The 60,948-nt window shown below is 50.1% G+C and overlaps 1 protein-coding gene across 9 annotated transcripts; it reads right to left on the reverse strand.

Annotated features, from left to right (window-relative positions):
- Positions 1-12,156: 12,156 nt before the first annotated feature.
- Positions 12,157-60,578, reverse strand: KMT5B (lysine methyltransferase 5B; the record flags this gene model as incomplete). 9 transcript variants are annotated; one of them, XM_081152710.1, is made up of 11 exons in its annotated part: positions 60,306-60,390; positions 43,753-43,988; positions 38,660-38,807; positions 35,239-35,307; positions 30,811-30,976; positions 30,314-30,423; positions 28,766-28,932; positions 28,292-28,311; positions 28,074-28,210; positions 22,909-23,105; positions 12,157-16,276 (listed from the first exon to the last, which is right to left on the reverse strand). In XM_081152710.1, the coding sequence occupies exons 2-11, from the start codon at positions 43,910-43,912 to the stop codon at positions 14,820-14,822; spliced, it is 2,631 nt and encodes an 876-aa protein (XP_081008836.1). In that variant the 5' UTR covers positions 43,913-43,988; positions 60,306-60,390. The 9 variants fall into 9 exon arrangements, with proteins under 9 accessions (XP_081008836.1, XP_081008837.1, XP_081008832.1 ...); XM_081152711.1 differs by lacking the exon at positions 35,239-35,307; XM_081152706.1 differs by having other exon boundaries at positions 28,074-28,311.
- Between the last annotated feature and the right edge of the window lie 370 nt (positions 60,579-60,948).

The following is a 60,948-nucleotide window of genomic DNA, read 5'->3' on the forward strand; positions in this document are numbered from 1 at the left end:
AGACGTGACTCCTAGGGCCCCCCAGCGCACATTTCCTGGGTCCCCATAGCCTACGTTTTAAAGCAGACCTTCCAAACTCACTTTCCAAATTGGGTGAAAACTTGTCCTGTGGTTTTGTGCCCTACATGCATTACCTATGTGATGCCATGTATTTATTAAAAGATCCTAGTTACACCCCAGCCCGGTGGCTCAGCTGGCTGGAGTGTCGTTCCAAACACCAAAAGGTTGTGGGTTCGATTCCCAGTCATGGCACATACTGGGTTGTGAGTTTGATTCCTGGTCAGGGTACATATGGGAGGCAACCTACTAATATTTCTCTCTCTCTAAAAACCAATAAAAACATATCCTGGGGTGAGGGTTAAAAATAATAAATAAATAAAATATCCCAGTTTTGAGGGAGGTCAGTCACATCACTCGCGCCTCGGGGATGAGACTCTGGGCTGGGAGTCAGGACACCTTGGCTGAGGCGCTGCACCCCTCGGTCAGCCCCGGGCCCTGTGAGCCTGCATTCCGCTTGCCCAGGGTGCCATGGCTGCTGCGGGGCCATCCCTGATCCCCATCCTTCCAAGCCAGGGTATGACTCCTACCTCTTGGGGGGGTCTCTCGCCTCTCCTAGGGGCCCTTTCCATCCCTAGCCTGATGCCCCTAGGCCTGTCCCCACCCCCTTTTAGTGACAACATGGAAACCAGGGTTATCCCCCTACTCCACCTGGGGCCTGGAGAAGCCACTCAGGTCGGCGGGGCCCCACTGGTGACCTTCTGTGACTTTGGCCTGCCCCAGAGCTTCTCAGAATGCCATCTGACAAGGCAAAGGGGAGATATGGAGGCAGGGAGTGGGGAGGGGAGTGAGAGAGAAAGGGGAAGGTGACTTTGGAAGATCTGCCAGGTTCTGGGAGGCTGTGGCCTGACTTTCCCCTCCCAGCCCCACTGTCCTGGGGAGAAGGAATCTGGCCCGACAGGATTCCTGTGCCTCTCCCCTCTCTGTGACTGGCTGGAGTGGGCTCAGGGAACAGCAGGGGGGAGTCAGGAGAGATAAGGGGGAAGTGAACAGCGCCTGCTCAGGGAGGGGGCCTGGGCCCCACACCTCCCTCCGCAGCAGGACCTCTAGGGAGCATCCCAGCTTGACCACCATCAACTGCCCGGCCTCCCTACTCTACAAATTCGTTTCACCCACCATCCACCGCTTGGAACTTTGTGGGAGTCTCCCCCCCTAAACATTCTGCTGGGCGCAGCTAACAGCGTTCCCAGTTTCCTTCCAAAGGCTCGATGAAGCTGCTTTTGCAATTAGAGCTTATAATATTCACGGTGGACTGAACAACAAGGAGCCGCGGGAAGCTGGGAGCCGCTAGCCAAGCCGGATCAGCAGGGGCTCCGGGAAGCCAGGCCTCCCCAGAGGCCGGGACCTGCGCGGCCCGCCCCCGAGGGCCGAGAGTCTCCCCTCTGCTGCCCTGGCCGCCTGCATCCATCACCCCTGAGCCTCTCTTCGGTCTTCGGGCCCTGCACATCAGAGGTGTGCAGTGAAGGCTTAAACGAACGAATAAATGGACTGAGGTCACGGCTCCTGAGGCCTGAGTTCTAATCCCAGTCCCACCACTTATTCAATATTTGGTGCTGGACAGGTGATTATTTTCTCGTGCCTCTGTTCCTTCAGATGGCTGCTAGAAGGATTCATTAAAAACCAGAATTCAACCGAGTAAAGGTGCAGCTCTGATTGGCTTTATTAAGGGATTTGAGGACAAGCGTGAAGAAACGAAATGGAGTCGCTACAGTCAAGCTACAAAAATCAGAGTGGGCTGAAGCGTGAGGGAAATGCTTTTATTTAACCAGCCCGGGGACTTGAACTTTTCGTTGTGGGGTAATGCTTGCAGATCTATAAACCTGTGAGCGAAAGGGGGCAACACAGTCGACCTGACAGACACGGGGCTACTTGGCAGGCCTGACAAGCTCAGTGACCGAAAGTCACACAGGATGGCCTGATCACAAATTCCTCACTGGGCCGGTCGTGGCAGGTAGTCGCACCCGGGCCTATAGCTTCCTTAGCAAAACTCGAGCTTCACCTGAAGTGAGCCTGTCCACTGTTCTCGTGCATCTGGGATAACACACCTTTGAAATGTCAGAGTAATTTTCTTTTCCAGGCCCCTCAGGGCACAGCCACCTGCACCAGAGCACAGGCCACGGAATCCTCACTGTCACCTTGTTGCCCACAGACCATCGCAAAGCGCTGTAAGTGTTCAGTGTTAACCACCCTGCGCCCACCAGTGGAAAAGTGACTCCCCTTTTACCTGTTATCCAGTCCTAGAGGTTTCCCCGCTTTGCTTTCTCCCACCCCCTCAGCCTACCACTCACGTTTTCTTTGATCTAAAGTATAAAAGGAGCTGCAAAGCTGCCATCTCTGGAGCATTTTCTCAGTCGGGTGAGATCTTGCTTCGGGCATGTCCTCAAAAATTTGTGCTCAAATACTTTCTTTTTTTTTCTTTCCTGCACAGGCTCCTGTAATAGGGGAACTTATATTATTATTTTTTAAAATATATCTTTATTGATTTCAGAGAGAGGAAGGGAGAGGGAGAGAGAGAGATAGAAACATCAATGATGACAGAGTCATTGATTAGCTGCAGCCCGCAACCCGGGCATGTGCCCTGACCGGGAATCGAACCCCGATCTCCTGGATCCTAGGTCGACGCTCAACCGCTGAGCCACGCCCGGCCGGGCAATATATTATTATTTTTTTTAGGAGAACTCCTACAGCCATTGATTGTACAGAAGCGTTTCTCAGTCCCCTTTTCTCTCCACTTAAGAAACTGGACTACACGTGGACAGGGCTGATGAAGCCCGGGGCGCAGGTACCCACGCGGCTGCTGGACCCCTCAGGGAGCACAGGGCCAGATGGGGGGGGGGGCACGTGCCCGCAGGCCTGCCCCGGGGAAGGCGGGCCCGGGCTCTCCTGGCTGCAGGGCCCCCCAGGGGCGCCGTCGGGCTCCTGAGCTTGCTGGGACGTTCGCCCCGTGTCCTTGTCTTTTCCATTCCGGGTCTTCCTGTCGCTGAGCTGCCCCTTCTTTTCTTTCTCCAGTTACAGTTTCCATTCAATGTTCTCCTGCATTCGCGTCAGCTGCGCCGCTCTGACCCGCGATGCCGTCCTGGCTGCTTCCCGGCCTGGTAAAGCTCCGGGTTCCCACGCCGATCGATCCCGTCCCTGCAGTGGCCAGACGTGGGTAACCGGCGCCGGGCCCTGGGTGGGGCGCATTCCCAGCGGGAGTGAAGCGTGTCCCCGGAGGCCTGTCGCGCCGAGGGGGGCGAGGAGTCGATGCCCTTCCTGAAGAGCCTCCCTCCAGATCTTTCTCTCCCGGGCAATGCCCTCGATTGCTTCTGAGCTGATACCACCCCCTGCGCAGGGGAGGGAGGTAATGGTCACCGGCACGCTCCTCGCCCGCCTGACCTTCCCGCAGGGGTTCCAGGGCAGACAGCCCGCGCCCCACCTCCGGCTGTATGTCGCCAGGCCGGCCTGTCTTTGAGGGGCATGGCCATGGGGCTAGGGGGGGCCACGGGGAGCTCAGTGTTACTCTCAGCTGAGCTGTCCTTGGTTTGGGCAACTCAGACTCCGCCACATGATAGTGCTGGCACCGGGCTAAGTGGCTTAAAGAGTGTTCCTGAGCCCTCCGCAGGTGATCGAGACACTCGCCGGGGTTGGCGGGATTCCTGGCGGGCGCTCCCCGAGATGCTGGCGCCGGCAGGCACTTAGCTCCGTGGGAGTGACCTCTTACAAATCTTCCCTCAGCCCAACAAGCCAAGCTGTGGCGACATCCCAGCGGCCTCCTTAGGGGGGCCAGGCCCTGCAGCGCCTTCTTTGTTTGAAGAGGCCGCAACCCTCTCCGCTCAGCTCTCCACCGACTCCCTTACCCAAAGAAAGACATCCAATCCGACCCAACACAAAGGTCCTTTTTTATTTGTTTTCTTCATCAAAAAAGTTGACCAGAAAAGTTGGGAAATACTAAAAGGAAAAAAGAAAATCCTGTCTGGCAGAGGTCGTGTGGCTTGGTGAGTTGGGTGTCATCCCGGGCACTAAACTGTTGCTTGTTCAGTTCCTGGTCGGGGCACATGCCTGGTTTGCGGGCTTGATCCCCGGTCTGGGGGTGGGGGACAGCCGACTGATGTTTCCCTCTTGCATCGATGTTCCTCTCTCCCCCTTCTCCCTTCCTCTCTCTCTAAAAATCAATAAAAATATTACAAAAAACAACAACAACTGTTGGTTCTGTGGGTCTATGGTTTTTAGTTCCATTTTCTTATTTATTTTTGATTGATTTTGAGAGAGAGAGGAAGGGAGAGAGAGAAACATCTATTTGTTGTTCCACTTATTTATGCATCCATTGGTTGATTCTTATAAAAAATATATATCTTTATTGATTTCAGAGAGAGGAGGGGAGAGGGAGAGAGAGAGCGAAACATCAATGATGAGAGTTGCCATTGATCGGCTGCCTCCTGTATGCCCCCTGCTGCGGATCGAGCCCACAACCCGGGGCATGTGCCCTGACTGGGAATCGAACCACGATCTCCTGGATCCTAGACTGAGCCACACCGGCCGGGCTCCATTGGTTGATTCTTGTATGTGCTGTGACCCCGGGATCGAACATGCAACCTTGGTTTATCGTGACAGCACTCTAACCAGCTGAGGCACCCGGCCAGGGCTTTGTGTCATTTACCTTGTTTCCTCATTTGGAACACGCGGAGGTGAGGCCTGCCTCATGGGGCTTCTGGGAGACATCAAGGTAACACGGAACATTTAAGCCCAGCGCCTACACTTAGGTGACAGCTGACAATTAGTTATTATTATTATTCCCATTAGCAGATGAGAAAGTGAGGCTCAAAGAGGTGACTTCATTTGCTCCAAATCACACAGCCAGGAGGTGGCTGGGCGTGGATTCAAACCCAGGAGCATGAGACCTCGGACTCCTATGTATCTCAGGCTGTGCCTCAGGCCTTGCCACACTCAGCAAGCCCCGTGTGAGTCAGGGTCCCGTGGAAGGCGCGACTGGATGAAGGCAGGGGTGGCCGCCAGCCCGTCTCCACTCTTTCCTGGGGCTTCCTGCCAAATGGAACAGCGAGTGGCCACAGCCTAGGCCTGTAGCCCTGTGGTCTGAGCAGGGCCTTGCCAGCCCTGGCACTTCAGAAGTCAGAGCCAGCTGTTGACAGAAGCTTGGAGCAGGGCAATGCCTAGATTTGGGTCACACAGCAAATCAGTGAGCAGACTGGCTTCTGGTCTGACCTCTGACCGCTGGTCTCCCAGCCCCCAGCAGTAGTAGGTGTCAAAGGCCCAGAGGATGGACGATGGATCTGGGCTGCGGGCTGAGGCACCTGGGGTTGTAAAGGCTGGTCCAACCCAGCCTCCTCCCTTGGTGGCCTCGCCGTGGGATGGCAAGAAGGTGGACGACAGCTCCAGGCTCATGCCCACCCCGGTGGGGAGAGTTCCCCTGGCCTCGGGGTCCTGAAGTTGCCCAGCTTGATCATATGTCCATCCCTGGATGGTCACAGTGCCTGGGGGGTGCCCTCTGATTGGCCCGCCCTACTGTCAGGCTGGGGCCACTGGGGAGGCAGGTCCACCCTGAGCCGCGTGGACTGGGAACAGAGAAGTGGCCTCTCCCAAAGAAGGGGACTAGCCTCCAGGAGGTGGACACATGGAATTACCACGACAAGGGAGCCACGGCCCAAGCCTGTCACCAATTCCAGCCCTGCTGATGGTGGCTGTCCTCTCTTGACATCGTTGGCCACAGGTGGACTTCGGAGGTGGCAGCAGGGACATGCTGGGGGGACCAGCCTCGGGGGAAGGAATGTTCTCTTGAGGGAGGGAAGTGTTCATTCTCCCCTCACACAAGCACAGGGCCCAGGCCAGCCTCTGGCTCGGGGTTTCCACCAGTAGCTCAGGTCCGGGGCTTAGCAGAAGCTCATCAAATGCCAGCACCGCGCTGAGCCCATTAAAGCCGACATCTCGTCTAATCCTCACCAAAGCCCCATGAGCACCCATTTCACAGACGAAGAAAGTGAGGCTCAGAAGACAAACATCTCGGCCAGCAAGCAGCTGAGCTCCGGCTCCAACCCGGGTCTGCCCAACCCCAGCGCCTGCGTTCCGGGGCTCCACCACCCACCCCTCTATATTTCCTTCTTGAATTGTCACCGATATACTGTTACAGCAGGGCTGCTTTAGTTGTAAAACAAGGTGGTGTCAGGTCAAGGGCCACGTCCGAGGCCTCAGCTCTCAGCCCAGGGAAGAGGCTTCGGTGAGCGAGTGAGCGAGTCACCGGACACAGTGACAAGGTGGTAGCATCTTTGCTTCTGAGGTGCCTGGAGGGCTGCAGGCCCCTCCCCACCTCCATGGCCCAACTTCTCCCTTAAAACCCAGCTCAGACCTGGCCAGTTTGTCTCAGTGGTTAGAGCATCAGCCCATGGACTGAAGGGTCCCAGGTTCAGTGCTGGCCAAGGGCAAGCATCTCGGTTGCAGGCTCAATCCCCGGCCCTGGTTGGGGCTCATGTGCCTCTCTCACATCGATGTTTCTCTCTCCCTCCCTCTCTCTCTCCTCCCCCTGCCACTGTCTTTAAAAAGCTCTCTGAAAGGCAATGGAAAAAATATCAAGTGAAGATAAAAAACAAAAACAAAAACAGCTCAAGGGACACTTCCTCTGAGAAGCCTTCTCTGCCCTGCCTGCCACCATCCAGGATGCCTCCTCTGTGTCCCTTGTCCCTGGGCTTCCCTCATCAGAGCCCCAACCAAAGTCCGTCTGTGTCTGGCTGGGGACAAGAAGTCCACAGGGAGGGGGACTCCCTGGTGCCCAGTGCGGATCATGACGCAGAGCTCAAACCCAGAGCAGGTGCTTAGCAAACGCCCCGCAAATGAATGAGTGAGTGAACGAATGCGTGGAGTCACGAGGGAGTGGCCCTGCAGACAGCCCCAGGGAGCTAGGGCAACAGGAGCCGGGCCAAGGCTGGAGAGGGAAGGGTCCAGTTCCCTGCAGCTCCCGATGGCCAGAGTCCAAGGTCAGGCGACTCTCGACCCGGCTGACACCGAGGCCTTTGGAAGCCACGTGGCAACAACAAACTTCCACCCTGGCTGCAGCCTGTTTATCTAACCCAGTGCCCGGGATACTGCCTGGCATGGGGGGAGAGGGCAGTGACGCCCTGGCTCGCCCACGGGCAGCCCAGCCTGTGGATTCTCCCACAAAGGGTCAGACACTAGCCTGGCTGCCCCCTGCGTCCTCAGCGTGCCTCTGTCCACGGGGCACTGCCGGGCAGAGGGGTGGCTCTGGGCTCAGGCACCACCTGAGCAGGCGGGCTGGCAGGTGGGGACAGAGCTGCCCCAGGCCTCTCATCTCCCCCTGGGCATCCCTCAGCCTCACTCCCTCTAACTCCTCTGCTCGGTGGCACCCAGGGCGCCCTGTTCTCTTTCCAGAACACGCCTTCCCTTCTGCCCACGAGGAACGCAGCCAGCCTGGAGGGGAGACACCGTGTCCTCGGGCCTGCCCCGCCCCTCCCCACACCCCCTGAGCCTCTGTTTCCCTTCCCGGATTTCCTGGCTGTACAGAGGTGAATCTGAGAGGTTCCTTGAGGCCAGATGAGGCCAAGGTTTTGAGCTCAGTCCTCGTGGGGCCCTCAGGGCTGCGTGGGAACTCCTGGGAAGCAGCAGTTTCTGTGTCCTGAGGTGGGCCGGGGCAGCCTGAGGCCAGTGCCTTCCTACCACCCTTCCAGGGCTCCCCTGGCATGGGGGCCGTGGCTGCTGCAGGGGGAAGAGAGGGGCTGCTGTCCCACCCTTGCGCGCCTGGCCCTCAGCCCTCCCTGTCCCGTCCCAGACCTCAGGCTGTGCTCCGGGCCCAGCATGGAGCAGGCAGCTCTCCCTGCCTCAGGGCCCTGCTCTGTGGGGCAGGGTCCCCCCACAGGCCCCTTCGCCCCGCACGGGCTCCCACCCCTCCACTGCCCTCCTCACTGGGGGGGAGGAAGAGAGGCCGGCCCAGGGGCTCCCGGGCTGGAGGCAGCCCGAGGCTTTGACTTTCTGGAGTGACCTGAACCCTGCCCAGCTGACCCATGAGGAGGAGGCTGAGAGCTGGAGGGTTTTTCCTCCAGGAAGGAAGCCCCTTCCTCACCAGCCTGAGGCTTGCCCAGGCCTCCCTGTGCCGACACCTATCAGGCCCCAAGGTGCCCAGGGCTGAGCAGAGAGAAGACTGGGGTGAGCGTCCCAGAGGATTTGGGAGGTGACATCTGCATGGAGGCCTGAAGGGTGAGAAGGAGACGCTGGGTCAGGAGTAAGACAGAGAGACTGGTGAGCAAAGACCCCCTAACCCAAGTGAGCTTGGGGGTTGCTGACCAGCCCCACCCCCATGCTTTAAGCCACAGACCACCAGGTCCCCCAGGGGTCCCCAAACCCCCGGCCCAGCCCAGTGTGATGGAGCCCTGTGGGCTGTGTGACTGTCCCACTCCAGGCCTGAGGCTCCGCCCTCGATGTTCCCAAAGGCCCCAGAGACTCTGGGCCTCAGGTCACTGTCCAGGGCAGACAGGCCGTGGGGCCCACTCAGCGCGCAGCCCCAGGAACTGGAGGGAGTTGAACATTAACTCCTTTGATGAGTGGCCCTGACTAAACAAACACCTCTTATCACATGTCAACAGCAGCTGCCAGGAACTGGCTCAGGCACGGGCATCCCTGCCTGGGCACTGCCGGGCACTGCCGGGCACTGCCTGCCACTGCCTGCATGGGGCAGCTGCCAGGACTGCCCGGGTTCAAGTCCCGCCCACCTGTCTCCTGCCGGCTGAGTGACCACAGGCAAGGGACTGTCCCCCTGGCAGGGGTCGGTTCCCCTCTGCACAGTGAGCGTCCCGGCCCCGCTCCCCCGCCCCTGGGCTGGCTGGGTCACAGTTGGGGAAGGGGGCCGCAGGAGCCCGGGGAGGCCCGGCTGGTGCTGGTCCGACTGGGTGAAGCCAGAGAATGAGTCGGGAAACCAAAGCGACTGACGGGGACTGAGGTCGCTGCGCGCGGGACGCTGCCCCCGGCGAGGCCGAGGGGCGTCGAGTCCAGCGCTCGCCACACTCCTGCCAGCCGCGCCTCGGCCGCCTGCGACGGGAGGGCTGGAATCCCGCGCAGACCCTGTGCCTTTTGCGTGTCCGGCAGCCGTTTGGCCCTTAAGTAGGAAAAGCTGTGGAGGGAGATGAATCCAGAAGGACAGGGACGGGGCAGGGAGCGGCGTCCCCCGGCCCCCAGCGAGCAGGGCAGGCATCGCTCGGCCGACGGGCACGGCCCAGAGGAAGGGAGAACGGGAACCAGTTTGTGTCCATGTCAACAGTGCGAGCAGCTCCAGCAGCCGGGGTTTGAAGTCGGGAAGGAGGAGGCGGTGACTGCAGCCCTCTGAGCAGGTGTCGGCTGAGAGGGCAGAGGGTCGGGGCCTGCCACGCGCTGACTGGTGGAGGTGGCATATACGGGTGCCGGCCGACCCTGCCTGCTTAGTTGCCAGGCCCCATGAGAAGGCTCGACTGGCACCCTCACTTAAACCTCAACAATCTCAAAGTTAAGTGCTAATATCTGCCCGTTTCACAGGTGAGAAAACTGAGGCCAGAGAGGAGCAGTGTGTGGTCCATGCTCATGGCTAGGAAAGGGCGGAAAGACCAGAGGCCCTGCTTGAACCTGTGTCAGCAGCATGGGCCATCCCCAGGCAGCCTGGGGTGGGGGGACCAGGCCAGATGAAGCCCTTTCCGGGTCAGCGCTGGCCCGCTTGGAGGGAGGCAAGGCTCGGTCCTTCACTCACCCTCTTACCCCAAGAGGAAAACTGTCGTTTGACTGGCAAGAGGAGAAAGTAAATGTTGACCCATTTGGTTTAGAGGAGGGTGAGCCTGGGCAGGGCCCCCCACCCCACCCCGCAGGCTGGGAGAGAGGTGAGCCGCTGGCTTGTTCCCAGTCACTTCCCATCAGGTCGGACTGGCCATCCCCAGTAAGGCTGCCCTGGGGGTTGAACACCCCTTAATAGCGGGAAGGGAAGTGTCACTGCTCTCGCAGGTGTGCTTCCGAAAGGCAAACCAACTCTGTAAACACAACCCTTCCAAAACCTGGCCCAGACAGACCTGACCTGGACCACAGCCCCAGCCATGTTTTAGGGGGTAACACAAGAAACGCCCTCCTTGGAGCTTGAATTATGTCTGTATAGGTCACTGTTAAAATAGCAGCATCAGGCAGCGGGCCAGGCTGGAGGAAACCTTGAACTTTTGCTGTCTTGAGGCATCCTTGGCGTTTGACTCACATATTCAGATAAAGCCAAGTCCACTGCCCACGGCAGCCTGGCAAATACATGTGGCACCTGACCCACTTTTCAAGCTCCGTGTCCTGGGCTAGTGGGGGTGGGGCACCCCCACTTTATCTGCACAGTAACCTTTGTACAAAGTTCTCCTCGTCCCATGACTGCAAGGAAATGAGGGTGAAAAGCAGTGATTGCTATTTGTCACCCAAGAGAATTTACCTGCTGAAGGTGAGGCCTCGTGACTCGTGAGTCACCCTGGACTCTGTGACCCTTCAGGGCCGGGCCTTGGTGCCAGATCTGAGGTGGATGAGGGTTGACATTGGTCTCTGCCACTCACCCCAAGATGCGTGGCCTCAGGCAGGCTGACTCACTCATTCATTCATTGAGTTCCGGAAACTCTTACCTCCCGTTTTACTGCTTTTACTCACCTCCCCCGAGTGGCTCCACAAGGTATCCCCACCACCCAAGCAGGGGGGCTCCGTGTGTTTGGGCCACAGGCTCAGTCTGTCTGCTTGCAGGCGCGGTCACTTGGCTCCTAGGACTCAGGCGATGACTCACCATCCGTCTGCTGTCACCGTGGGTCCAACGTCTCGGCCTCTCCGAAGCAGGACGCTGTCCCCACACCTTTCCAGGACCTCTTCATCACTGAAAACGCAGCCCTTACAAACTTCCGAGCGCCCCCCTCTGACCTCCACCTCCTGCCCTCCCCACGTGCTTGTCTGCCTGCTCCTCGGCTGTCCGCTGACCACAGGAGCGCCCCAGGCCCGGAGCGCCTCGGTTTTCCCTGGCCCACTCGCGTTGCACACCCTTCCTTTCCCTAACTGTGTGCTCTCCAGGGCTCTTCACCGCCCACCCGAACCCCGTATCTTCCAGCCCTGTGCTCTGCTGGGGCCGCCCCTGGGCAAGAGCCTCACCCTGTGCCGAGACATGCTCCCATCGGCCGTGGCCAGTGGGTGCCTAGACACCAACGGGCACCTCGGTGACCAGTAAAGGTATCTTTTTGAAAAAATGCTTTTATTGATTTTTAGAAACACCATTGATCAGCTGCCTCCTGCGCGCCCCCTACTGGGAATTCAGGTGCAGCCAGGGCACGTGCCCCGACTGGGAATTGAACGCTGACCACTCGGTTCGTGGGTCGATGCTCAACCACCGAGCCACGCGGGCCGGGCCGGTGAAGATTTCTGCAATGAATTGCACCGTTTCTAGTCAGCTTGCTTTCCCTTCCTCAATCTCAAATCTTCGTGCTGAAGCTTCGGGGCCCCTGCTCTCCTCCTCTCCATGGCCTGGCCTCCGACTCTGCAGAACAGACCCCTCCTGCTGGGACGGCCTCCCCGCCACCATCTGCCACCTCTCCTCCTCTTGTTAACAAGGAAGCGGGACCTAGATTCCTACGACCATCCCTCCTGCATGGCCAATGGGGCCCCTTCCCAGGCTCCAGCTCCCCTGCCCCCTGCTGCTCTGGATGTCCCCAGCTCAGGTCTCAGACTGGGAAACCCGCCTGCAGATTCCCTGCCAGCTGCCCTGGGCCCGAGCAGACCCAGCACGCTCTCCTCCCGAGCAGAGCACGCTCAACGGGGTGGGTCACCCTCCAGACAGAAGCCACTGTCTACTGCAACTGCCCTGACTGGGGATCGAACCCCGACCTCCTGGTTCTTAGGTCGACGCTCAACCGCTGAGCCCCGCCGGCTGGGCTACTCCCTTTACTTTTAAACCCAGTGGCCAAAAGGTCTCCTAAACCAGAAGCAAATGGACACCAGGGATCCGAGAACTCAGCACTCACAGACTGAAAAAGCTTCAGAAATGCTGATTTTTACAAATCCTACTTGAAATGAAAACCTTGTGGGAGAAAACCACTTCGAACTTGTCCTCTCGGATACACTGAACACCGGCCAAATTGTTTTAATTTCCGAATTTATTAAAATGATTAACCTCAATACTGCAAGTGCATGTACAAAATATTTGTAAAAAATGTTTTTAATGAAACGTTAAAGAACTTACCTCAAATGCTGAAAAAGTCCTTTTTTTGTTTTCATTCTTTCAGTACAAGGAATACATTGTATCTCAAAAGTATTACAACTCGGCAAAACAATTTAAAACAGTAGTTTGAAAAATGATTGAAAATTGAATACTTTACATATATTTCTATGATCATTTCCTAATTCTTACGACGTGACAAGTCTTTACCAATCATTGCATAAGCTCAGCTGAGAGTTTTAGTGAATGGAAGTTTTACTGACCTCTTCCCGGGGGTCGCCGGCGAGCGTGCGGGTCTCGCCATCCCGCACGGCGGAGCCCGACAGCTCGGAGGCCCCCAACCTCGACGGCGGGAGCAGGCGCCCGCGAGCACCGACTCCAGGCAGTGACTGCTACCGGGTGTCACTGCTCAGACCGGGGGAGGGTCGGCCTCCAAGGACCAGGCCACAACAGTTAAAACTAACATCATAAATAAGTTACTAGAACGAAGCTTAAAAATGGAGAAAAGTGGGAAACAGGGTATTTTATTACTTTTTCCATAAGACTGAGATTCCCGCAATGGCCACTGCGGGTGCTCCAAGGAACAGCTCACGGTGTGGTCTCTGACCGTCCGCAAGACGCTCCACACTAAGGTGGGGCGAGAGGCGAGCCTGTGCCCTCCGGTCCCTTCCAGACACACGGCCTACGCCTGACCCTCCTCAGTGGCGCGGGTCTCCCGTCCACAGGGGCCCCGGGAGGGCGGGCGTGGGCTGTAAAGTGCTCCGGGTGCCTGGGGACAGACGGCTCCGCGGGGCTGCTGTGCCCGGTGAGGTGGGGACCCTAGACCCGCGGGGCGCCGCAATACCTGAGGGGGCAGACCGCCGTGACACCCGGGGCGGGAGGGTACACGGCAGCAGACGCGACGCCTTGAGGAACGGAAGGAGAAAAGCCTCTGCACTCAGGAAACGTTGATGAATATTATTAATTTCTGCCTGGAGCCCACTGGCAATAGTGTTAAGGAACTTAGCTTCCCGGAGCCCGGGAGCCGGTGGGAATCGGTTAGAACAGCAGGCACAGAGGTTTTCTCCTCGCGGCTTCTCAGGACCCGCCGGTTCCTTCTGACAGTTTAAAGCCGGGGCCGCCGTTCTAGACACCCCACGGGCCCCGACTCGGTGCCACCGAGGAGAACCGCGCACCAGAGAGCACGCACCGCCCAGACGCGGGCGGCCGGCGCAGACGCCCGCGGGGCCACACCCGACTCTTGTCCGATGATTCGTAAAGCAATCCAGAAACATGAAGGACTGGTGCTGAACATAAAAGTAGTAAAATTATGTTCATTAAGTTACTTAAAATTAATTTATCTTCTCAAAGTGCTTCAAAAACAAATTAAATCTGACTCTTCTTTTTGCTTAACTGATAATATAGTCAAAACTCTCTGATATTTTCATACATAAACTAACATAAGCCAAGAACTCCCACTGATGCAGTGCTTAAAACTATGTATTTATAACTTCCTATTTTATTGGCATGGATATTTCTAAACTTAAAAACCTTCCTGGTAAGTTCTTTTAATTTCTTATGACAAAAATTTCTCACAACACACAAATATTTACAACATATACACTGTTTTCAGTTCTTTACAATGAATTTCAAAGACAAACATTTTTATAGGTTACCACAGAACAAAAGCTGTGACTCATGTTTTTATTTCATAAACTATTATAAGTTAAAGTGAATAGAGTTTTAATATTCCTTGTAGCATTTTACAAGTGCAACAGAAAACTTGAAGACCCAAATTAAGACAGCGGTAGTTCATCAGGTAAACGCTGCTCGTTGTCGTCACACTGTTCACAGCAAATTTTTGAAAAAATAAGCACCAATCATTCTTGCAAAGAACAGTTTTATCTAAAAGTATTGAAAAGTGTTAAATACAAGGTCTTTAATTTACATGACAAGCAATAAATACGCTGCATCGAAGCTCCTCCTGCCCGCGGCTGCCGCGTGCGCAAGGGGCTGCGGGCCGGCCGGCGCGCAGGGCGCTGCCTTTTTTAAAAAAACCGACCTGACTCCCAGCGGATGGTTTGCTGCTGAACCAGGGCCACACGCAGTACGCCGGCCGGCCACCAGCGTGGCACGGACCAAACTCCAAGGGGGAACATCTAGCAAATAAACCAAAAAGCCAAAGACCGCTGCTGGTGATATTAGCATGTACTAGAAAACTGAATATGCTGCTACTGTGGTTGGTTTAAATTACGGTTTAGTCCCATATTAAAGAGCCAGTCGACGCTCTTAAAGTTAAAACGCCTGTGCAGCCACACCTGCTCCCGACGTCCGTGTGGAAAGCTGCTGTTGCTGCCGTCTGCCCGAGCCTGGGCTTCGCGACGGCTTCGCCTCTCCCTCGGGATTGCACGTAAGAAGCTATTTAAAAAGTACAATAAAAACTTGCACAAATCGGACTTCAGAGGAGCCGGTACGCTGTACACTGTCTACGGGTTATGCTGATAAGTGGAGAAAAGAGAGAAGTGCTGCCGCTGAATGTTCCGGGGGACACGAGGCTGGAGTTCTTTCCTTCTTTCGCGCAGCTCGTCCCAGGCCAGGCCGAGGCCCGAGCTCACGCGTTGAGCCTCAGAGACTGGTCCTCCCTCCTCCGGGAGGAGATGTCGATGTCTATGGAGTCCTTGCCGACGATGAGCCGCAGCCGCTTGGCGGGGGGCAGGGGGATGAAGTCGTCCTCGAAGTCCTCCTCCTCCTCGCCCCCCTCCGAGGACGAGGCGTCCGTGCTGGGCTCCGCGTACTGGCCGTAGTCGCCCACCTGCACCCTGGACTCCAGGAGGGACAGCGGGTCGCCGCAGCACACCCCGTTCTCGTGCAGGCCCTCGGGGCAGGGCCCCCGGCCCTCCTCGTCCCGCTTCAGCTGGATCTTCAGCTTCGTGGCTCCGCCGCCGGGCCCCGCGGTGAACCCGTTGTTCAGCTTCGCCACGTAGAGGTTGCTGTCGTTCTCGTGGTCCTTGCTCAGCTTGATGCTGATTTTGGAGGAGCTCATCCCGTCGTCCTCCGGGTCGTGCGTCCTGCTGCTGCTGTCGTGGCGCCGGCGGAGAGTCAGTTTGGGGATCCCCGAGCTGTTCTCCAGGATCAGCTGGGCGTCGTACCGCGTGATCCGCCTCTTCTTTTTACTCTTCGCGGTTCGGAAGCCGTCTTTCGCTCTGAAGCTGTCTGACGTCACCCCCGAGCCATCAACAGGCGAAGGGGCCCAATCCATGTAGCCGCCGGGCGCTCCCTCCGAGCCGCTGTGCTCGCCCTGGCCCGGGAGGCGCCCCAGCACGTCGGGCACCGCGCCAGCTCTTCCCGGGGCCTCGTGCGCTGGGGTGGAGTCCTCCGCGTTTGCCAACTGCCTCACAAGTTTCCCTTGTCGCGACTTCTTTTTGGCAATGCTGTCACTCCGAGGACACTTTGCTTCCCCCCTCTGCGCGTCAGGCGCCAGTTCTCCTTCCTGCGCCACAGGGGCCAGCTGCTCGCCACTGTCCGGGCAAGGCCCAGCCGGGCTGCTCTCATAGCCGTCCGACGTATTTGGTTCAAGCTTGATGTCCGAGGTCTCCTTCAAATTCAATCTCGTCCGCACGGACCGCCTGGTCGTGTACGTGCTGGGGGCGCCCTCCCCGGGCGACGGGGTCCCCCGCCCCGGGTTCTGTTTGTGCTCCCTTGCCGCGTGTCTCGTCAAGCACCCACTAGCCGCTGCGGCCGGTCCTGGTCCCTCCGGCTCCCTCTCTTTCTTAATGGGCAAGTTTTTGTAGAGAACTACTTTGGGCTCTTTCAGGACCAGGTTCCCCATCTCGAGTTTTCGCGAAGCACTCTTCTGCTCCAGCCGCCTGCAGTGGTTTCTCAACTTCACCTTGGAAAGTAAAGGCTTTGTGGGCTTTTTCGGTTTCTTTGGTACCCTGGAATCATTCGTGTGAGTGAGCTTAGATGAGGTAGAGCTGGAAGAAGCTGGAACTCTCGACACAGACTGCCTTGTTAACGTTCTGCTCTTGCTGGTCTTTTTCACACCAACTGAAGATTTTCGGCTAGAAGCTGCAGTTAAAAGAAAAAATGAATGAAAACCAGCCTTGATAACCCAAAACAATGCCCCAAACCAGCCCGTCAGCCACCTAACGGTCAGGTTATAAGAACGTGTGGCAGACAGACCCCGGCCGGCTCCTGCCTGCGCAGAAGCATTGCTGTGTTCTCCCTTATCTTCGCTTTCTCATTTCTGCCTCTACTTTACGGAGCATCTGTTCTCGGCTGAACTGGGTGTTTAAAGAACCCCTGGTACCAAGTACCTGGATTTCACTCTATATTCGTCCTTAATCTATCATGATACTGGTCCAAAATCAGTATTTCTTTCCCTGATTTAGTATTTTACCACAAACAAGATTTGAAGTAGACCTAAGGAAAAAAATCATAGTTTTACTTTCACAAATTCTTAAAATAATCATTTTAAATAGTTTTCTTCTAAAATCCAATTACTCATTAACTCAAGAAATATAATGCAAACCGGCTCAGAGAGGCAAAGTCTATCCCAGTGGTTTCAGACAAGAGGAGGAGATCCTGGGCAGCACGGGCTCCATTCCCTACAGACAATCGCCCCGAAGAACGGCACAGTCGTTCCCGTCAGCGCCGGGAGGACCAGCAGAGCTCACTCGCGTGGCCACATCCCTCCCAGGCCTGCCTGCTGCCCACAACCAAACGGAGAGGGAAGAGGCACGCGGCCAGAATTCCTCTCAGACAAGGGGACTCCCACGTCCTTCCTTGGGGCAAGGACACAGGGAGGCTGGGACGACCCCACTGGGGACCACCACCTAAGACCTCAGGTGGCGGCTGAAGGGCTTTATGAGAAGCTTAAGGTGGCTCAAGTCCGAGCTACTCCCCAAGTGAGCCTGGCCTTGCCGCTGGCCCGCTGCCCCGGCGTGGTTTCCTCCGCATCCACACTTGGGCCTGTACAGCGTCTTCCACGAGTCACTGTCCCGACTAGTTTCCCACCTTCCCGCCTGAAAACCTCTCCCATCCAGAGGCCCCCTCAAGTCATTCACCAGGGAAGCTGAGGCGACCCGTCGCCGCCTCGCACCGGGAAGCGAGGACAGACCACGGCGAGCGTGGGGAAGCTCGCGGGGCGACTGCTGTCCCTTCCGCACGCCAAGCAAGTCAGTCACCACGAGCTAGTTTTCACCGAGGAGCGAGAACGAGGCTCGAGCGTTCCAACAGGATCAGGCCGCCAAGAAAAGGAGCTCTGTGCTCACGCCCGGCAAATGGCGCCGAGGACCCAGACCAGCAGAGTTCCCAGGACTGAGGCCCGAGGACCGGCCCGGAGCGCGCCCACCTGCTACCGCGGAGGCCGCGCCATTGGGATCACACAGGACTTGCTGGAAACTATTTTAAAATATAAGGATATTCGGGGGTTCTGATGAAGTCTCTTTCCGCTGACAAGCCTTCCTTCCAGGCGGGCCTAGCAGACGTGCCTGCGGACGCAAGTGGCCCAGTGTTCTGCGCTCAGCTTTCCGGAGGTGGCGGCGTGGCCTCTGCTCGGCCTGACCGTCCTCTGGCCAAGCTCAGTGGTTCTCAGCCTCATTTCCCCCTTCCCACCCCTCTTATTTCGAGCCTGCAATTAGCCGTACAGTATAATCACACACACGCTGCTCTCTCGACAGGGATCCCCCTGAAATCGGGGTCCAGCCGGGCCCTCGCACGAGAGCCTTGACCAATCTCTGACACCCTCCAGCCCTCACCTTTCTCTGCAGAACGTGACACTAACCGCTCGTTTTCCTGGAAACCTCCAGCTCAGCCGTCGGCGAGCGCACCTCCTTCCACCTGCCCCACAGCAGTCCTCAGGCCCCTGGAAAACCACAGGGCCTCTGGGTGACAAGCACCTCCCCACCCACGGCTACTACCTGCAGGCAGTTGCTGAGCCACTTTCTCTAGCCTGGTTCTCTCCTAAATGACAGACCACATACCACCAAGTATCCGCTGGTACCTGGCTCTCACAGCCCCTCGGCCACTGCACTCACCATCCCGTCTCATGGCTGCTTCTCCTAAGTTGTCCGTTTGGGTCACCACCACCAGAAGCCGGGAGGTCATCCCTGACACTTGCTCTCCCTGCCTCCACTCAGCCTCCTTGTCCCATGGCGTCCACTCCTGCAAAGCCACTGGAGCCACCCACCTCTCCACTGCCAATGCCAGTCTCCTGCCCTTTCTGTCTTCCTGCTGCTTCCCCAACACCCCCCTCTCCGCCACGCAGCCGGAACGGCCTTCCTGGTGCGCCCGGCGCTTCCGGTCAGGACTGAAACCTTTCAATACCCTAATGTCCTAAGAATAAAGTCCAGAGTTTTAAGTTATGCTTACCTTCTCTCTTCCCACCTTCGATTCCAGTCGTGATAAACTTTACTTATCCAAGCCCACACTCACCTCCTTATAGTATTTTTAAAAAATAAAATTCCCTCTGCTTTGAATGTGCTTCACTTGAACAACTTCTCACCCTCTTCGAGGTTCAGCTTAGGGAACACTTCTCCCAGGGAGCCTGCCGCGACTTCTTATGTAGAACAGGACACCCTTGCTGTGTACCCCACGATGCCCGAGAGGCCCCTCACTTGGACACTTATTTTAATCCGTAAGACAAGGATCATTTTGTCGACTGGATCTCGGCTCTCCCCGCACACCCCTCCTTCCCACGGCATCGCCGTCAGCTGACTGCAATGAGCCACTTACAAAGCACTTGGGTGTTTGTTCTAAACAGCTCAAAACAGACTACTTGTCGCTATGGCTTGTTTCACTTACGTTTACGTATCCATAGTGTATCCTCATGTTGTCTAAAACCAATGGATCTCCTCAAAAGTCCAGCTAAAAGGAGTGCTCACCAAGACGAAGGTCGAAAGGGACATAAGCAAGCTGGGCAGAAGTGTGAGCAAAGTTACCAAGACAGGAGTGCAGCAAGTGCCCAGGCTCCTCGCTGTCCCCCGAGGGCCACGCTATTCCTGGGCGCTTTGAGAGTATCAGGGACAGCAGGGTAAAGGGGGAAGACAGCGGCCACAGAGGCAGACTAGTAGGAGTCTATCTGGAGACAGGGCGCTGGCACAGGGCAGGGGAGGTGTGCCGGGGCGGCCCTGGCGCCAGCACTCAGGCTCCTCCCTACTGGCCAGGACAAGCCCCAAATGCTAACTGAAACAGTAACTTTGGGTGGAGATCCACATTCTTAGCAATTATTATACAGTAGGCGCTGGGCAAATGGCCAAGTCAGTATGAACTCAATGCTCACAGGCATCTCTGGAGTAAGAGCTGTCACACTGTGAAAACCAAGCTCACGCGGACTAGTGTGCCCAAGATCGTCCACCTGGCAAGCGGCAGAGATAGGATCTGAACTGAAGTCTATGGCTCAAGATCCCAAGTTTTTAAGCACTGCCTTTAAGGTACGCCAGCCCCAACTCATGGGTCAAGGAGCCGCGGCACAGCCCTCGCGGTCATCTTAGAGCATCCTCAAAATCAAAAGGCAGCCCGGAGTGGGCATCAAGAACCGCAGCTGGATACGAGAGCAGCAAAAGGGCAGCAAAGCGCCGACTGCCAGGGCTGCGTCCTGCGCGGTGCTGGAAAAGCCCCAGGTGCCCAGAGAACGTGAACTGAGGGAATGTGAGGACCACACACAGCTCACACCTGCAGAGCTCGAGGAGCCAGCAGCTCCCATCTTAAGTGACCAACACAGACTGGCAACGGCTGCCTGGACCGGGCCTTGGGACGGGCCCTACAGGCTCAGCAGAAAAGAGCGTTCAGGTCGAGGAGTGACAGGCAAGAGAGAAAGCAGTGACCAGTCCCCCACCTCTAGGACAGGCGCTCCTTAGTTAGATAAACTCACTCCACCGGCCCAGTGTTCTGGGTTCTGCACCGACTTGCGTTTGCAGTGACACACATCCCGTATCACAGCACTGAGTATGGGGGCGGCCCAGCCGCTGAGGCACAAGGACCTAGAAAACCAGAATCTTCTAACAACAGCATAACCCAGGCTTCCGAATTGAACTTGTGAAAATGGATTTCTTATCGTCTCCTCTCTTTGGATTCTAAAACCACCACTTGGGTTGCGGCTCTTGAGACACCTTTCAAAAAAGGCCGTGGCCCTGGCTGGGTGGCTGCGGGGGCATCAGCCCATACACCAAAAGGTGTGAGTCTGACCTCCAGTCAGGGCGCCCACTTGGGCCGCAGGTTCGATCCCCACTTGGGGCGCATATGGGAGGTAACCAATGGATGTTTCTCACATCAATGTTTCTCTCTCTCCTCCCCTTCCTCTCTCTCTAAAGTCAATAAAAATTAAACATCTCACCCGGCCAGCGTGGCTCAGCGGTTGAGCGCTGACCCAGTCACCTCCTGGCGGTCGCCAGTTCGATTCCCCTTCAGGGCGCATGCCTGGGTTTCGGGCTTGATCCCCAGTAGGGGACGTGCAGGAGGCAACCCATCGATACTCTCATGGATGTTTCTATCTCTCTCTCCCTCAAATAAATAAAAACATATTAAAAATAAGTTAAACGTATCCTCAGGAGAGGATTAAAAACTTTAAAAGGGACCTGTGTGGAAGGGAGGAGAGCTTTTCATCCCGCTGGGCAGAAAGAGCTCTTTAAGAATATACACGCAGCTCGGGGAGCGCAGCTCCTCTGCCAGCTGCTAAATTCTAACAAGCTGCAGGATGAATGTGGGCAGCTCTGCGTGGAGAGTGCACCCCGAATCTGCACACACAGTGGATGCCCCCTCCCTTGGGAGAAAGGCTCAGGTAGCTCTGGCTTTGCACCAGCTGTAGCCTCAGAAGTCTTTTCTAGGATAGTGTTTGAGACACAAACAGCAAAAGAAACACAGCCTAAAAGAACGCATGGAAGAGCCAGAGAAACACTGCGTGAACACAGCAGCGTGCACAGCGGCTGGAGTGAGCCCGTAGCTCCCTGAGCACCCAGCAAGTCTATCACCCGACCCCATCAACCACTCTGCAGAAAGGCAGCCTCGCATGGAGGAAGCGCGCCTCCCATCAGCAGCCACTGCGAAGTGCGGCCTTTCCCTCCTGTGACGCTGAGGCTGTGGCTCAGAGGGATGCCTTGTTCCCTCTGGACTTTAGAAAACGCCGTTTATAGTGTGCTCTGTGTCCCGTGTGCACCTGTCCTGTCAGGCATGAGCTCCCCGAGGGGGGCGCACGAGGCTCCTACATCTCTGTATCTCAACTACTACCAGGCTTTTAATATGTATTTGGTTTATTAATAAATATTCCCTGATGGTCACACAGTAATACATTCAACACCTTCCAAAAATATCTGTATTCCAAACTAAGCAGGGTACTGAGTTCAGAATCTATACATCAGAAATATAGTTAATGCATAAAAACACAGAACACCCCCACGAATGTCACAGAGCCACTCAATGTGGACAGTGCCGTGGCGTCTCCATATGCAAGTCCCCCAAGTCTCCCGCTTCACCAAGGAACCGACTCAGAAAACAAGCACTGATTACGCTGCGTTTATTATTAGAACCACGGTCCACAGGAATGGCGGACCAGCTGCTCTTCTGCTCACTGTGGACATTACAAAATGGATGAAACACAGGGTTACTCTTACACTACAGAGGCCATGCCTGGCCTCTACTCCGGCAGCAGGTAGATTTGGGAATTCATGGCAGTGGCCTTCGCCATCACCGGGGACACCTCCCCTTTTCTTCGAGATTTTCTGCAGGGAGAGGGGAGCACCCAGTGCCGGGCTGAAAGCGAGTGAAGATGGGAGAAGAGCCTAGAATAGCCAGACCTCAGAGGGCCCTCGGGCACTAAGAAGTGTCTGTGAACATTTAGTGCCGAAGCAGGTACACCCTGGGCATCACCAAGTCCAAACTTTCAAGCTTGATTCCTGTCAGACAAGTCGGAGTGAAGAGCCTACTACTTAGTGGAACGAGAGAAAACTGCAGTTACCCAGGAGAAACGCAACAGCAGCCAGAGTGCCCAGGGCTCCAAGCGCCACCAAGATGACGCGCCTTCTGTCCGTCCAGGCTTCCCCCACCTTTCCTCTTTATTCTTCGCTCTCCCTCTTGCCCACTCCAGTAGGCCCCCTCCCCCGCACCTTAAAGCCTGCTTCTCCCCCCTTTCACCTTGCTGCTTTCGGCAGTGGCTGTGTGCGCACAGCGACACTTAATACGCTCCCTTGTCACAATTCCAAGCCTGCTCCCCAGTGGCTGCGGGAAGTGGGCCTGCTCACCGTGAAAAGGCAGCAAGCAGTTCAAAGGCGGAACCTTGCAGCTGGGAACTACGCACTTCCCAAGTCCACGCTCCACCCCACAGACGGCCAGGCGCGGGAACACCCGTGCACCTGCATCAGGCCGCCCAGCCTGTCTTCTCGGAAGACACGATGAGAGTGAAACTAACACTTGAAACGTTCCCTCAAACATACATGTGACGAGCCTGGAACAGGATGAAGAATCTGCTACCCAGTTACCAAGTGTCCAAGGGAAGCAGCCACATCAGCCGAGCAGAGCGCCCGGCATCCGGAGGCCGGACACAGCTGCTCCTGCAGGCACGTCACCTCCAGATGCTGCTGACGCTCATGAGTCCCAGGGTTTCTCTCAATATTCAAAAGATCAAAACTATTGAAGCATATTTTAGAAAGCAAATGGTGTGAAAACACTTAAAAAAAAAAAGAAATGCTTAAGTCTCCCTTACTTACTTGCATTGTTTTTTTCCTGAGTGGTATCTGCATCAGTGTTAGAGCTGACAGATTGACTGTCTGAATTTTTGCTGCTGTCACCTAACTTTTTAAGCCTATTTAAACGTTTGTCTGTTTCTCTGAGTCCATATTTGCTATTGATAACAGGAGCAGGCGCAGGCAGTCCCACTCTGGATTTAAAAGCACCAGTTCCCCGTCTGAAAGAGAAAACAGCACACGTCAAACAAACAGCGTACTTACTGACCACAAGCTGGGCTGCTGGGGACTCTGGGCCACATCAGACCTACAGATGCGATGAGCTGATGAGGCCTCAATCATCACTGGAAATCTAGGGCTCTCAAAAGAAATTAAATATATATAAAATCAACAAAAACTCTAAACTTAAAATAACAAAACGAATTGCTATGACTACTGTCAATTATTAACTGCCCATAAGAAACCACTGGACCCTGTAGAATTTCATGTGCAGATAACAACAGGTAGCTAATTCTTCAATCTTAAAACTGGCTAGTGCAACAGTTAGGTCTAAATTGTGGCTTAAATAACCCACCTGTTCATTATATTCTAGCTTCATTCTGACAAATTAACACGACATCACTGAACATTGAGAATTAAGGAATTAAAAAAGGAAACCAGGGAATTTCCATAAATCAAGGCATTACTTAGAAAAAACTGAATGTTAGATACAAACCAATCCCAGCTGAGATTCTGCATAAGAAAGCCAGGCTGTATCAGTGAAAGGCTGACTTTCTGAACTACAAAAACTGTTAAATAATTTCTTTAAAGTTACTGAAATAAACATAAATGACCATAATTAAGTTAATAAAATGTTACTAAAAGACTTGCTTTTATCCTGGGATAAGAACACCTTCTGACCTGCTTCATTTGTATTATATAAACCCTCTGAAGTGAGCGTGCTTGCTTAGAGCTCCTAAACTTCCTAACGAATTGTTCTGCAAATCTGTGCTTTCTTCAGTGTGTAACGGAAGACTTCTACTCAGCTCTACTCAAAAGAGTAAGCAATTTATACAGTGAGAGGTTAAAAACAAGCCCTCCCCACTGCACTCAGCAGTGAGAGGTCTCCGGCCGAGACTGCCTCAGCCTGTTAAGAAAAGCCGAATAACAACAGCCCCTGACCTGTGGCGGCACCGGACACCCGCCTGTGAAAGCAATCTTGCCCTGATGGAGAGCCCATGTGGCGGATTTCCTTCAGGATTTCCTCCCCAAGGAACTAGTGTTTCGCTGTTTGCTAAGGGCCAATGGTTTTATTTTCTCTCTCTAGCCTCTTACCTCTTTTCACACTAAGGAGCACAGACCTAAACCTAGCGTGGAAGCTGCTGTTGGTGCGTCAGGTGAGCCTTCTCGCTCTCACCTTCACACGATGCGTCTGGAATTCTCTTCTTAGGGAAGCTTTTGTAAAGCAACAGAAGACTTATTGCAGGACCGCCTCGATTTTTTTCAAAAGGTGCATTAGAAATCCTCACCGAGGCAGGCAACCAGTTACACGCCACCCCACCCCAAAATATATTCAGAAAGTAAATCCACAAATCCCAAAGGCCATTTCATTCCACATGGGCAAGAAAGTAAAAAACAGTTTCAGACGTTCCACGCCTTTCACCGTAACACTAACACTGCAGGTTCACTCTAGAGAGATGGAGCACACCTGAAGTTCGCTCACACAAACTAAATGACGGTGGTGGGATTATTTACCTGGAAATTAGTTTTTTAGCAAACCCTATTCTTCATCTCCTTCTCCGCTACTCTCATTTCTTCTTTTTAACTTAGCAAAGGGATACATGCTCACGCTGCTGCGACAAGCCAAACACTCCTAGAACAGAAGTGCCCACAAGCAGAAGACGACAGCATCCCCCAGCCCCCGCAGCCCGGAGCCCTGAGGTGCCGGCCACCAGGTCAGCGTCCAGCCCTTCAGCACGGCCCACACGCCGAGACGCCTGCTGAAGCTCTCCGGGCAGCCACCACCGAAGGTAACACCGCACATCCACTCGGCAGCCGGCTCTATCGCCATCACATCACGGGCAAATGAACTGGAACTGAACGCATGCTTTGGAAGTTGTGCTTTTTACACAGACCTTCCATAATTTATTCAATCACGGCCCATCAGTGATACTGACACTTGCGGGCTATTTCGTTTTTGTTTGCCACCATGAACAGGTGCTATATATACTGCTCTCGAAACCGAATCCTTACCAACTAGTGCTCATGTTTCCACAGGGTAGATTCTTCCACATGGGACTGACTGCGGGTAAGCGGATGCACTTATTTTTGACCCATATCGCCAGATTACTTCCTCCGAGTGTTACAGCAAGTCAGCCCTAGGAACATCGCGCCTGCTTCCCCAGGTGCTCACCGGCAGTCACCGCGCGCTGCTTAAGTTCCGCCAGTCAACAGTGGGAGGGAACACCTAGCTGTTTTAACCCGTTTATGGCCTTCATTTTCTGCGCCTCCCCCTGACCTTTCCTTTCTACTGGGATTGTCTTTCCCTTATGAGCTTAGGTTACAGGAGCTTTCTGTTGTTATGATCTTAACTCTGTGCCATGTGTACTTTTATGTGCCCTTCAGTTTATCATTTGGCTTTGGCTTTACTTTCAGCTATTCTCAGCTACTCAAAAATTTTCATAGTCACCATTTCTTGTCTTCCTTCATAACAATTCTACTACCCCAAGGTTAGACATATATTCTAAGTTTTTTCTAATAGTTTTGCATTAGATTTTAAAATTTAAATACTTAATCCATCTGGAATTTATTTTTACATAGTGTGAGATGGGGCTTAGCTTGGTTTTCCTCCAGACACACAAGGTCTAGCTGACCCTTGAACAATGCAGTTGAAAACCCACGTGTAACTGCTTCAGCCCTCCACACTGCAGATTCCCGGTCTCGGGTCAAAAGTAGTGCACCAGCACCACACTCGTCCCTATCTCAGCGCTCCCTCCATGTCCTCTTACCTACTTGTCCACCTCTGGGCCAGTATCATCAGGTTTTGATCACAACTGTTTCACAGTAACTTTTAACATCAGTTAAGGCAAATCTCCCCTAACTGTACTTCAGAAGTATTTTATTGGCTATAGTCATACACACTTTCAGATAAGCCTCACAATAATCTAGTCCTTTGTCAGACTTTACTCCTCAGATTTCCCAGAGGGAAATCCGCAGTGCTTATTAGAAACATGTTACAATCACTATTGTGCCAGGACGGTTACAGCCCAGACACGTGCGCCGATGCACCCTGGACAATCACCGGTGACCTCAGTGCCTCTGCCAACATCTGTCCACTCTCCATTCTTCACTGGGCCTCCTCCCCCACCCGCCAGTGCCCAGCACAGTGTGTGTGCACCACCCTCGCAACTGGCACAGTGCTGGTCTTGTTTACCCAGCATATGTGGGCCTAACGTTAAGGACGCATTCAGTGACTACCCGATAAAAGACCGAGTTCCTTTGACTGGTCTCATCCTCTCACCTAACTGGCGTTTCTGAGACTTAAAGAATGCTCATAGCCACCTTTTCAGTTAAACTGCTCATGTAGTCGGACATTCGCGTGCCTACTGCTGTTAGGCCTTTCCCCTGAGGAAGGACTTCGTTTCCCTCCACTGCTCACACTAAGCCTGTGGAGCAGGAGGGATCACCCCCATGTGACCAGTGAGAAACAGGCCCAATACAGAGAACTAACCTGCCCTGGCCAGTCTGGCTCAGTGGTTAGAGCATCGGTGCAAGGACTGAAGGGCCCCGGGTTCGATTCAGACCAAGGGCACGTACCTCGGTTGCAGGCTCAATCCCCGGCCCCAGTCATGGCGCATGCGGGAGGCAACCAGTCTGTGTGTCTCTCACATCAATGTTTCTCTCCCTCCCCCGTCCACTCTCTCAGTGGGAAAAACATCCTCAGGTGAGGGTTAAAGAAATAGAACTAAGCTGCCTGAGCAACACAGCGACACGGGCAGTTCTGAGCCAGGGAAGAGCTATTTCAGGGCTCGCTTGGAATCCCGAGTGTGCGCTACATTTTCAGGACAACCTCCAAAACTCAGCATACCATTTGCTCCATTCAATCATTCCTTTAGCAAATACTTTTCAAGCACCTACTATGTGCCAGGTACTGTTCTGGATGCTGGGGATATAGGAGTAAATAAAAAAATATAAAAATCTCTGTCTTCTTGGAGCATCTATTCTAATGGGAAAATAACCAGAAACCAAAATGTAATTTTATAGCTAACATTTGAGTATTAACTGTGTACTGTTCTATATACTTTCTGTGAAACAACTAATTTAATCCTCATAGCAACCCTACAAAATAACTTCTGGTGTTATCCCCATTTTACAGATGGGTAATTAAGGTACAAAAGCGGCTAAGCTGACCAAGAGATCATAGCCAATAAAATGCAAAGTCACAGGGCTCTAACTCAGACAGTCTGACCCAGGTCTCAGGCACTCACTTAACTGCTACTAGTTGTCTCTGTAAAATGATCTTAAAGCGTTATTCAACTATAATTAAACTACTTTGTGGATTAAAGGATCTTTCTGTGGAATAGTCTAAGATTCAACCAATGTTTACACACTTTTTTACATAGAAAAAGATAAATGTTATGTTTCTATCCCCAACAGGGAAACCGTCTGCTGCCCAGAAAGAGGAAAACAGGCCTCTGGGGGACCCAACACCGGCTCATGCAGGCTGGCTTTAGGCCGGGTGTTCTCAGGGGAGAAGCACTACCAGGTTCCGAAGAGTTCGTGCAGCAAAACAAACATTCCAGAGGACACAGCTGGGTAAGACACACGACGACGCTGGGGTTGTCACAGGACTGTCAGTTGCTGAACTTCACCTGCCATTTTCGGGGCAACCCTGCTCTGGCTCTGTGTGTGTGTGTGTGTGTGTGTGTGTGTGTGTGTGTGTGTAAGGTATTCCCAGTCTCTACTTAAGCACATTTGAATTCTGATCCAATCCTACGAATAACAGCTGGTAATAATAAGATTTTAAAGGGCCAGGTGCCAGTGCCCCTAAAAGCTCTGGATCCTTTGATTTTGTTTCTGCAGGTTACTGGGCGCGACACTCTAGAATGCAGACAACTACCCCTGCGTTTGAACGAGGCAACAACGTGATTTAGTGCCACGGTCATCAGGTGGGTGAGAGTGAAAGGTGAGCACTACACTTAGTGCTTTACCTTTCGCACGTGTAGCACTCGCAGAACTCATTGTTCTCTCCAAAAAACCCGTCTCCATAGTAACAAGAAATTTCTTCTCCAGGTTCAATATCTCTCAGAGCCTTCACACATGCTGTATCTCGACCAGTTGACACAAACTGAAATAAAATGAACTCACTGAGAAACTCGTACCTGAAGCAGAAACTAAATACTTGAGATAAAAAAGTTGTTATGCTTACCTTACAGTTAGGTCTGCAATCTGAAAAATGTCCAAAAGATAAAGTCAATTAACTGTAGATAAGATCTGAAACACGAACAGTTACAGAAATCTGAAATAAGCTTTCCATAAATTTTACAACTTTTTTTTAAACTGATTTTGGAGAGGAAGGGGGAGAGAGAAACGTCTGTGTCTCGCTCCTCTCATTTACGCATTCACCGGCCGCTTCTCGTGCCCTGACCGGGACCGAACCCTCGATCTTGGCATCTTGGGGTGATGCTCTCACCAACTGAGCAACCCGGCCAGGGCTAGTTTTACAACTTTTGAGAGAAGTTTACATCTTAAGTTAAACTACATAAATATTTATTTTAACAGCTTTGTGGGGGAGGGGGAGGGGGAGTCATATTCCTGACCCTACTTTAAAGGAAGGTAAAGGTCTTACTCAGATCGATATGGCCATTCTAGTTTTGAGCAGTACCTGAGAAATAGCGCTTACCATGGTTTATAAACGCAGCAGGACCAAGCCAGAGCTGAGCACAGTTTTTCCTTGTGGAATACATGACACTGAAGTCGTTTTCTCCATGTCTAAGTAGCATGTTCTCCTCAATTTCTGAAAGTTCGGCAATACAACCCACCAGTAATTCTATTTTGTCATTTCGTTTCCTATTTAAAATATGTGATGTTAAAAGTTACTAGTAATTATAAATAATAAGGCTTCTTTAAATAAAATAAGCCTGTCCAATAAATACCAAGTACTGAGAAGACCCGACTCTGTGTTTCAGCCGACTCCCGCGATCCCCACCTGGAAGCCCGAGAGCCCCCGCCACGGTGACCTGTGTGGCTGCCTCACCCCTCCCACATCCCTGAACACCCTGCAGCACCCAGCATACTGTTCTGCAAGCAGGAAGGACTCACATCCCTCTGCACCCAACCCGCTGACACTGGGTGAAGGAGACACAGACAAGCAGTGGGAAAGAGCTACGAGGACCAGACCTGGGATGCCACCCGCTAGAGCAGACATGCAACGCAAGCCAAGCACAGATTCTTCAATTTCCTAATAGCCACTTTAAGAAAGTAAAAACATGTGAAATCACTTTTAGGAATATATTTTAACCCAATATACCCCAAGTACTATCTCAGCAGGTCATTAGTTTAAGAAATATTATAGAAAACTAACTTAATATAATACCTGGCATGAATACCACATCTACAGCACTCCTCAATTCAGACCATCCACATTTCAAGGGCTCAAGAGCCACATGTGGCTGGTGGCTCCTGCACTGACCGTGCAGCTCTAGAACCCGGGTCTCAAACCTCCTCACCCGCTGACACCACAGGGAACCACGGGCGCTGTGGAGCAGGCCCATCGGGCACCACGCCTGGGAACGATGCTCTCTGCCCACTCTGCTTTCAGGCACTTGACCCTGAAATTTCTGCTACGAAGTTCTTAGGGTGGTATAGGAGAGGGACACATTCTTCTTTTGGGAGAGAAGGTAGGAATGGGCACAAGCGGAGAGAGGTATAGTCACACCCTCGCTCTCCCCTGTGTGGCTGTCTTGCGTGCTAACGGGGTGAATCGACTTGACTGCTTGTATTTAAGTCGGGAGCGTGGACTTTCTAAAGCAATGTGCTAGGAAGTTTCCGCCTGTCAACTTCCTAGCATCATGAAGGCTTCATACCCAATCTTTCCTCTAGGCCAGTAAAGGGCTGGCCCTGGAAGCCAGGCTGTCCAACTTGGCTTTCCTAGCCTTCCAGCAGTCCCGTCACTGAGCAGGCACCAGGCTCGGTCAAAGGAAAACAGAAAGCATTTCGTCTCAGAGACAGAGTGTGGTTCAACTCAGACTTCTAATTCCAAACAACAAAGAAGGAAGAAGAACCACCAACAGACCCTGGTCGCTGGGCCAAGGCACCAGCCCTGCACAGGCTCCTCCAGGCTGAGCTCTGGTTTCATCCCTTCCCACAACTTTCTTAGCACTTGAACAGTAATTTAAGAAAGGATTTTAAATAAAAGTACTGTATGGGTTTATACTAGTACAATAGTTACCACTCTTTCGTTGCAACTATTTTGGCTCCATTTTGTTCCGAGGAGTATCGATTACAAGGCAGTATTTCAAATCCACTGTCGGTTGCAAACATTCGCAAGTAAATGAACACCTAAAAACAGAAAACATCTGACATTAACTTTATATTAAATTGTTTATCCTGCTAGACTTTTGTTGAATTATAAAAGCAAACCATGAGCAACAATATAAAAAAATTTAAGATTAAGTAACAAACACTGTTGGTATTTTAAGAGTTCACATACTTGAGTACCCAGTGGCTTGGCTGTGTTACTCTAAAAGTTCACAGCAAATTTCACTTCCAGATGACAGAGTTTCCTCTTTGGATAGTCATACAAAGGATCTTAATGTTACTAGAGCTTCATTTGATTAGTTTTACAAAAATTGACTTAAAATTTCAATGTTCACCAAAACTGAGGCTTTGGTTTCCTTTACACTTATCCAGACAGATAAACAGTATTCATCTTATTCATAAACCTACATGTTCCTTGAACAATTTCTCCTGCATTTTGTTCTTGTTGAGAAAATAGTGCCGTGCCCACTCGCCTGACGTCAAACATTTGAAGGCTTTCTCCAAGTGCTCATCTTTCTTAAAACGTTCAATTACCTCCTTCAGCTCTTCTTGCCTTCCTTTAATGGGCCGGAATCTGAACAAAATCAAGACAATAACTTTAGTTACCTGCCATCATCCTTGGGCCACTGTTAAGAGATCTTGAGAAAGACATAACAACCTAAAAACCGCCAGACCTAACGCAAGAGAACAATCAGTAATCATGATAATTTCCACTCAAATAATATTGATCACAGGAAATATAACTTCTTTCTTCCAACTGTACTGTAATATTTTTATTTCACTTTTGCCTCGTTAACTGAGAGGCGACCAGATGATTCAGGCAAACGCTCTCCGATTCAGGCTTATACCAGTACAAAAGGTACAAAATGAAAGACCTACAAGAGCGCTCGTCTAATTTGTGTTAGAATGACTAGAACTTTTAAAAGCATGCACATCAAGCCAGAAGAGTGCCAGGCAGCGAGCTTCCAAAGAGTGACGAAGCAAACAAAAGCATGCCGCTCACAAAACATTCTCTACGCACAGTAGGAAGACCCGCCAAGTACCCGGCGGGCCCCGAAGTGCACCTGACGTCCCAACACCGGGCCAAATCCGACCATGCGCTCAGAGAACAGAGGCAGAAGCGCAGCTCTAGCAGCGACACTGCCGTATTGGTGACGAGGGGGCGCGGCTGGTGTGGAGTTGTGAAAGGCTTCTATTGCAAAACCAGCAATAACGGCTTCAGAATATTACATTTCTAGTCATAAAACAGCACATGACACAATCACAGTCCAAGTAAAACTTAGGTTTGCAAGCCCCTCATTCTAAAGTTGTGTTCTCAATAAAACATGTGCTGTAATTAAAGGTACTTGGGTCTTAATTTAAAATTCTCGCCCCGCCCAGTGTGGCTCAGCTGGTTGTCATTCCGTGCACTGAAAGGTCACTGGTTCGATTTCTGGTCAGGGCACATGCCCAGGTTGTGGGTTCGAACCCCCAGTCAGGGTGCGTGCAGGAGGCAGCAGATCAATGTTTCTCTCTCACATTGGTATTTCCCTCTTTCTCTCTTCCTCTCTCTCTAAAAATCAATAAAAATATTTATTTAAAAAATTTCTTTTCATGTCATTTGGCTTATTTTTCCAAATAAAGTTTTTTTTTAAAAAAAATCCAACCAAAAAAGGAATTAAAGACTGCTATCCAAATAAAATATATTAAGCAAAAAATATTAATGGCCAAGGAGAAAAGATCTGAACTATGCATCTTAACTCTAACGATTAAAACTGAAAATGCTAAAACTGAGATAAGATCCTGCACAAACTCCAGGAAAGGAAGCATTCAAGCAGAATTTTTTCTAGGTAAGCTGTCATAAATGTATTCATAACATTTCAGTAAGATTTTAAGCCACAATATTCCACCAAGGATTATTTATTAGGTGCTGAGTACACAGGTGCTATGGTGAAAAACAGGACAGACAGACTAGCCACTGCTCATACACGAAAAATTTAACTGGGACTAAAACACACACATGCATCAAACAGTTAAGCAAGGCGCAGATATGCAAACACAGGTGAATATGGCACAGACTACACGGCTACAGCACTTTGAAGTCTGGAAATCATAGCTAAAGTGAGATTTGTTTGGGAAGGAGTTTGGAGTCCACACTGGTACGGGCAATGAGGAGAGTGGTGAATTCAGCTTCGCAGAATATTACTATAGGCAGGAAAGAGCCAAAGGAGGGCAGGCCAAGTGAGAGGGAATTTAAGCAGAGCATCTTAGTAAGGCCAGACTGAAAGATGACCAGGGCCGAGGGGGTCAGCGGGGAACTGCAGTAAGGGGAGCACCCGAACGGGCAGAGGGAAGACCCGAGTCCAGAGCAGGTATAGCGCCGCTGACTGGGCAGGCTCTCCGAGGACGTCAGGCGGGTCAGTGCGCCTGGACCCTCTAGGAGCTTCCTGGCTCAGACTCGAGCCCCAGTGAGCTCTCACTACTCAGCGGGGCCACCTGAAGAGTTCCAACATATCCCCCAGATGTCAAGGAAGAAATGGACAACGCCTTATTTTCCATTTTGAATTGGCATGCTCGCCCTGACAAATGAGGGGAAGTCCTTTAAACAATTCAGAATGTCCTTAACTAGGATTGTCATAATATGGTGTCAGAGAACCACCACTAAAACAGTCTAAAGATGGGCAGAATGTGAAAGCAGCCAAACTTCCATACAGTTATAGTGTTAAACTACTTGTAGATTCCACAAGCGATTTTGCCACGATCAGATTTTTAACCCTTTTTGTAGCTGCCAGCCCGCCTGGGATACTTGCATATGAAGGACAGATAAGACTCAGGCAGCCACTGCACACAATACAAAGTAGGCGATGGCGGGAAAGCCCACGTTCTGCACAGGGAACAGCAAAGCAATACTTCACTCTGAGCAGGCACAGTGCACAATCCACGAGGTTAGTGGCAGGGCTACAGGTGACAGAAAGAGCTCAGTATCTTGGTATGTCCAACGTGGAACTGACGAGCAGCGACACCCTAGCTTAAAATAATTGCCTGGCTCAACACATTAGCAAGCAAGTCGGAGCCGGGGCTAAACGCACCTGGAGCTTTAAGTCACAGACCTGGAACAGGCGCTGGCCCTTCCTATGGGCCTGGGGTGTGCTCCGCTTCCTGAAACCTGCGCCTTCCTACCTGTAAAATGCCTTTCAGCTGTGGCAGTTTTGTTTAATCTTTGTTCATGATGCCACTTTATATGCTAAAACTAACACAAAACAATCCACTCTTAATTTAGGCATATTCTGCCTTCCATGTTTCCTGTGCTTTGTTTCCGCTTTCCTGACTTCTATCAGATCAAAACAAACACAACCCCTAAAACTGTTACTTGCCACTAGCAAGAACCTCCATTTCACTTAAAATATAATTCACCACCAAAACTTCCTGTCGCAGTTGGCTGCTACAGGCGTGAAACGACAGTGAGGCAAAGGCAGACCATGGTTCTGGGTGCAGGCAGGAATGGAGAGACAGCTGTTTCCAATAATCCTACAAAAATACATTAAATCACCTGGTTGACAGTTCAAGTCACATCCCACTGTAACAAATACTGTGGGGGAGTAAAAATTATTTAGTAACATAAGAATGTTACAACTATCAGGGCCAGGGCAAATGGCACTGAGGACCTTAGGAAAAATAAAATTTTCTGTTACTGAGTCGAAAGACACCCTCTGCCCTCTCCTTTATCACAGTCCCTCTAAATCTCCCGTACGAACTGCTCAAAGCTACCCTTACACCATGGTCTTGAAACTACAAGAAACTTTAGACTATCAGAAGCAGCCCTCTTATTCCGCAGGGAGGAAAAGGGGCCCACGGGGCTGCCCGGCGGCCTGCCGTGTGGGCTCGGCCCCTCGTGTCTGCCGCGGCGCACAGCCGGAGGCCGCGCGGGCTGGCGCTCCAACAGGGCCGCGGCAGGCAACGTGCACTTGTAAACTCGGTACTTGGGGTGAAGTGGGTGGAGGGGGGCAAGAGAAACAGGTACCTGGTATTTCCCAAACAACATGCCCCTCTCCTCCCTAACAAAAAACTGCTGCTTTAAATAAACCATTTTTTCCCCCTTCCCGCACCTCTGATCAATGGCTGCTATAAGGAAAAAAAGTCATTTACAATCATTATTAAAAGGGGTAGAACAAAACATATGAATTCACACTCCCACACACCTGTTCCCCACTCTTTCCAGAGACTGACTTCCCAGGTTTTCTTGCTATTTGGCTTTTCTGTCTCCAAACCCAAGAGCACTGTGGCAATGGAGAGAGGCTGCAGATTTGTTAGCTGCACTACTGTCCCTTCCATTAGCATGTACAACCAAGAGCTGACTGGAGGGGGAAGGGGGGACAGAAAAAAGGGAGCAAGGGAAGGAGAGAGGAAGAGAGAAAATGCTCAAATATTTAAGATATAAAATAAGAAACCAAGAGGCAACACTGTGAACACATTCCCCCTCTGAAGGAAGTTCAACTGCAAACTGACAGCTCCCGGCGCCGGGGAGCGGCACCCCAGAGCCGCAGCTCTTCGCTCCTTCTTCACCTGGAAACAAAGAACCACCAGAAACATACCTGGCTGAGTCCTGCACTCAGTGCTCAGCTAATCCCAGGGAGTGACTCCTGATCTTTTGATGAAAGATTTCTCTTAAAATTACCCTGTTATGGAGTACAAGTGATTTTTTAAATACAGCTATGACTAAGACCACACTAATTTAAAAGGTTTGCAACATGTTCTAAAACTCATGTTTATGCTGACACCTCCATTACTTAACATAAAGAACAGCGGCTGCACAGGTTAGCGGGCATCTTATTATTGTTTGTAATGCACTCTACCTACCTCACAGGGTTGTTGTGAGGAAAACTGTCAGATTTTGAAAAATGCCTTGAGCTCCTCGAAGGAAAGGCGCTATATAAATGCAAAAACAAACAACAACAATAAAAAACTATTTGTACAATCTGCACTTGTAATCTCGAAACAGACTTACAATATTAGCTGTAGCAGAAATCCTCACCACACTGGAATTCCCGAACTCTGTGAGGCCACGGTCGTCTCAGCAGGAGGAGAGCCAGGATGCTACAGCTCTTTCCCTTCCCACGTAACATCGTTTCACCCGATTATACTGAGTCAGAATATCTAAGAACGTCTCTGTGCTTTCTAGTCAAGCATTTAATTTCAAAGCGGCATTTAACATGACTTATACGTTCACATCCGACAGTGGATGTGTATAATCAATTACATGGGTAAGTGAAACAAAATTAGGTGGTTACAGCAGTGGCAGGACTATACAGACTGACGTTTGGATCAGAAATATCAAGAAAAGTTCCCAAGAAGCAGTGCCCGAGATGACCCTTCTCATTTCTTTATAAGGGTATTTCCTGCCCGGTTCACTTCCGTTCCCCTCCTCAGGACTGTCCGGTCTCCATCCGAGCTACCCAGGGCATCCCGCAAGGCACCCGTGCGGCTTTACAATACCCACCTCCCCACGCTGATTTCTATTACTAACAACTCTTATTTACTAGCTAAAAGGAAGAATTTAAGTTTCATAATTGAAAAGTCAACTAAATCTAAATTATTTTCCAATAAATTGAAGTTACTCTTCCGTTTATACTGTTTCTAGGAATTCATGCTATAGCTCTGTCACTAAACAGCTGTGTTTCTGAACACAGCACACTGACAAGTCCAACGGAGGAAGAGGGGCGTGAAAGGGGAACTAAAACGCATCCACTGCAGCTGCGTAAGCACGAAACAGAGGCCCCTGTCCGAGTACGGGAAGCCTGGGGTATTAACTCCAAGCTCCTAACCCATCTTCCAGTCACTTCGCTTGAACCCCAAAGAGAGAGGTCCACAAGCTAGTAACTTAAGAAATATTTATGGTTTATTCAAATAAAACACTATAATTTTCCTTATTTTCTATAAAACACTATCTATGAACATGATGCAAGTCAACACTCTGGTAAATTCTTGCTCAAAAGATGAAGAACTAGAACAGACAATTTTATTTTCAAATAAGTCCACTAAGGTTAAGAGCTTCATTGATAAAATTTGTGTGTATTCCCCAAAGGTCAGCTTATGCGAGTCTGCGAAAGCACCTTTGAAGTGCATGCCGCGAGCAGTCCTTGGTACAGCAGCGTCAGCCGCTCAAGCTCAGAGGCTCAGGTGCCCACACTGCTGCAAAGCCAACCGGGCGACCCGGGGGCAGGGCTGCCTACACGCCCCTGTGTACCCGGGGCAGGACTGCCTACACCCCCCTGTGGCTATTTTAGGAACTTCATGGGAAGAATTAAATGTTGCACTAAAAACTATGAGTAAACGTTTTCTTTTGCACATTTAACTTGGTTGAACCAGTTTTCACTTTAGATCCTTCCGTTTCTGTTCATAAAAAATTTCATGTACTGGATACATTTTAATTTAGGGGTACCTGGATAAGGCCTTGAGTTTTAACATTTGTGTAGCAATCCTGGACTCTACATTTCGGACACAGGTGTCTAAACAGCCCTGGGAAACAGCTGGTAAGGAGCCCTTTACCCATCCACCTGCCACAGCACCAGGGCGCTCAGGCGCCAGGAGCCTTAGGACGTGCTATTCAAGGGGAGGGACAAAGGCTCTCGGGCCCCACCCCACAGCTCCTGAGTGAGAATCTGCATCTTAACAAGATTCCCCAAGGGACTCCCATACACTACCTAGCAAGGAGGGTTTTTACAGGAAACAGGAGTTACCTCCTACAGCAGGAGCCAGCAGCAGGTAGCAAGGCAGGGGATTCTGAATACACAGCGTTCTTTCCCAAGCCACTAAAAATGCTTAGTGATTTTGATGGAATGCTTTCTAAAATGGTTTATATGCTTCCATATTTCGGTACATAAGGCTTAATGAAGATGATCTAACTCTTCCTTGATGAGTCCAGGTCATAATTATAGGCCTTTGCAGTAATACCCCTAAGGTGACTAGACCGTCACGTGAATCAGTGATTCACTTTTCTTAACAAGGAAAAAAAAGGCTAAAGGGTGACTTAGAGGCTATTGGGATCCTCTAGAATGAGCGCCGGCCTCTTATGTTCACTGGGAAAAAGAGAAATGGACTTAAAATAATGCAAACTAGACTTTACTTGGAAACTAGGGTGTCCAATTCTGCCGATTTTCCAGACAACAGCCATCTGTCTGCCTATTTAGAAAATTTCGATATCTGTCCCTCTAAAGGCAGGGAACTATTTAAAAAATCTCTCAAGTCTATCCAGCTTTCCACTTCATTTCAGTACGTAAGCTATAGGATGACAGGAAATTACATGAACATACCAAAGGCATCATTCAGGGTTGTTTTAATTATAGCAAGCGGGCACGAGACCTTCCTCTAACCACCTTTCCTCACTAGTTTCTACTTCCCTCAACTCATTCTCGGTGACCATTCACCTGGTGATCGAGTCCTTGCAGGGCTAGTCACTGACACTGACACAGGAGCTACCGGGCGCTGCTGCAGGGTGACCTCGGGAGGAGTGAACAGTGGCCCAGTTCTGCATTCCAAGTCCCTGTGCTTTTCCACCAGACTTGAACACCCTCTGCCATGGGAGCTGAGAGATAAAGCTGTAAAGCTCTGACTTGGTGCACAGTAGAAGTCAATTATAAAATTACCTAAGGGCCTGGGGGGGGGGGGGGGCTGTACTTAAGGGGGGATGACAGACTTGAAGAGCAATGCAGCAATACTGTGTGTAGAGGACACTAGTAAAGAACTTGCACATCTATTTTCTCGTCTGCACTGAGCATAAGCACATTTTTAAAATATTCACTCGTACTTAGCTGAATCTCACTTAGCCGACGCTGAGCTGCATCTCAAGGATGGCAAGACACTCTATGTACAGTGGCAATTATTTACAAGGAGAAAAGTCTGTAATAAAACCATGAAAAAAAAAAACAGCTGTAACCTACTTTTAGCAGAAAATAATCACATACGGTTTTAAGGTTTTACAGGATGCCTGTCAGACTTTTCTTTCAGCTAATTATCACCACCATTTAAAACTGAACATAAAGATGCTCCCCCAGCTTTATATTTTAGTAAGAACTATCCTGAGATAAAGTAAGAACACAGAATTAAAACTGACAAGACTCTCAAAAGCTTTTGCTGCTTTTCTTGGTTCACATATAGAAAATCTTTCTGTAGCAAAATACTTTCCTTTAATGTCATTTAAAATTTTGCCTGAAAGTAAAATTGGCCATCTATTTTCTAAAATTCAACGTCTGTGCCATTCAGGATGAAGACTTAACATTACCTAGTATTCATTTTGTGTGTCTGAAAACCTAAATAGGGGTCAAGGACCAAACTGGTGGCGAGGTCGTCATTTTCACAGAGCTCCTTGGCGGACATCCCCGAGGACGGCACATAGCGGCTCTGGCCTTCGAATCCCGAGTTGCCACTGCCTGTGAAGAGAAGAGAAGAGCAGCTCAGATGGAAAACGACTGACGTCTACCTTAAAAACCTACGGCTAGCCATCAAGAACTAAAACTAGTTCAGTCAATTTCAATAATGGAGACTGCAGCACTATTTGCATAACCGTGAAACCAAATGCAGTGAACTAACCCAGTGACTGAGAGTATTTTGGTTGGCAGGTACCATCAGATTTCCCAGGAAGAGGGTCAGTGAGTCTTTGCTCAGACGCCCGGCCCCTCCCAGGAAGAGCTGAGGCGGGAGGGGATGTTCCCTGGGGTAGCGAGGCCAGGGCTGGCGAGGAGCAAACAGGAGGGACACGATACTCTCTGCAGTAGGGGCCGGAGGGTAGACTGGGTCGTAAGTACCAAAAGGAGTCGAGGAGTTAACTCCAGCTTCCTGCTTTTGGGCGGATGAGTGATTATTATGTCCATTTGGCTGGTGACAGGCCCAGAGGTTAAAAAACTTGCCATGATCACAGAGCCAGGGAGTCGAGGTGGGAAGGAAGAGAGAGGGGGACAGACCTGCCTGAAAAAGTTTTGAATGAAAAATAGGGAAGGCGACCAAAATATATCTGTGACTGAATAACTGGGTTGAACTGTGGAAGAGAAACAATGTAGAGAGGAAAGGAGAACAAATGTGCACGTGCGAAGTCCCATCAGCGCTGCCCTGAGTGTGATGTGCGCGTCGCTGACGGTCTCGCTGGCGTCAGTGACGACGCCAGCAGCACACGGATGAGCCTCTCAAAAAGTAAAATCAAGCGCGTGTATGTGAGTCCCTGCCAAAGGGGAGGTGCGTGACTTGCAATCAAATCACTCGCATGTAGGTCTGTGAAAAGCTCTCCGATCATTTCCTTTTCTATAACAGCTTTATTGAACTATAACACACATACCGTAAAATTCATCCATTTAAGGTGTACAATTCAATGTTGTTTCTTTAAATATATTCACGTAATTCTATAAATACCACCACAATAAATTTTGGAACATTTCATCACTCCCCCCAAAACCCCACAGCCATTAGGCAGTCACTAGCTGCTCCCTCCCAGCCCCTGGCAACCACTGACCTAGCTTGTTTCTGTGGATCTGCCTAGTTTGAAACGTCACAGAGATGGAATCATACAATACGTGGGCTTTGTGTCTGGCTTCTTTCAATGGGCACGATGTTTTCCAGGCCCTCCGAGTTGTGCCACACCACATATCAGTACTTCATTCCTCATTATGGCCAAATAATACCCCGCTGAACGGCTACACCGCATTCGGTCTGTTCACCAGCTGATGGACATTTGGGCTCTTCCCACTCTCCGGCTATTATGATTGTTTCTATGAACCTTCACGTGACAGTTGTGTGCACGTATGTTTTCAATGCTCTCAGGTACCTCCCTAGGAGTGGAGCGGCTGGGTCACAGGGTAACTCCACGCTTCTGAGGAACTGCCAGACTGTTTTCAAAGTGGACGCACCATTTGCATTTCCAGCAGCCATGCATGAGGCCCCGAGTTCTCCCATCCTCACCAACACCTGTTTCTGTCCCCTTGATTGCAGACATCCTGCTCGCTGTGAAGTGGTATTTTATGCTTTTAATTTGCATTTTGCTGATGGCTAAGAGTCCTTTTTTTCAGGATTGTTTTAGTTATTATGGGTCCCTTAAATTTCCATAAGACTTTTAGGATCAGCTTGTCAATTTCTGCAAAGAAGCCAGTTGAGATTTTGATAGGAAAGGCATTCAATCTGCAGATCACCTGGGCAGTACAGCCATCTTAATATTAAGTCTTCTGTCAATGATCATGTGATGTCTTTCTATTTATTTAGGTCTTTTGAAATTTCTTTCATTGTAACAATGTTTTGTAGTTTTCAGAGTGTAAGTCTTACACTTTGATTGTTAAATCTGTTGCTCTATTTCCCTTTTTGATGCCAATGGAAATAAAATCGTTAGCTTCAACTCCGAATTGTTCATTGCAAATGTACAGAACTACAACTGATTTCTGTATACTGACCTTGTATCCTGCAACCTTGCTGAACTCGTAGTGCTAAGTTTCTGAGTGGGTTCTTAGGAATTTCTACGTACACAATCATATCACCTGCAAACAGATTATTTTACTTCTAACCTGGATGCTTTGGTTCATTTTCCTCCCTAATACAATGCTGAACAGAAGAGGTGAGAATGGGTTTTGTGTCTTGTTCCTGATTTTGGGGAAAACCACTTAGCATTTTACCATTAAATAGGACATTAGTTGTGGGTTTTTCAAAGATGTCCTTTATCAGGTTGAAGAATTCCCCGCTACTCCTAGTTTGCTGTATGTTTTTTCCTGAAAGGGTGTTGGGTTTTGTCAAATGCTTTTTCTGCATCTACTGGGATCACTGTATGGCTTTAGTCCTTCATTCTCTTGATATAACGAATCACTTGCTTTTCAGATGTTAAACCAACCTTGCATTCCTGTGATAAATTCCACTTTTCACTTGTTGGTGGATATCTGAGGATTCTGGTAGCAGGATAATACTGGCCTCACTCAACGAATCAGAAGTGTTCTTCCATTTTTATTTTTAACCGTCTGTGAAGGATTGCTGTTAGTTCTTTAAGCATCTGCCAGCATTCACCAATGAAGCCATCTGGGCCTGGGGTTTTCCTGTAGGCAGTGTTTTGCTTTTTTCCCCTTCTAATTACTGATGCAATCTCTTTACTAGGTTTATTCTGATTTTGTATTTCATCTTGATTCAGTTTTGGTAGTCTGTTACTTTCTAGCAAGTCTTTCATTTAATCTAAGTATCTAATTTGTTGGTACACAGTCGTTCGTAATATGGTTATAACCCTTTTCACTGCTGTGCAACAGCAGTCATGCCTCCTTCTCATTCCTGATTCTTCCCTTCTTCTCGTCAGCCTCATGCAAACGTTTGCCAATTTTGTTGATCTTTTCAAAGAATCAACTTCTAGTTTTATCGATTATCTCTGCTATCTTAATTTCACTCCATCATGTCCTTCCTTCTGCTTGCTTTTCTTTCTCTCATGTTTTAGGTAAACAGCTTATTGATTGAGATCTCTCTTCTTTTTTTAAAATAGGTGTTCACGGCTACAAATTTTCCTCTAGGCATTGCTTTAGCTGCACCCCATTGGTTTTAGTATGTTGCATCCTCATTTTCAATCATCTAAAAGAATTTTCTCATTTCCCTTTGATTTCTTTAACCCATTAACCAATGGAGTGTGCTGTTTAATTTCCACATATTTGTGAATTCCCCAAATTTCTATTATTCATTTCTAATTTTACACCATTGTCATCAGAGAACATATAACGTATGATTTCAATCCTTTTGAGTTTACTGAGGCTTCCTGCATGGCCTAGCCCATGTCTATCCTAACAATGCTCCATGTGCACTTGAAAAGAATGCACATTCTGCTGTTGTTGAGTGTGTGTCTGCAGGAACTGGTTTAGAGAACTGTCTTCTTTCCTTGTTCTACACATTACTGAAAGTAGGGTATTAAAGTCTCTAAATTACTGTTGAGTTCTCTATTTTCTCCCCTCAATTTTATCAGTTTTCCTTCATGTACTTTGTGGCTCTGATGTTAGACGAAGTCACTGCAGTTTATCTAAGATGGAGCACTGCTTGTTTCTTATCATTGGCTCTCTTTTTGCACCAATAACATTCACTGAGATGCTGCCCATCTCCATGCTCTCTGGGTTTTTCCAACCTACCACTTTAAATCTGTCTACACTTGGGAAAGTGTAGTTCATATAATGGTCATTTTCTAAATTCTTACGTACCTCCAAAAATTAAACTAATTAAGACCTTTTTGCACTATGATGCACAAAAGGAAGCCAATAGTAATTTGCTTAAAAAACAAAAAGTTTAAGAGACGCCTAATTTACTGAACAGAGCCAATACCACTGCTATAGTCACTACACTTCTCAATTACTTCAGGTTTCCGTCACATGCTAAGGGGCGAGGAGAGAAAGAGAGTCCATTCAGTCTTGGACTCTCCCCCAATCTTACCCCAAGCAGGAATTTCTGCCTGTTTCTTTACAGAAATAGTGACCTGAAAGGTTAAGGGCAGCCTGGGCCCAATGAGTAGCATAAACCCCTAAAAGGTAAGAATGAAATTAACTGGAACTGGAGGAATCTATCTGAAACTGCAGCATACCCCAGGCTAATCCAAACTATTGGAGTAGGCCGATTCCAACATAAACTAAGGCTGTTCAACAGTGGCTAAATTAACCACAGGAAAATTAAGACATAGAAAAAGCGGTACTCCTTAACATGGCCATACACTGTTGGACAACCTTCATATAGCTGTCTACTTAGGTTTATACTTATCCTGGGACAATTTACTACTCTTAAAAGAACTATGAGACATGTATCAACTCTACAATTTCTCAGAACTCTCCACAAGCAGTTTCATTCTTACCAAGAGGTATAGAAGTAAAAAAGTAACTTAATATCAACAGTGCCTCACTGTCAAGATAGAGCACTGTTCACCCTATACAAATAGAAATTTGTGAAGCTGCCCTAAACTCTACTTATCGTGCAAATTAGAGCTAACCATATTATTCATATCACTGTACGTTTTCAAAGGCAGACACATTTATACTTACATCAATACACAAATACAGTTTGAACTTTTAAGAAATTCAGTTCAGTAGCAGTATTTTAATTATTTTTATAGAACAGATTAACCAGTTAGGTATAAATTCTACAAAATATAATTTAAAACCATGGATATAAAAGCGTGACTGATGTTACTATATTAAGCATTAAACTGAAGTTGTACACATGTTGATGAGAATAAAAATTGATATAACTTTGAAAGAGTAAAATACTATACTGTTAACTGTGTGAGAACATAAAGAACTATTTTGAAAACAACAGAGAACAGAATACATTACAAACTGGAAAGAATTACTGCCCCATATCACAATCAAAAGAGCGACAGTTTGAGTGTGTACATACATCGGCTCGACCTCCTCTCCACTGCGCTTTTGCCAGCCTTCACGGTGTCCTTTCCCGTGTGCTGTAATTTTGATTGATTCTGCTGATGGTCATTAGACAACTTGCCTCCATTTCTCCTGCCATTCACCACCATGTTCTTGGATTCTCCCAACCACTTCATACCCACAGACAGCCTGACCCAGGTGCATTTAGTCACTCTCTTCAAATAGCTTAGAGAATAATTTCAATGTTCTCTCCTAACAGAAACAAAATATGAAAAACAAAACAAAATGGGGAGGTAAATACATAAAGACCATGCTACACAGACCCCTGAGAAAGATACAGAGTATTAAAAGTAATTTAGTAATTAATGTTTCCACTCTTTAGACTACCTCGGAGCCCCGGCCGTCCCTATCACGCTGAGGTCTGCAGCGTCCCCAGGCCCTGAAGAGGGACTTGCTCACTGCTTGAGCTTTGAATAGCAACTGGTCCACAGTAAGCGCTCAGTAAATGCTTATCATTCAGTTACCATTAAGAATCATCTTTGCTCCTGTTATGCTCATATCTAGGTATAGCTCAATAATCTGCTCAAATCACACGTTTTGGTAACATTCTATTAACCCTATGAGTAAACTACAAAGACATTTATTAACTCTTGTCTACAACAGTTTTATCACAACTTTTAGCTTAAAGCCAACACTCAAGGATTCAGGGGTACCTTACCAAGGAACAGCCCGTCATAAAACGTCCTCCTTCGTGTTCCTTTACAACGGCAACAAAAACTGGGAGATTCTATTTGCTCATATAGAAGTCTCTCTCCCTATATGATGTTAACGAGCTGAATTTGGGAACTGAAGGATTTGGACAGTGAGGGATCCCTGTAATTTATAAGGACGTTTGGAAGTGAGGGTGTAACAGACTACGTTTGCTGGTAATGGTGCGAGTGAAAGGACGCCCATGACACCCCCCATTATGGAGTCACGCTTTCAGTGTAAGTCGAGCTAAAAGGTTCATAAATGGGACGACACTCCAACCAACCGAGCCACCCGCCAGGGCTGGAAAGAATGAAGAGACAAAAGAAACAGCAAGTCCTCTCTCCACAGAAAACCCTTAAGTTCCAACCCAGAGCCACACTCAGAGACAGAAAGCGGCAACCTGGAGCGAGGCCCAGCATGTTCCAGGGAGGCCTCCAGCTGAGCCTGGTGCACGTGCCAGTGTGGGAGCCACTGCTCTAAGCTTCTCAGCCATTCCCCCGATCAGCTGTGAGGGCAAAGGGCAGACGCCAAAATTTTAAGGAAAATTATGGAGTAAAAAATTTTAACCAGAGGAAATTGTACCTACCAACATAATTTTTCCCAAGATTAGGAAAAGTTCACCAATAAATCATTCTCGTAGCACACTTCAGTCCAGTTTATAGAACATAGACTGAGATCCTCTCTAACTGATACATAATTTCAACCAAATGTGGGTTAATGATCCAAAGTGGAACAAATCCATAACTTCAGGTATGAGACTGCACGTGTCTGGATATATTCTGGCAAAGGCTCCAATACTCTCGTGTCCAGATAATGACAGCTCGTTTACGGCAAAAGACAAGTGAATACCTGTGAAAGCAGTTCTAGTGAAGCTATCAGAAATTTGGGGGCTATTTGTAATTTCTTAGCTCAGGCTGAGTATATATAATAAAAATGCTGTCCGTTCTTTGTTTGCCCTGCCCGAGTGTGGGCCCGTCCTTGCTGGCGTGGTCTTCCTAGAAGATCTCACGTGGGGAGGAAGAGCACTTACGTACTAAAGGTGGGGATGGAATTTCGGAAGCTAACACAGTCGATACGATGGCAGGCTTGGGGAGACAGGCTGAAGACATCAGGTGGCGAGCAAAACCTAGAGGCTTCCTGGCTCCCATGAGGGTGCCCCCCAAAGTAAGCAGGGGTGCACCTCTCTGGCCTAGAACACAGCTGGCTCTCATGGAAATGCCACCATGGGCTGGGCTGGGCTTGGCTGACAGGACTAAGCTAACTGGCCACTGGCTATACTTAGAAGTAAAAATTACCTCAAATTTATCCCAAAACTGGCAGAAAAAAAAAGACTTCAACCATTCCTTAAATGGCCTAACAGCTACAAATCTTTGCGTGTTCTGATCTCCCAATATAACAATGTCGGGGAAATTATGAGACACCTGCTCTATTCCAGACACTATTCCAGGCACTGAGGATACGGCAGAGAGCAAAAAGGGTTCCTGCCCTCATCTGTGCTTATGTTCTAATGAAAAAAGCTCTAGGAAATAACAAACTCACAAATAAATGCCAGCACCTTGGAGAAAACAGAGCAACTTCTAAGTGGCAGGAGATGTTTCAGGTGGCACAGGGGCTGATGGGGGAGCGCGAAGCAGAGGGCACGGACGGACGCCGCCGAGGCCGTGTGTCAGGACCAGCGGAGCCGGTGCAGGGGCAGAGCAGGGGTCAGGAGGGGGCAGACGGCTGCCAGAAGCAAGCCTGCCGGGACGTGGGCACTGACTCGGTGAGGCGCAGAGCGGCGACCCGGTCCCAGTTGCTGGCTGCTGGCTGGTGGAGAGGAGCTCACAGAGGATGCTTCTGAAGAAGCTGTTCTAAGGAAGCTATTACTGATTGGGGGACAAGAGAGCAGCACTGTGGGGAGACTACAGCGGTGAAGCCGAGGGACACTGGTGGCCTGCAGCAGCAGAGGCAGCAACAGGCGCTTGGTTTCAGGATCTTTTCTGAAGGTCTTGCTGGTAGGTGGGATTTCCCAACAGCTAATGCAGAAGAGAAGACTCAAATATGCCTCCAAATGGAAGGACGGCGTTAGTATTTACGAAGGTGGCAGAGATGACAGGGAGGTCAGGTTTTGGGGGTCAGAGTGCAGGAGTTTGCTTTTGGTCACGTCTGAGATGCCGAATCGGGATCAAGCGGAGAAGATGAAAGCAGCTGGACACCAGGGCCCGAGTGCAGGTTGTGCAGGTTGTGCAGGTAAACCTGGTGTCGGTACTTGTGCCATGGGATGAAATGAAATGACCCAAGAAGTGAGTGTAAATAAAAAGTCTAAGGACTGAGGGGCCACCCCAACATTGAAAGATCAAGATAAGAAAGCAGCAGCACAGGGTAGTGAAAGGAGCCACTCGCGAGGAAGGAGCAGCGGGCAGAGCAGGGCCCAGCGCCTCCGGAGGCACCGGCCAGCCGGCACTGGCAGCCAGGCTCCGAAGGCAAACGCCTCCTGTGAGAGCTGACACTCAGGCAGCACAGGCCACTCGCCACCTGTGGGCCTCTTTCAGAAACAGCAGAGAACTTCTAAAATGGACATGATGTCTTGAAACACGGGCTTGTGGGAACAGAGGTAGACAGCAGAGAGGAGATAAGACATAATGAAAGAAGAGAGTCCTAAATCTTATGTCATTTATTTCTAATAAGAGAAAGAGAGTAGAAATTCCACATGCCAGGAAAGATGTATGTAAATTAAATCCAGAGGGTGGGAGATAGGAATACATTAATTTGATAACAGTATGCCTTGAGAGAGTTTATAAGGATCATTTATATTAAAAAACACTGTTTTTGGCCCAGCCGGCGTGGCTCAGCGGGTTGAGCGCAGTCCCAGGCACCAGGAAGTCACCAGTTCGATTCCCCGTGGCCGCACATGCCCAGGTTTCGGGCTCCATCCACAGTGGGGGGCATGCAGGAGGCAGCCGATCGATGCTTCTCTCTCACATCGTCTCTCTCTCTCTCTCTCCCCCCCCCCTTCCCCACTTTAAAATCAATAAACAAAACCGTTTTAAACAGATAGATTAGACACAGATCACCTGAGTGTGCTAATGGGGCGGAGCTCCTCAGGGTATCCTGCAGGCTCTGCTCCCCCTATTTCTGTGAGTGCTCACAAAAGCCACGCAACCAGGCTCTAAGGAGTCACAGTGCGAGTGCCCCGCACGGGAGGCTCACACTCAGTCCGCAGGAAATGAAGAGTCACCTTAAAGGTGGCGAAGGAAGCACAAGCTCAGGTCCTAGTACAAACCGTAAGTAAAAGGGCAGACTCCTCATGGTAATACAAGCAACCAGCAAAGGAATAAAACAGGAGCTGCACCTAGGGAGGGAAGCATTTAAGGCACCACGTGGAGCTGTGCCAGAGGCGGCTCCAATCGTGCTGACACCGGACAGGAAGCGCGCAGGCCCGCCACCCGACTCCACACCAACAGCAGCACGCTGTCTCCGAGGGAATGGTACTAACATCACCCCCAAATGGTTACAGCAAACCTGTCCATGTATAATTGGGGGGTGGGAGCAACAGCAAATACTCTGATACTTGAAAAAGCTTCAAAAGAAAGCACAAAATTGTTTCATAAAATGTGCTTGGCACAGGTCTACTCTCAGCAGTGATGGGCCCTCAGCAGACGTCAGCACCCTCACCACTCCCCCGTCCCCACGGACACGGGGGTCAGCAACTGCTGAGTGGCTTCTGAGTTCACTGCTCAGGCCCAACTTGAGAACTGTGGTTCCAATCTTTTTTTACTTAAAGCTTTTGGACAGGAGTTTTTTGCTAAACATTCTAAACCAAACCAGGATTTTAAAAAATCTATCAGAAAAAGAAACACATTGATTCTGAATGACTATCAATAATTTTAACATAACTCCTGCAACATTGCCAAGCGCCCTCCAACCAGTTTACGTGCTGCACTTGTCTGCAGCGCATCTTAGAGGAGTCACCCGGGGCCACGAGACCGTCCCCAAGGGGTGACTAGGAAAGGGTAACACACTGAACAGGCCCGGCTGGCCAGCCACCTTTTGGAAATCTTCACTGACAAAAGGCAAAGCAAATATTTTAAGTGATTCAGATACAATTTGCTAACAAAACAATTCATACCAAACAATTAATAGTATGAACCCTAAAGAATTAGAGCACAAGCCATTTCTACCTGTTTCAGGACATATTCTTCAAAGGGCTCAACTTTTCAAAATGAGGACATATTATTTTTGTAATAAAAAGCTTAAATATATACATAAAAAGAAAAAAGATCACAAAAGCCCCTCGGCATGGAAGTTAAAACCAGTTTCTAAAACCTTAATTCAACAATTCCAAACTCGGGCTCCTGGAGTGGCGGGAACTCCACCCTTCACCAAAACACTTCCACAATCTGACGTTCACGCCTGGGCTGTGACGCTCGAGTGTATGACCCCCAGAGTCCCGGGAGCTTTATATTTAAAATAAGCACAAGGAAGCTGAACACAAATAAAAAGCACAGAGACGAGAGAGAGCTCTGTCCTAAGAGGACGCAAGACTCCCCGAAGAATCAAAGTGCTCCCTGGACCAGGAACAAGCCCCTCTGGCTCGTGCCACTCCCAGCACCCACCACTTAGTGAAAAACCAGCGGCACCTTCTCGGGCCTCACGGACCTGGCCTGTCTCATATGTGAAAAGCACACGCAAAGCAAAAATAAAGCATTTGGAACTGTTAGGAACTACCACTGAGAGAATTTACCTCGCGCACAACGACGGCCTTGCAGATCCAGCCCAGCGAACACTCCAGACACGGCCTGGTGCACGTCCCTCTAGACTGCCGGGCCCGTGCCCGTGGGGTGCTGCCAGCCCGCCCCAGTCCCACCTCTCGCCCTCCATCCATGGGCTGCCTTGTTATACGCCTTACATTTCTCCTTCACGGTGCTTATTACAACTGTACTCGCTCCTTTAGGCAATTACTGGATGGCGCTTGTCTTCCCCACTGCAACGTAAGCCAGCTAAGGAAAACTTCTGTATCACTGGAACCCAGCCTGACACACTACAGGTCCATTCACACCCCCTTTGCAGCCTCAAACCTAAGCGCTACGTATAAGCCCAAGTGGTCATTAGTTCTTTCCCTCAAACCTAAAATTATAAAAGGACCCTACAATATATCAAAGCATTCCAATTGGTCTTTATCAATGGCTACTCCAAATCCATCTGCAATCAATACATATCCAAGGTTCCATGGAATCCTCTAGTAATAATTCACATAATCAGGAGCATTTGTGATCAATACCCCACCATAAAACTACAATGCATTTGACAGAGAAATTGTTCAGTTGCCAATTTGTTAGAAAACTACCATGAGTTCATGAACACACCTATAACCTTAAAACTTGCTCCTGTAAGTACTGTTGTCAGAAATAAACTTCATTTGTGCCTGGCTGGCGTGGCTGGGCAGGTGAGTACTGACCTAGGATCCAGGAGATAGTGGTTTGATTCCTGGTGGGAGCACATGGCCAGGTTGCGGGATAGATCCCCGGTGGGGGCCACGCAGGAGGCAGCCGATGAATGACTCTCTCTCATCACTGACGTTTCTAGCTCTCTCCTTCTCCCTGAAATCAATATATATTTTTTTAAAAAGGGAAGAAATAAACTTCACTTGAGAATTTAGATGACTTGTCAGAGTTCAACTAGTGCTACTTAAGAGAAGCTTTGGGGAGTTTTGTTTTTCTGAATTCAGTTAAGCCTTCACCTAAGGCAGAGCTGTTGCTGTAAGACTGGAGGTGTCATGCAAATTCAATGCTGACTGGGTATCTAGCACCGAACTCCAGAGTAGAAAGTAAGTCTTTATAGGAACCTATAAAATAATTACTCATAATGTTATTAAAAGTATCACTTCTGCCCTCTTTTGCCAGCTTTTGTAGAGTCAAACTCATTCGCATTTTGCTTCAGCCAACTTAACAGCGTTCCCAGGCAGCTCAGGTGGTAAAGCCCCCTGGGGACAAGCAAGAGAATGGCCTGATTCCCAGCAGTTTCCCACCAATTCATAATGCCACTCTGCCCACCCTTTCAGGACGGCTAGAGCACAGCTCCACTCATTACGCTAAACTGGTTGCACTAACTGCTCTGAAGCATACGGCAGTAGGCTGAAAACGACCCCAAAGATATCAAACCTGCAAATGTTAATTTATAAGGAAAAGGGCCTTTGGAAGTGTAATTAAATTATGCATTTTGAGATGGGAGAGGTTATCCGGTGGGCCCTAAATGCCATAAGTGCCCTTATAAGAGAGGGCAGAGGGAGATCTGACCCCCCCCCCACCGCCCCCCACACACACTCGAGCGGAGGCAAAGATTAGGGTAACGTGTAAAAGAATGAAAGCCACAGTCACCAGGCGTGGGGAGCAGGCAAGCAGAGTCTCTCCTGGAGCCGTGGAGGGAGCCCTACCCACACCTGATTTTGGCCCAGTAAAGCTGACGATGAATGTCTGCACTCCAGAACTGAGAGAGAATACACTTCTTGTTTTAAGTCACCAAGTTTGTGGTCATTTGTTACAGCACCCACAGGAAACTAATAGAGACCATGAAAAAGTAAACCAAAGTAAAAATGCTTTACAGTTAACAGACTTCAGAAACACATAAAATTCCAACGTAGCCCAGCCGGGCGTAGTTCAACCCAGGATCCAGGAGATCGAGATTCGATTCCTGGTCAGGGCACATGCCCGGGTTATGGACTCGATCCCCAGTCGGGGGCATGCAGAAGGCAGCCGATCAATGACTCTCTCATCACTGATGTTTCTCTCTCCCCCCCTTCCTCTCTCTGAAATCAATAAAGATATATTTTAAAAAAAATAAAATTCCAATGTATCACAGGAAAAAAAATTTTAAACACCTTTAAAAAGTTTTAAATACACTTTAAAAAATAGTCATTTCCCCTCTTCAACTGCAGGTATGAAACACAGCTGCAGAGAGAGCTACATGGAGTTTGAAGATAAAGCTGGAGTCTCAGTCACACATGTAGTTATGCACTTTGCTTAAGCCCAGGTACCTAAGACCTTCCTTGGAAGTATTATAATTGATCATTTTTACATTTATATAAAATTTACAATAAAAATGAAAACTAAAACTACTAGAATTTTTCATTTAGCAGAACTTTTTCAAAAATTGATTTGTGAAAGGGAAAAAAAATATCGATCCTTTGTTCCATTTATTTACGCATTTCATTCATTGGTTGACTTTTGTATGTGGCGACTGGGAACTGAACCCAAAACCTGGGCATGTGCCACGACCAGGAATCGAACCAGGGACCTTTCAGTTCACAGAACGATGCTTAACCAACTGAGCCACTCTGGCTGGGCTAGCAGAATATTTTAAACAGCAAAATATACACTACTGGTAAGTCAACAGACATTTACAACACTACAGATGAGCATGTATTTTCTGTGTCCTTACAGAAAATACTGCTTTATAGTTCTTTATTTACTCATGTCCGATCTATATCACAACAAAGGATTTTACTTAAGAAAGATCTGTCTCTCCAATTGCCTCAGTAGGCATTTTTAAAATAAAGGTTTTAGCTGATGTAGTTGTTGAGGGAAATTCTGAACCAAACAAACAAACCTTCTTGCCCATCTGTCCATATCTGACCCACCTGCTTACCCACAGGGCTTCAGAATAAAGTCAAGGATGCTTCCTTTGTTACTGTTTTCTGAGACCCAAACATTTTACTTTTTTATAAACATGCCACCTAGTGTCAAAAGTCTGCAAGTACAGCTCAGTTCCTCAGGAGCTCTGAGGTAAGTAGAACAAAGAATCAATTCTTTTTTTTTTTTTTAATATGTCTTTATTGATTTCAGAGAGAAGGGAGACGGAGCGAGAGAGTTGAAACATCAATGATGAGAGAGTCATTGATGGGCCACCTACTGCACGCCCCTGACCGGGGATCGAGCCCGCAACCCCGGCATGTGCCCTGACTGGGAATCGAACCGCATCTCCTGGATCCTAGGTCATTGCTCAACTGCTGAGCCCGCCCAGCCGGGCAGAATCATCAATTCTTACTGGGCAAAGACAAGGGCGAGAAATACCTCCAAAAGGCAATTCTTGGGGTGGGTCACGCAGGCCAGGACTGAGTTTGCCAGGCGGGAGCCTTTGCGGGAGGCAGTGCGCACAGTGGTTGAGGACACGGCTCTGCGCAGAGTCAAAGCCCCTGGGTCCCACCCCGGCTCCCACTCATTACCCTCTAGCAGTGACCACAGACAAGTCATTTAACCTCGTTAATTTTATTAGTAAAATGAAAATAGGGCCTACCTCCTCAGTTTACCAAAAGGATTAAATGAACAGATTGCTAATAAAATAAAGGTATCCCGCTGTCTCTTTTCAAGCAACTAAGGCAGAAACAGAGAGGGCCAGGCATGTTGGCACATCCTTCACAAAACCAACAGTCAAGCAGGAGCTTCCCCTCCACTTCCCACCCTACCTACCGGAACTCCCACAAGGGAAAAATCACTTCGCCTCATCCATTTAAAAAGCACAAGTTTTCAAAAGAATAAACAAGGACCAGAGGTGGGAATTTATGCCAGAGGCAAGGTCCGCCTCTCTTGCCTACTGCTCCTAACGAGAAGGAACGTGCTCTGGCAACAATGTAGACTTAAAAATGACACCCAACTACACCTCACAATTAACATGCAGAGCGACTACAGATTTTGTTAGAGTGGAATTTAGCTTGTTGTGTACCTGGTAAAACATTTTTTCTTACTGTAACCCCATTTTTAAAAAGCACCCCAATAAGCTGTAGCTCCTCCATTCATTTAGTGCTTCCTATATGCATTTTATCATTTAATTTTCACACCCTGTAAAGTTGTTGTTACACAGATGAAAGGTTAGAGAATTTGCTCAACTTTACTCCAGAAAGGATCCCACTGGTGGAAAAGCATGTGACTGGAGACAGAGAGAGGAGTTCGAGAGTTAAATGCAACAGGAGCAGTGAGTGGGAAGAGAGAGAAGCGGTGTTTCAAATATAAGCTTGGCGAGGCCTGGTAACAAATTAGATTTAGGTGGTGAGGGACAGAAGGGAATTCCTAATGAATCAGAAATCTCTAGTTGGGGTAGAAGTTTTAGTTGGGGTGACTGCAAGGTTGCCATTTACTGAGTGAGGGACTACAGAGGAAACATGTTTGCAGGAGAGATGAGAAAGTCTGGATTTGTGACATTTCAGGGGGTGGGGGCACTACCCAGGTGAACTGGCGTAATATATGAGAGCTCAGGAGAGAAGGTGGCTGGGAAGAGTGTCACATTAACAAAAAGGGCATCACAGAACTTCAGAGCAAAAAGCCTTAGAGTAAAAGGAACAGGCTCAGGGGGATACATTACCTGCCTAAAGCAATTCACTTCTTCTGACAACGCAATGTGCTACCAATACATGAAACCAAACTTTTTTTTTGAGCTTCATCATGGGCAGTTAACTGAAAGAAAACGGGAGGAAAGAGAGAAGGAAACAAAGTGAGCAAGAGACAACACCGGCTCTGGGAGAGAGGTCTTGCCGGGCAGCATCCCCCCTACAACGTCTGGGGCTCTGTGCTAAGCGCCCAGCACAGCGTCCACTGCACGTTCACGTAACTGTCTGCGGGACGTGAGTGAAGAGCTGAGTGCTGCGGGGAGGCCTGGCAGCCTGGCGCTGGGGGACACCGCTTCACACTAGTTTCTGGCACCACTGTACGCTATTGCTCGCACCGTGGCCCGGGGTCTGGCTGAGGACTGCGTGTACCGTCTCCACCCCACCAGGGTCCTTAACATGTGCAATGTATTAAACATACTCGCTCACGTGCAATAAAAAACTTCATTACACAATAACCTCTAAGGCAGGACTATACCCCCGTTTTACAAATGAGAGCAAGCCTGAGAGAATTGGAAAGAGCTAAGCCGAGGCTGGGATTCAGAGACTGCACACTCTTGACACCATACAAGAAAGCAACACAATCCTGACTCAAATTTTTAAACATACAGCAGGGCCTCCAATAATGTCATTTTGTTATAACCCCGCAGAGATACCACAGGAGCTTAACTCTTGTTTGTATCAATTAGCCGCCAGCAGAACTGGTTCCTACATGCCATTTTGCTTAAAGCCACAGAACCTATCGATGCCGTTAGGTGAGGACCTACTGTACTTGGCCTCATGTCTGAGTAAGACCCTAGAACAAGAGGGACCTAGTTCTGCTTTCACAGAGCTCGGAGCACAGTGTGGGACGGGAGACAAACAATCCAATAAGCATGAAACCATAAATTCTGGTAAAAGCTATAAAGGACGTTAGGAGACAGGATAAATAACGTGGGGACAGACGACAGGCTGGATGACCAGGGAAAAGACATCAGAAGCATAAACACAGAAACAATCACCTTTTTGTGTGTCAAAGCACCCCTGGTATCTGCTTATATACAACGAACAAAGAGTTTCTGAGGCAAGTGGCTGGCCCAAGTCCTCCTGGACCCGAGCGAGGTCTGGTTTTGCTTCCTTTTCAAGGGAGAGGGGAAGGTGGGTTTCCATACGGCCTCTCTAGCCCCAGACGCCGTGGCCCACTGGCTGAAGGACCAGGCCCCCCTTTACTCCGCAGTCGGGGAGCTTCGCCTTTCTAAGAGTAGGTTAGTTTCTTGCTAAAAATCTCTCTCTCTCTGCATCGTGCCACATAAGCATTTCCTTGAAAATAAAAATACACCTCAGGGATCATTAAACTCTATCAGATACTTCAGCCCTGTTATACAAATCAGACAGACAAAACGAATCATTCTGCAGATTTAGAGTCCACTCAATCCAGCACTTAATCAAGGGCCTACTGGGAGCCACTGGGCACTGTTCATGGTGCTGGAATATCAGTGTCCCGGGAACACTAGAGGGCGCAGGAGAGACTCAGCTTCCAGGGAAATCGGTCCACAGAAGAGGAGGCAGGGTTTCAGGCCCTTCACTGCAGGAATCTTTTGCCTAATACCTGAGAGGCAACCCCAGTGCCATTAGAGATCTGCTGTTCCTATGTTAGAGACCAGGTGTTCCTATAAAGAAGCACAATTAGAACACAGACCCGAGGGTGTGCCAGCTTGGCAGCTCTGTGACATAGGTGAGCCAGGCAGTTATCGCTACAAATGTGACGGCAAAAGCTCAGAAGTGAAGCTGCTTTCCTGAAGACAAACTGATATTAAGAGGTAAGGCTGGGCCCGGCCAGGCGTGGCTCAGCGGTGGAGCGTTGACCTAGGATCCAGGAGACCGGGGTTTGATTTCTGGTCAGGGCACATGCCCGGGTTGCGGGCTGCAGCCAATCAATGACTCTCGTCATTGATGTTTCTATCTCTCCCTCTCCCTCCCTCTCTCTGAAATCAATAAAGACATATTAAAAAAAAAGAAAAGAAAAGAGGTAAGGCTGGTCTAAAACCCTGGTATCTAAGCTGCAGCCTGGGGATTTACTCCAATATCTGAGCCGCATGTGCATGTCAGAAACAAGGAGGCTCATGACTGAGGAGTGCCTCCCAGGCTATTTACTTTTGTCTTTAGTGTGCTGTTATAATGCAGAAAATAAGACATCCTGCAGAGATGCAACTGACAAGTGTGAGCCATACAGACCTTAAGAATCAAGCTTTTGGGACCACTGATATGCCAGAGTCTCTCAATTCTAAAACCCAACGGACTGTAAGCTATACCATCAATTTGATTTTTTTAAAGTAGTAAAACTGTATGGAACATACAGATGAACTATGTAAACCAATTAGTCAAAATATGATTAAAATAGCCCTTAGAAGAAAACAGGGTGGCAATTAAGTGTAAAAGATAAACCACTATATAGGATTGGAAATGGTCTCAAATTAATGTTTAATCATTTTACAGACAAAGAAACTGAAGCCTGGCCCTATCAACGTCTTATATAAATAATGACAGAGCAAACAGAACACACGGATTGACACTCCAGTGGTTCCTCAACTAGTCCCAGAATTACGTGTATATACAGCGGCCAGTTATACGCAACCCTAGAAGGCTGTGGTGGCCGAGTTCTCACAGACACCAGCCAGCCCCAACCTGGCTGGCAGACCAGGAGCCAGAGACAGCGAGCGGCCAACCTGGCCCACGGTCCTCCGGACCCTTTAGCACCATGAAAGGAAAACTATGAAGCAAAACATAACTTAGAGCATCAATAATTATGGAAGTCTGACTTATTTCCTTTTGCGAGAATACTTTAATTAATGCAAATGGTTCCTGGTTCCATCACCAACTATATGCAGATAACATACCAACGCTAACTTCCTGCCTCTGGGCAGCGTGGGGATCAAAAGCTAATGGCAGACATTAACGTGGATTAGAGAAATAAGGCGACGATTCTTCCTGAACAGATGGATTCTCTCTATGGCACGCCTTTAAAACAGTAAAATCTGTAATGCATTTAAAATAAAATGTGTGTGACTAAAATTTGGAAACATGTCTACTGACAAGGTATGTTTGTAAGTGAAAAGTGTTCTTTAATCTGACTAGAACAAAGAGAAATTCCAATCGTATTAATAGATAAATGCTGGTTTAGGTACTGATGAGGCATAACCTTTCCTCTCAGCCAACACTTCTAGGAAACACTCTATTATGGGGTACAAAGGGGATTATAGTGAGAACTAAAGTGAAAGATTTGTAGACATTTTCTTTTGGGAGGGGATGTAGTGCTGGCAGAAAGAATTTAAAGAAAGCTGTTAAACTGCCCTCCTGTTAAAAATCCTTCAGACAAAACCCTAGGGTACTCCCTCATTTTGCGACCCCTTCCTTGCACAGCTCGCTCAATGGAACTCAGCCACTGAAGCTGCACAGTTTCTCGTTTCAAACTTAAGAGCTTCTCACAGAAAGTATGTTTTTAAGATTTCAAAGTCGGCAGTCTCCCCAAGAAAAAAGCTATTTTCCAAACCACTGTGTTCTAATGTTTAGAACTCCCCAATGCTTACAATTTAAAATACTTTGGCTAGTTTTAAGTTTTACCTTGTAATAATCTGAGTTTGTGTTTTTTATAGCAATTAAAACCATTTCCTACACCAAGATGTGTCAGTAAAATAAGTTTTCATCCCCCCACCACCAAATAAAAACTAAAAATCAAACTGAAAAATTAAGTTACATCTTATACATAAAACATTTCTTTTGCATAGAGCTGCATGTGAGAAACAACTACCCTACTCTGCTCTCTCCCTGCATTTACATAGTATATCTATGTAACCAAGAGTGTGTCACAGTGGGATAAAGACATGGTCCTTGTTTGTAATACTGTGTGGCAAACAATTAGGAGTATTCTAGGGCTGGCAGTCCTGTAACTCTTGCCCACGGAGAAGAACTTTGGAGAGCGGAAAGTAAAACTCACATAAAGAAATGGAGTCTATGTGATTTATCTGAAAGGATTTGCTCTCATAAGCAATGGGCAGGGTATTCCTGTGGATGGGGAGCTGTTCAGATGCTACACACACACAAACAAAAGTCTCTGCAACACAACCGGGCCACATACTCATGCCCTATAATAAACTGATACTTATGTAAAGAAAAATCAAGTTCAGTGACATATTTATATGACCCAGGGAAAAATTTACAAACCAACATCCCCCACCACAATACTCTGCTCAAAGACGTGCGAACCACCGGCTACCACTTCCTTCACATGCATATTCTGATGTACTCGCAGCCCAACCCACGCCGCCCAGTACTGCCCACTGGTGTTCGGTTCAAGCATGGAGAGTTCAAAGCATAAGCAGTTCAGTGTGAACCAAAAGACTGATGAAAATATGGGCAAGAGAGCACTTGGAAGTGACTTTGAAAGAGTTTAATTTCAAAGTTTATGGGTAACAAAAACAGCCCTACTCTACTCTCTTGGTAGTAAAGAGTAAGTCATTCTCAATCTAAGTTTTGCTAGTGACAACAGTGTTTCTAATAACATTAGAATGGACGTTTTGAAAAAATACAAACTACTGAACTTGGTGATTTGGAGGTTAATAAATTTAACACTTTCATCAAGTGTCCATTGAACACCTTCTCTGTACCTGCCTCCCCCCAAACAGAGGACATAAGTAACAACTCACAAGAGAGCTGAGGCAAGGCCAAGTAAACCACCAAATACAATGTAACCACTGCTCGGGGAGCACAGGAAGTGTGCGTTCTCCTGATGGACCAGCCCAGCACCTGCGTGTGCCACAGAGGTTTCACCCAGGAGGTAACACCGTCCCCGGGCCTTTCTGAAGGGTGAGTGTGAATGGGGGGAGAGGGTGCAGCAATGCGGGGCGGGATGCCACCAAAAGGCGCCAGGCACGGAAACAGCGGGGCTAGTGCACAGCAAAGGGAGAGCAGGATGTACAGGGTTTAGACACTGAAAACTGAAACACAGGCCTGAGTTCCCACACATGCTGGGATAAAAGCGCGTATGGACTTTAATCCTTGGAATAAAGATAGGGAGCCTCAAAAATGACAGGGCCACACCTACAGTTGCTAAACTTTGGCTACAAAGTAAACTTGTATCTATTGCAGATACAAGTAACTCTTTAAGGACACTTTTCAATGTGCTCAATTATCTGTGGTTATTTCGGGCAAAAACGATTTCCCCCTCCCTTTTCAAAACGTTTGCGCTTTTACTAGTAATCATGCAAAGTTCCAGGCGTGTTCTCAGCGTTACAGGCTTCAGGAGAAGCGTTTCGGCGGCGCCCGTCTCCTCGGGTGAGCGCAGCCTTCGGAGCGGCGAGGCCGCGCTCGCTGCGCCGTGGAGCGGCCTCAACAGCTCAGATGCAAAAAGGTCCTGACGCGAAACCCCGGCCACAACCCTCCGGCCCCTCTGCCCACTACTCTGAAGACTCTCCCGGGGGTGGACTTCGCCTGGCCAGTTCTTAGAAAATTAACTTCAAAGAACACATTTTCACCCCCTCGGTTCAAGGGACGCGAGGTTAGCGCTCCATCCAGAACCGGGTCAAACGACCCGAACAGACAGCGAGCGGCTCCGGGTCCGACGCGCTCCTACACGGTTCCAGCGAGGCGGCCCCGGCGGTCACCGCGAACACACGTCTCCCCGGTCCGGCGGCAGGGACGCGGCCACACAGCGTCCCGGGCTAAGCGGAAGGACAATCACGCCCAAGGACCCGCGCGGCGGCCCGGGACCGAGGCGCCGGCCGGCGGAGGGGCAGCGGCCGCGGCGCGGCGGGGCCCGGGCCGGGCGGCCGAGGGGCGGGGAGGGCCGGGGGCGGCCCGCGCGCGGCGCCCGCAGGAGCTCGGGCCCCAACAGCACGGGCCGAGCCGAGCGCGGCCGAGGCGCAGATTGGGCGAGCGCGCTCCCCGCTGCCCATTGGAGAAGAGGGAAAACAGAGTCCCCCAATCGCGAGCGCCGCGCCGCTCCCCGCGTGCGGCCGCCGCCGGCCCGCTGCCCGCCGGCCGCTACCGCTCCCTTCCGGCGGCGGCGCCCACTGCAGGCCCCGGCCCGCGGCCCCGGCCCGCCGCCCCCCCGCGCCCGCCCCCGCCCCGCCGGCGCCCCCGCGGCCCGCCCCCCGCCCGCGCCCCCCGCCCGCCCGCCCGCCCGCCGCCCGGGCCCCGCTCACCCCCGGGCGCCGCCCGCTCCTCGGGGCGCGTCGAGCCTCCTCGCCAGGCCGCCGCGCCGGGGGGTGGGGGCGGGGGCCGCGCCTCCCGGCGACACTTCCCGTCCCCCCAAAAAATTAATCACCAAAAAATAATTCCAGAGAAAAATGGAGAGTAAAATCCAAGATGGCGGCGTGGCCGCAGCACCGCCCGCCCCCTCCGCGGCCGGGAAATGAGTCCCAGCGCGGCCGAGCCCCCCGCCCCCCGCGCCGCCCCCGCGCCCGCGGCCCCCGCGCCCCGGGCCTCACCTCGCCTCGCGCGCGGCCGCGGGGTCCCAGAGGCGGCCGCCAGCTTCGAGGCTCGCGTCCCGGGCGCCGGCGCCGCGCTGCCGCCTCCTGGGCCCGGCGCCGTCACCTCATAGCCCCGCAGCCCGGCCGCCCGCGCCGCCGCCGCGTCGCCGCCCCCGGTGAGCCGCCCGGACGCCGCCCGGGGCCGGTGGAGAGACACGAAAAGGAGTGCCCGCGGCCGGGCGGAAGGACACGCGGCGCGCCCCGCACCTCGGCGCTCCCCGGGCCTGGCGGGGGGAGGCGGAGACACCCGGGAGAGAAAGGAGTCCCGCGGCGCCCGGCGGAGGGACAACGGGCGGGTCGCGGTACCTCCGCGCAGCCTCGCGGCGGAGGGATCCGCGGGGCGCCGCCGGGATCCCTCCGCCCTCGCTGCCCTTTAAATCGCGCTGGAGGCGGCGTCCCGCGCGCCCCTCGCCGCCGCCTCGGCCCGGGGTCCCCGCCGCGCCCCCCGCGCTCGGCCCTCGGTGCCGCCGCGCCCCCGGGACCGCGCGCTCGGGCCGCCCCGGGGGCTCCGGGCCGCGGCGCCCACCGCGCTCCCGGCCGCGCCGAGGGGAGGCCCCCGCGGAGGCGCGCCCCTTTGTGTGGAAGGGGCGTCGGGGCGGCG

Source organism: Miniopterus schreibersii, assembly GCF_964146895.1.
Source record: "Miniopterus schreibersii genome assembly, chromosome: 12".
Lineage (NCBI taxonomy): Eukaryota > Metazoa > Chordata > Mammalia > Chiroptera > Miniopteridae > Miniopterus > Miniopterus schreibersii.